This window comes from Oncorhynchus mykiss, chromosome 8 (assembly GCF_013265735.2).
Source record: "Oncorhynchus mykiss isolate Arlee chromosome 8, USDA_OmykA_1.1, whole genome shotgun sequence".
Classification (NCBI taxonomy): domain Eukaryota; kingdom Metazoa; phylum Chordata; class Actinopteri; order Salmoniformes; family Salmonidae; genus Oncorhynchus; species Oncorhynchus mykiss.
Window position 1 is genome coordinate 16,353,476 of NC_048572.1, and position 59,921 is coordinate 16,413,396.

General features: G+C 42.2%; 6 protein-coding genes across 9 annotated transcripts; 5 read left to right on the top strand and 1 right to left on the bottom strand.

The window, feature by feature from the left end:
- The first annotated feature begins 1,904 nt into the window (after window positions 1–1,904).
- On the top strand, window positions 1,905–3,383 carry LOC110529488 (5-hydroxytryptamine receptor 1E-like). Its single transcript, XM_021611723.2, has one exon. It carries the CDS (start codon window positions 1,983–1,985, stop codon window positions 3,126–3,128), a length of 1,146 nt encoding a protein of 381 aa, XP_021467398.1. The 5' UTR covers window positions 1,905–1,982; the 3' UTR covers window positions 3,129–3,383.
- Window positions 3,384–3,902: 519 nt separating this feature from the next.
- znf292b (zinc finger protein 292b) lies at window positions 3,903–29,701 on the top strand. Its single transcript, XM_036984884.1, has 8 exons — window positions 3,903–4,096; window positions 19,510–19,664; window positions 20,036–20,114; window positions 20,391–20,526; window positions 20,688–20,893; window positions 21,217–21,353; window positions 21,576–21,717; window positions 21,913–29,701. The coding sequence occupies exons 1-8, from the start codon at window positions 3,935–3,937 to the stop codon at window positions 29,122–29,124; spliced, it is 8,229 nt and encodes a 2,742-aa protein (XP_036840779.1). The 5' UTR covers window positions 3,903–3,934; the 3' UTR covers window positions 29,125–29,701.
- A 137-nt stretch (window positions 29,702–29,838) lies between these two features.
- Window positions 29,839–33,170, bottom strand: gjb7 (gap junction protein beta 7). The gene is made up of 2 exons (XM_021611724.2): window positions 32,952–33,170; window positions 29,839–32,178 (listed from the first exon to the last, which is right to left on the bottom strand). The coding sequence occupies exon 2, from the start codon at window positions 32,158–32,160 to the stop codon at window positions 31,369–31,371; it is 792 nt and encodes a 263-aa protein (XP_021467399.2). The 5' UTR covers window positions 32,161–32,178; window positions 32,952–33,170; the 3' UTR covers window positions 29,839–31,368.
- Window positions 33,171–33,935: 765 nt separating this feature from the next.
- On the top strand, window positions 33,936–37,394 carry LOC110529493 (small integral membrane protein 8). Of its 3 annotated transcripts, XM_036984887.1 has the most exons (3): window positions 34,519–34,530; window positions 36,115–36,219; window positions 36,910–37,394. In XM_036984887.1, the coding sequence occupies exons 2-3, from the start codon at window positions 36,200–36,202 to the stop codon at window positions 37,304–37,306; spliced, it is 417 nt and encodes a 138-aa protein (XP_036840782.1). In that variant the 5' UTR covers window positions 34,519–34,530; window positions 36,115–36,199; the 3' UTR covers window positions 37,307–37,394. The 3 variants fall into 3 exon arrangements, with proteins under 3 accessions (XP_021467405.1, XP_036840781.1, XP_036840782.1); XM_021611730.2 differs by lacking the exons at window positions 36,115–36,219; window positions 36,910–37,394 and adding an exon at window positions 33,936–34,243 and having other exon boundaries at window positions 34,348–34,607; XM_036984886.1 differs by lacking the exons at window positions 34,519–34,530; window positions 36,115–36,219 and adding an exon at window positions 33,958–34,243.
- Window positions 37,395–37,755: 361 nt separating this feature from the next.
- Window positions 37,756–52,622, top strand: LOC110529491. Of its 2 annotated transcripts, none has more exons than XM_021611726.2 (24): window positions 37,756–37,884; window positions 37,988–38,062; window positions 38,397–38,471; window positions 38,594–38,714; window positions 38,829–38,931; window positions 39,783–39,896; window positions 39,973–40,089; window positions 41,150–41,310; window positions 41,601–41,747; window positions 42,030–42,132; window positions 42,374–42,502; window positions 42,614–42,799; window positions 43,024–43,274; window positions 44,972–46,021; window positions 46,130–46,238; window positions 46,579–46,677; window positions 47,044–48,633; window positions 48,736–48,858; window positions 48,983–49,111; window positions 49,254–49,446; window positions 49,645–49,769; window positions 49,904–50,094; window positions 50,334–50,467; window positions 50,551–52,622. In XM_021611726.2, exons 2-24 carry the CDS (start codon window positions 38,041–38,043, stop codon window positions 50,781–50,783), a joined length of 5,505 nt encoding a protein of 1,834 aa, XP_021467401.2. In that variant the 5' UTR covers window positions 37,756–37,884; window positions 37,988–38,040; the 3' UTR covers window positions 50,784–52,622. The 2 variants fall into 2 exon arrangements, with proteins under 2 accessions (XP_021467401.2, XP_036840780.1); XM_036984885.1 differs by having other exon boundaries at window positions 46,130–46,199; window positions 50,551–51,130.
- Window positions 52,623–52,759: 137 nt separating this feature from the next.
- cfap206 (cilia and flagella associated protein 206) lies at window positions 52,760–57,906 on the top strand. The gene is made up of 12 exons (XM_021611728.2): window positions 52,760–52,932; window positions 53,040–53,123; window positions 53,229–53,319; window positions 53,482–53,670; window positions 53,864–54,022; window positions 54,141–54,355; window positions 54,484–54,603; window positions 54,749–54,944; window positions 55,174–55,314; window positions 55,473–55,666; window positions 57,355–57,498; window positions 57,641–57,906. The coding sequence occupies exons 1-12, from the start codon at window positions 52,825–52,827 to the stop codon at window positions 57,866–57,868; spliced, it is 1,869 nt and encodes a 622-aa protein (XP_021467403.2). The 5' UTR covers window positions 52,760–52,824; the 3' UTR covers window positions 57,869–57,906.
- The last annotated feature ends 2,015 nt before the right edge of the window (window positions 57,907–59,921 follow it).

Genomic DNA, 59,921 nt, shown 5'->3' on the forward strand with positions numbered 1-59,921 from the left:
TGTTCGGCATGTTTTGTTTATTTCTGTATAACTAAATATTGACAACAAAGTTGTCTCTTTTACAATGGGGGTCAATGGAAAAAAAGTTTGTTTTCCCCAATTTGTGGGCGTGGTCGAGGGGAGAATTATTTGAAAAGAAACTGGTTTCAAGCCTCTGGACACCTCCAGTGTTGACTAAATTGTCTGAAACCATTGCTTCAGGCTGAGTAATACAGAGGTAGACATATCTTACTGGTAATTTAGATTCCATTTTTGAAATAGGTGTAGTCCATTAATTCTTAACAGCTTCTACCCCCAAGCCACAAGACTCCTGAACAGCTAATCAAATGGCTACCCTGGCTACCCAGGCTACACTTTAACATAGTCACCTACATGTACATATTACCTCAATTACCCGACTAACCTGTGCCCCCGCTGTTATTTTACTGCTGCTCTTTAATTACTTGTTATTTTAATGTTGTACTTATTTTTATTAAAACTGCATTGTTGGTTAAGGGTTTGTAAGTAAGGTAAGGTACCTGTTGTATTCGGCACATGTGACAAATAAAATAACATGTTTAGCTCTTTATCATTATATTTTGGTAGCTTTAAAAAACTCCACTTAAATACAACTATGAAGAAAAATGAATATTTCTCATTTACCAGGAATGTTTTTGTGTGACATTTAGATTGACCTCTAAAGTCATTTTAGACCTCTAAAATTAGATCATCTTGAATGAGTTGTATTATAAATTCCAACACTTTTTTTCTCAGCTATTCTTGCTGTGTTTCCCTGTACTCTCACCAAGTAGATGGTCTTAGTAATTTCATTCTGCTTTATTGACTAATGCAAATCATTACCAGCCTGGGCACCCTGGCATGGACCATCTGTCAGTAATTATATTGACTCAGGCGAGGTCTGTGCTAAGAGGTGCACTAGGGACAGTAGTGAACCATCTCAATGCTGACAGCTGACATTGAAATGTTCTATCTACCGAGTCTAGCTAAATTAATTTGCCTCCTCAAGCAGTGTCCTTCAGCAGTCTCTCAAGCCTGCCTGCAGATATAAAGGCTTATATTTCTGCCTCTCGGAGTGGACGAGAGACATTGAATGAGATAGATAAACCTTTTTACATCATTAGGCCTCATTTACACTTGCCACATGCTACGTTCACTCACCCTGATGAAGGTTGATTTAGACTGAAACCTTGGTCAAAATGATCTATTAAATTGTTGGGAGCATCAAGATCACCAGAATGCTGGAGTTGTTATTTATATTATATTCACTCACTGTTCTGTATATTGTCCTCTTTATTCTCTTCCAGAGTCTTTTAACAGTTTCCCCCTTATTGGTACAGTAATATATCTTTATATGTGTTTAATTGTAGACAAAACAAAAAAATATATCAGTGACAATTATCAGTGTGTCCTCCACTTTAGGACTTTAAGACCCCTCAGTTTTATAAGTACTTGCTGTGTTAAGTGGCTTTCATCTCCCAAATAACATTGGATTATAAAGTCTCCACTATAAATCCAAATCCCTCACCTTTCAGAAGCTCAACTACTGCCATGGGCTGCACTATATTACCTTTATTGTCTATCTTTCTTCTATTGTATAACAACCTCCAATTGCCAAGGGCAGCTCTGTTGATTAAAAGGCAGGTGAAAAATACAAAGACTAATTTAAAGTTTGCTAGAGCAAAGAAACAATGTGCCCTCCAGTGTTAAGTGCCTCTTATACAAAATATATGACATAACATTACGTCTAGTGTACTTGTTTGAGTTCTAATGAAAGTATCCTACTGAAAACAAGTTTTCACCAAGGTCACTGTGACAGTCTGTGTAAATGTTCTATTATGAAATATTAATCTTTATGCACTTTCTAATGTACCATATATGTCTGTTTTGTGTGTTACAGTGTGACCACTGACCTATAGTGTGGATCCTATTCCTGGGACAGAGTGTGCCCATCAGTGGGGGAGAGCTGGCCCTGTCTGGGGAAGATGGAGATGGAGAGGGACCTTGGGGACAGCTCCACAGGGCCCAATATCACCAACAGCACAGAAGCTCCAGACAGCACTCTCCCTGTGGTGGTGTTCACAGACAGGATGGTGGTGCTGGTGGTTATCCTGGCGCTACTAACCCTCCTCACTGTGCTCGCCAACAGTGCTGTCATCACAGCCATCTGCACCACCAAGAAGCTCCACCTTCCCGCCAACTACCTCATCTGCTCCCTGGCGTTCACCGACTTCCTGGTAGCTATCCTGGTCATGCCAATCAGCATCCTATACATTGCCACAGAGTACTGGTCGTTGGGCCAGGTGGTATGTGAGGCCTGGCTGAGTGTGGACATGACCTGCTGCACCTGCTCTATCCTGCACCTGTGTGTCATAGCGCTGGACCGCTACTGGGCTATCACCAAGGCCATCGAGTATGCCCGTAAGAGGTCGGCCCGCCGGGCAGCTGTCATGGTGGGCATCATCTGGGTCATCTCAGTCTTCATATCCATTCCACCCCTCTTCTGGAGACACAGGCCCGGTAGCCACGGCCCAAAACAGTGCATCATAGAGCATGACCACGTGGGCTACACTATTTACTCCACCTTCGGGGCCTTTTACATCCCCATGACCCTTATTCTCATCTTGTACTATAGGATTTATAATGCTGCTAAGACGCTCTATCAGAAACGGGGCTCATCGCGGCACTTCAGCAGCCGAAGCCAGACGAAGACTGATAGTCAGAACTCTCTGAACCACTGCCGTATGGCACACACCTTCTGCGTATCGGACCTATCCACTTCAGACCCCACTCTGGAGTTTGACAGGCTCAATGCCACCATCCGTATCCCCTCATTTGAGACAGATATGGACGGGGCAGATGAGAGGAGCCAGATCTGTACCTCTAGGGAGAGGAAGGCAGCACGTATCCTGGGCCTCATCCTCGGGGCTTTTATCCTCTGCTGGCTGCCTTTCTTTCTGAAGGAGCTCCTTGTGGGCCTACAGGTCATAACTGCCTCACCCCAGGTGTCAGAATTCCTAACCTGGCTGGGCTACATCAACTCACTTATTAATCCTCTACTCTACACCAGCTTCAATGAGGATTTTAAGTTGGCCTTTAAGAAACTGCTCAGACGAAAGGAGCATGCATAGATTTGCAGGCCCAGGTTGAACGTACAGAATAGTCCCATCGGGGAAAGTATGAAGGAAATTTACATGCAGTGTGTCCATTGGCTATGTGATGTTGTGCTTTTCAAAATAAAATGTATTTTTTATTTTTTTAAAGTAATGTTTCTTGCTCTTTGTGTAAACACAAACTTTGACCATGAACAATCATGGCTTATAAATGCACATACATACATTTTTTATGGCTTTGTGAATGAATTACATTTTTACCAATGTGGGGTTTAAGTAAATATTCAATGTTTTTGTCTCAATTGGTTTTACTACACCAGGCACTCCTGCAAAATATCATTCTAAATCACATTCCATTTGCTCCATTACAGACTTTATTATGAGGCGTCCTCCCCCTCACTGATTTCACTGTAGGTATCTATCCCTCCATACTAGGCTGAAATAAACGGGTATGTGAGTGACCAAAGACCTTGGATGAGAAACTGACTTCTGCACCCATACATTTTTTAAAGGGCCTGGTAAAACTGATAGATGATTACCTTACCTGATTGTGATGAATACAAACACTAAAATTACGTTTTGAACTGATAACCTAATGTTCATTATTTATTGACCTCTTGATGTCTTCAAGTTTAGTTGATTTATAATAGTTAAGTGCCTGCACGCAAAAAAAACACACACGCAGCCTGCTACCTACCACAGAGTTCAAAACTGCTACGCCCCTCGGTGGACTACGGTGGCATTTGATTCTGCGTGCGTTAATTATTCTGGTCACATGCTGTCTGCGTACGCGGCAGTGGTACGCGACCGAGTTAGGTGTGAAGATGGCGGACGAAGAGGCCGAACAAAACCTCAGCGCACAGACCGATACCAGTGCAACAATTGTGGCACTCCGAGAGAAATTGCTAAAATTAGCAATTGCACTGAAGAACAGTACGGACTCTCCGACTCAGTCGTCAACTCAGTATTGTCAACACTTTTGCCAGGTTAGTTCTTTCTTTCGCTGTGCGCGCTGGCGATTCCAAAATAACCCTCGAGCCTTGCATTAGCATAGCTAGCTTAAGCTAGTCTACAATCCTGGATAATGTTGCCATTGTCAATGTGGGCATGGTTTAATGATTTATGTCAAATAAGCATACGTATACTTGTTGTAACACTAGCTGGTGCTATTGTGTTATGTGACTGACTTTCGCACGTTGCGGTAACGTTAGACAGCTAAATGATTTGATGTTGACACTGTCTGTAGCCTAGCTACCCTTTTGATACTGTGTGCTGACATAGCTAGCTTATTGAATTATCATAGGCGCAATGAGGAGGTCCATCATCAGCCTTGCTTTGTCATGTCTAGTTTACGCAGAGACGCTGACTTTACGGCCGTTGATAAAGTTAACGTTAAACTATCCATGACTGTCTCAGCTTTGTAGTTGGCTAGCAACCAATTTACTATGCTAACGATAATGAAGCAGCTAGCTAGCTAGTAGCTAACTAGTGAACAAATTGCTTTGTTCTGCCTTCACTGCCACGGGACAGGCCTCGCACACACTACACCGCATCTTTTGCTGACAGGTCTCAAATAAATGTGGGGTGTTTGTGTCCATGCATGGTCTCGGATTGTCAAACTGAAACTACCCATTTAGCCATTGTTTCTAAATGTGGGTTCTATAACAAATTATTGAGTTAACTAGGACAGTAGTTTTCAAACCTCTTCTCGTGGACCCCCAGACATTTCACAATTGTTTTGTAGCCCTCATACACCTATTCAAAGGGTTTAAAATTAGTTGACAAGTTTGAATCAGGTGTGTCATAGCTGTGTTATAGGCTAGGTAAACTACATGGACTGTTGGAGGTCCCAGAGGAAAGGTTTGAAACACCTGAGTTAGGCTATTCTGTCACAGTGTGAACTCCTTTTGAAATCGCTGAACACATTTTCCCATCAAGTTTGATGCACTACTGCGGCTGCTCCACTTTTACTTTCTTGTGCCTTTCACGTAGCTATTGGTTTACTGACCCATATTTAATCTGGCCAATTTTTCAGTCGACTGGGTAGTGTCAGATGAAGAAGAACAATGAACTGTTACTTACCATACACCTGGTTTTCATGTAAAAATAAATAAAATGTTTTGCTCATGGTCAAGGGCTTGTACCATTCATGACTGAGGCGACGATAGTAAAATGACTAAGTCCTCCAGAGTCCTCAAGTACATAACATGGACCCCTCTTGACGGCAGAGAGAATACGTTTACATTTCCTGCAATCCTACACATTTGGTTATGGGGTGTGGAGAAAATGTTGCCTTTTTAAAGTAGATTTTCTGCGGTAATACACATTTTGCCAAGGGGTGGAGAGAGTTTGGCAATTTTACAACACATTAAATAAAATTCTACTAATTTTGCCATGGAGCAAAACAAATCTGTTTTACAGATATTTAATGCTATTCTATTAATTTTGCCATGTGGTAAATACTTTTGCATTTTTAAAGCTAATTCCCTGCAAATCTACACATTTTGCCACGACTTATGCCAATGTTGCCTTATGTTAATGATATCTGAGTGAGAGTGACTAACAAAATCAATAGGGGCCCCCTGTAGTACAGGGCCCCTGGGTATTCGGCCATGATTACGACAACTTTAGATAGCTGGCTAGACAGACTTGCCCATCAAAAAAATGTTAGCTGACATGGCTAATTGAGTGACTGACATAAGACAAGAATTGCTCATGCACAACCAAATTTCCAGTGGCGGCCTGGGCCCCTAAGTGACTGCTTATGCATGGAGCCAGCCTTGGCTAAACCAACTTTAATTGCTGTAACAATAATGATTTGCATTGTAACACATGAACAGAGGTCTAAACGAACAGTAGCAGGCCTCATTAGCATGCTGTTAATAATTCTGTTGAATCTAGTTGCATACAGAGTTTTTGGACTTTGATGTGCCAGCCATTGTTGCAGTAGAATATCAAGCATGTGTGAATATCTGTGGCTAGAGGCAACGACTGTCCTTGCGCTGTGTGGGAGGATGGAAGGACAGAGAACGCATGAGCGCCACTGCAGTAGGCATGGTTCTTCATCTTCACACTTAAATTGTCATTCGTCTTCCAGCATGTACATTTGAATTCAGCAGTGTGTTTACAAAACAACATTTTAAAAAAAAGTATCTGTTGGCTATTCATGACAATCCAGCATTATTTTTCAAACAGCATACATTGTTTTGCATTTTCCTTTTCTGTCTGTCTGTGTGGAAGAACTGCTTGTTTTCTGCCCTCCACACCCAGCTGCATGATGCTTGAAAGAGCACTATTCCCAGGTGCCCAGCTGGGTTCCTAGATATGCATGGCTCCCCAGCCTCCACTCAGCTCATCTAGCAGAGTGAGTGTATGGTGGTGTTATTAGACTACCATCCGCGCGGCCGAGTGTTGTAAATCGCCTCCTCCCACCCGACCCCGGCTCGGTCTCAGGATGCCATGTGTTGTCTGGAGATTCAAGACATGAGACAAGCCACTGCCCCTGGTCACAGCATGGATGATGGATGGTGATGAATATGGATGATCCTACTCTACTGTTGGTGTTAGTCTGGCTGGACTGGCAGTGTGCTTTCTACCAGATGTCTACCAGGCAGCCCAGGTCCCCCTCCTGCCTCCCTTCTCTCTAATTAGGACCAGATCAAAATGGAGGGGTGAATGGGATTCTATGTATTTAGTTAGCGCCTCTCATGAGGAGAGTCTCTTGTTGAGGCATTGTTACATAAATACAATCACAATACATTATTAGACTGTAGCTAAGAAAAACACTTGATGGTTTAATTTATTTGCAATTCTAAGGCTACTTTTTCTTTAGATTCCAGTCTAAAGAAAGTTGTAATAAATTATAACTGGTTGTTTGGATTATGTTGGCCAGTGCATTTGTTAAAGGCCTACTGTGATATCTACCAAGGTGTAGAGGTTGTGGAGAGAGCCGGGAGAACAGCAGATCCTCCTACACATCCCAATCGCAGCTTACAATGAAATCAAATACACATGACCTCTGACCTCAGCTGTGTGTGCGCCCCAAATGGCACCCTATTCCCTTTAAATTGCACTGCTTCTGACCAAGGCCCATGGGGCTCATGTCAAAAGTAGTGCGCTATATAGGGAATAGGGTGTCCTTTGGGATTCTTTCCGTGTCTGACAGCTATGCTATGTCTTTCGCTCTGAGGGTTTGATGGAGTATATCCCTGTGCTGACACACTGAAAATCTATCATTTTATCAGCATGTGTGGGTTGGTGTATGTGTCAGTGTGTTGTGTTGTGTTTATAACTTATCTGTGGATCTGATCTGCGATGTGGAACCTTGTTTTTGTTATCAAGTAATAAGGCTAAGTTGACAGGATGAGGACTGAACCAGAATCTAGATTTACAAGAGACATTGAATATTGCGTTTCTCCTTTATGTCCAGGAAGAAGCCATTCACCAGCTTTTTAAGCTTAATAATTTCAAAATGCGTACGGTACTTATTAAAGAAGGGAGTTTCGCTGAGTAACTATCGTCATTACTGCCGTTACATCCGGTATGTACTTCCAAAAAAAGTCTAAGTAAAAAGTTACATGCAACTGAAAAAATGCCCATTCTGGAAAGAATCTTAAGTATTGTTTTAGACCAAGTGTGCATTTGCCAAATTCACCTCTCATGCACTTCCAATAAAATCCCTTATTACGGCCGGGCACAGGTCGGCTGATCCAGCAGCAGGAAATGTCATTGATTTTGATTTGAATGTCATATCTGTTTCACCCGCGCCACACGGAATACATTAATATTTAATGTAAGTAGATTAAGTTAACAATATAGGATATGTTAGGGATGTGACAAATGGACAATTTTGCTTAATGTTTAAGCACTTTTTTTGGGGGGGGGGGGGGATTAGTTTTCCATTAAAACGATAAGATGAAATCATAAAATTCCCAGTCTATTCACATTGAAGAACAATGGTCCTGTTGTGTATGTATGAATTCTAGTGCCGGTCAATTAAGTTATGTCTACCGCCAGGGGTTGGAATCAGTTCAGAGAACGGAACCAGAATTATTCGTAAAAATGTTTGATGAACAGAATCAGAACTGGGAATGAAAGTAATCTATACTGTTTCAGGAACATAACCGGTTCCCATGCTGTTAATGGTTAATACTGTTATTTTACATTCCGGGCATTTTCTTTTCTTTCTCCTAGTCCCACAAAAAAAACAAAATGCCTATAAAGCCCTCACTATGTTACAACTTTTTTCAGTGTCAGCCTGCCAGCTGAAAATCTTTGCCTGTATGTATGTATGTATGCATGTGTGTGTGTGTGTGTGTGTGCGCAAGCTACCTCCCCCTACGAAGCATAGTCTACTATTGCCTACTGACGTTAGTGTTGTTCAGAAATTAGGGAGTGAGATTTTTTTTTTTTTTAGAGCGAAGAATGGATGAACTTTTTCAATGATAGTTAACTATAGTATCCTTATCACATTTAAAATTGCAGGGCTCTACACTGACCTTTTTTACAAGGACTATGAAAATATATTTCCGGTATTAAAGCTAGAATCCTTCATTTTTTCGACGCACTGGTGCGCCTAAATAGACAATTCCAGTCTCACAGCAAAATATTTAGTTGTATGTGCAAATAAAAAGTTTGCACTGTAGAGCCATGCATTGGATTTATTAAAATGTGTTTTTATTTCAATTCTGGTGCACACACAAGCTAGGTAGCTCAAGTCCAATGTTAAGCCAACGCTCTGAAGCCCTACACTTGTCTGTCCAATGCATGTAAATAGCTTGCCTGCTCCATAGCAAGTAATTTAATGTTGAGCTAAATGTAAACAAAATAATGTACTTTTCAGAGGTTTAAAAAGAAACCGAAAGGAACGATATATACCGTTACATTTTTGGGGTATGAATCAGTTCAGAAATTGTATTTTGTTGGTCAGAATAGTGGAACGGAGGGGGGGGGGGGGGGGGGGGGGGGGGGGGTTCTGTTCAGAGATTAAATGATACCGCGGTCATATGCCCGTGAAAGCACCTTGGCTACGGCATGTTCCTTCTGACTCTTCGACTCGCCACTGAACAGGCATTTTATTTGTCTGTAAAGGAATGCTGCTTCTGAAGCTGCCTGCTGGCAGACCACTCTCTCATAAAAAATAAAGTAGTTTAAAGTTCATTAAGTACTCTGACTTACCAAGACATCTAGATGGAAAAAAAACCTCTCCCGCTAGGAGTTTACTCCTAAGATTCAGTATATTTGGAACGGAGGAGACTGATTAGTTGCCGTACTTCCGAGAACACAAACACCTTCCATCTTTCACAGGTGTGTGCTTTTCATGTTCAATCAATTGAATTTACCACAGGTGGACACCAAGTTGTAGAAACATCTGAAACATGATCAATGGAAACAGGATGCACCTGAGCTCAATTTTTTTGTCTCATAGCAAAGGGTCAATACTAAAGTACATGTTTTTGCTTTGTTATTATAGGGTATTGTGTGTGTAGATTGAGGATTTTTATTTAATCCATTTCAGAATAAGGCTGAAATGTAACAAAAGGGAAGGGGTCTGAATACTGTCCGAATGCACTATATAAACAGGAAGAGTAGTGTCCCTAAAACACTTCCTTGTGGCACTCCACAGCTGATTAATCTTACATCTGATAAGGTGCCATTGATATCAACCATCTGATACCATGCTGCTAAAACCTAGGGCCTAGAGTTACAAAATTCCAGGAACTTTACTTAAATTACCTGGTTTTCCTGAAATCCTGTTTGGAGCATTCTGGATTACCTGCTCTATTCCCTCCTGATTCTGGGAATCATTCAAGTGAGATTTCTGGAAAATGTATTGAAAGTTCCAGGAATTTTTACAACTCAACTAGGGCCCTTAACTTGTGGAGTAGTATCTGGTGGGCTACTGTGTCAAAGGCTTTCTGAAGGTCCATTAAAACCATCCCACAAAATGTTCCATCAATCTCTTTCCTGATACGGTCGGTTAAATACAGTAAACATTAATTAGTTTAATGTGACTTTGTAAAACCGGTCTGCAAATTGTGCGTTCTTGGATATCTACATGTCAATTTACTCATAGATCATCTTCTCCAGGATTCCCAGAATAGAGATTTGTAGTTACCTTGGTTTCTACCTTACTACCTTGTGTAGTGGGATAACCCTAGCAAGTTTCAGGTAATTTGGAAGCCTCCCTTGTTCTATTGAGATATATAGGTGCTGCAGGGTGAAATATGTTCAGTGTCTTTTACAAACCTAGCAGGCATATTGTCCAGACCAGTTGCGTTAGAATATTTCATGTCCTGTCAGAGATATCTCCAGATTTTTGCTTAGACTGACGTTACTTGCTTTGGTTTTGAGCCTTATGCTCTAGCCTTGCAGTTTGAGAGTGCCAACGTTTCTTTGGATTGTTGGGTTAAATAGGACTGTGACCTTTTTGCCTCTAGTCATTTTGCTCACCCCATTTCTAAATTTCTGTTTACCAACATAATTAGAGCAGTATAAATAAATGTTTTGTCATAACCATGGTATAGGGTCTGATATATCACTGCTGCCAGCCAATTAGCATTCAGGGCTTGAACCAACCAGCTTATATTTCTGGATAGGCTTTATTTACCGTACTTTAATTTCATTACTAATGTTACAGGAGGTGTTGAAGAGGTGGATTTGGCACATGCGCACTTAGTCAAAAACAATACGTACGTTCTTCCAAACATTTTTTCAGTTGCAATAGACCTTTTCTGGAAGTACACACTGGTCGTAACGGTAGCAAACTCCATTCTCTGGTATGTACCGAAAGTATTTTAGAAATGATTAATCATGGGAAGTTAAATGTTTGCATCCTGATCATAAAGGAGAATAGCCATATTCAACATCTATTGTAATCCTAGATTCTGGTTCAGATGAGGACCTGCTGTTATGATTATGAATACTGCTTATTGTTATTGTTTGTGATCCACTTCAGAGCCAACGAGAGCCCAGTTGAATTAAAAAGCAACTGTCATAAACACCTGTAGAGAGAGGGAGACTATGGGGAAAGTCAGACAGAGAGGTTTTTAGGCAGCCACTGTAGGCTGTGTAGAGTACACTGCATACATGTTTGAATCCTATTAGTTTTACAGGTGGCATCAAGCAGGGTGTTGTCTTGTCAGCGTGTTGAAGGTAAAGACTAGAAGCATGAGTTGGGATCAGTCAATCTGCGGCAGTGTTGCCAACTTGCTGTTGGAGGAGAGAGTGCTCTGTAAAGGGGAAATCTGTAGTTGCAACAATTGTATTTGTTTTTACTTTTAAATGAATGGTACGAACCTGTTGATTCTTGAAGAATATCATTTATAAGTGCCTCATGAGCTTAGTTCAACTGTCCTATCCCATAATCTTTTTTTAAGCCAAAGTAAATGTATAGAAACACTATATAGCCTCAACATGGTTACAGCTATAGTTTTGATATCATGGATGGTCAGTCCTTGCATCCATATCTCTGTCAGGGAGGCACTTTTCTCCTGCAGTTGACTGGCCTGCCAGGCAGGGCCAGTCAACTTGAACCCTCCCAAAATGAAATACTTGTTTTTTTTATGTTTTCAAATGCCAACATGGGTCTAGGTAATTTGCAGTGTTTTAAAAGTAATTGTCTATCAGTCTCAGAAATACACAAATCTTTATTACATAACTTGATTTAAGATAACCTTTTTGCATCTTAATGAAAACAGACAAACATTACATTATGTATTAATTGAACATGTTAACCACATGTATACAATATATCTAAAACAGAACAATGTTGAGAACTCGGTACTGAATCAACTTAAGTTAGAGATTACGTTCCACTACCAGCTGCCCCATTAAACAACATAACACAACAATATACAATAAAATGCATTTGTCTTTCCCAGACTTCACTTACTTTGCTTCACCCTCCCTCTTCAGTCACTGAATGGTCATCTTGACCTTATTATTATTTTTTTGAACACACACAAGAATGGTGTATAGGTACTTTGTAGAAAAGACCGGTATGCAATTCTTATATAAACATAAGAGCAGAGAGGGGAAAGCATGGGTGATGGGGCAAGCACATGCCACCCAAGGGTAGATTAAGAGATCACAAGTGAGAGTGCATTGAAATGTACAAATTCAGAGAGCCGAATGGTCAATATAAGAGAGGAGAGGTTGCCAGATTTGATCAAATTGGCAATTTATTAGTCTTGCCCATTTTGAGTTTCACCACTTGCTACCGGCCCTCTCTGCCATATAGTGCTCAGTCTCCGGGCCATGGACAGAGATCAGCAGCAGACTGTTCATCATGCTGGTAGAAAGGCTGGACCTCAAGTCTGACTTGATGCACATGGCCGAGAACCCTCGCTCACAGCTGTATGAGCTCATGGGAAAGACCAGCATTATCTTTACCATTACCCTGATGTGGGAGAACTGGTCTGGCCTCCCAACAGTAGCTTGCAGCAAGCGCTGCCACAGCACCTGTGGCTGAAGGTGTCTGAAGTGGCGGACATCTACCTTGAGCTCCAGCCGCTCACACGTTGCATGTGTGGAGGACTTGAAGTCCTGACATTCCTCCAGGATGTGGCTAAAGTGGTCTGTGAACAACTTCAGCTCCTCCAGGCCAAAAATAGCGAGTACATTGAGGTAATCTGGCCAGCTGGAGTGGTCAAAGAGAGTGGAGACTTTCAAGATCCCCATTTCCAGGTTTCCAAAATGCTTAGACACAAAATGACAGTCATCCACAAGCTTCTCTCACTTCCCAGAAGGCAGCGTCGTCATTTTCTTTTCTGCAGTGGCACATTTCTGAAGGCCGTCTTCTCTGGTCCAACGTCTTCCAAGAACTGTTGGATTTTTGGTCCTGGGGATCTCAAGAGACACGTCAAGATGATGCCCAAGTTGGGGCTTGACATTTTGGGGCATTCATCATTGCCTGACAAGGTAACACATTCACCCTGTAGTAAAAAGCCTTATACAACGGGTGGGTCTAATCCTGGAGGCTGATTGGTTAAAAAGGCATTCCAGCCGGTGTCTATTCCACAAGTTGCCACCGGCTTAAGCTATGATGTTGAAATGCCTATTTACTGTTCCATCTCACTGTGCAATCCACTGTCTCACTCTCAGCAAGGCAATTTATAAACTTGATCTCCACTATAAAAATCGAGACATTAATCTCCCATTTTTATTTTGAACTAGCATTCGGTTTTCAAAAGCAGAAATTTGTATAAACCTTGCAATCTCTTTCTCTGATATTTGCAACAATAATTTCAATATTGAAACAATCTCCTGTTTGTCGGGACGAGGCAGACAGCTTTCAGCAGCAGGTCAAAATCATGAATCAACTGGCATCATTTTAATGGATACATACTGTACAAAAAAAATGTCAGCAAAAAGCAGGTAAAATTAAATGAGATGCAGCTAGTATGCAGTCTTTCTAGCTTCAGTTTGAAGTGTTAGCTGTGTTGGCTAGCTCCTCTGAACAACAGTGTCCTGATGAGCGCACATTTTCTATTCCAGGGTCGCATCCATAGATACAGAACAAAAAGACTTAACGACTGGGTTGCGTCTCTGGCAACCAACCGATAGCACGAAAGACCAGTCGGCTTGGGGAGCAAGCTTAGATTTGTATCTCAGTGTACAATCGGTTCAGGCCAGGGAGATACAACCATATTCTCTAGATTACCATAGTTGCTAGCCATAGCCTACAGACGTCCATTCTAATAGGCTTATTTGCCCAACATTGGAATGATTTTCTAATATTATACATTTCCATAACCTAAATACAGTGCCTTGCGAAAGTATTCGGCCCCCTTGAACTTTGCGACCTTTTGCCACATTTCAGGCTTCAAACATAAAGATATAAAACTGTATTTTTTTGTGAAGAATCAACAACAGGTGGGACACAATCATGAAGTGGAACGACATTTATTGGATATTTCAAACTTTTTTAACAAATCAAAAACTGAAAAATTGGGCGTGCAAAATTATTCAGCCCCTTTACTTTCAGTGCAGCAAACTCTCTCCAGAAGTTCAGTGAGGATCTCTGAATGATCCAATGTTGACCTAAATGACTAATGATGATAAATACAATCCACCTGTGTATAATCAAGTCTCCGTATAAATGCACCTGCACTGTGATAGTCTCAGAGGTCCGTCAAAAGCGCAGAGAGCATCATGAAGAACAAAGAACACACCAGGCAGGTCCGAGATACTGTTGTGAAGAAGTTTAAAGCCGGATTTGGATACAAAAAGATTTCCCAAGCTTTAAACATCCCAAGGAGCACTGTGCAAGCGATAATATTGAAATGGAAGGAGTATCAGACCACTGCAAATCTACCAAGACCTGGCCGTCCCTCTAAACTTTCAGCTCATACAAGGAGAAGACTGATCAGAGATGCAGCCAAGAGGCCCATGATCACTCTGGATGAACTGCAGAGATCTACAGCTGAGGTGGGAGACTCTGTCCATAGGACAACAATCAGTTGTATATTGCACAAATCTGGCCTTTATGGAAGAGTGGCAAGAAGAAAGCCATTTCTTAAAGATATCCATAAAAAGTGTTGTTTAAAGTTTGCCACAAGCCACCTGGGAGACACACCAAACATGTGGAAGAAGGTGCTCTGGTCAGATGAAACCAAAATTGAACTTTTTGGCAACAATGCAAAACGTTATGTTTCGCGTAAAAGCAACACAGCTGAACACACCATCCCCACTGTCAAACATGGTGGTGGCAGCATCATGGTTTGGGCCTGCTTTTCTTCAGCAGGGACAGGGAAGATGGTTAAAATTGATGGGAAGATGGATGGAGCCAAATACAGGACCATTCTGGAAGAACCTGATGGAGTCTGCAAAAGACCTGAGACTGGGACAGAGATTTGTCTTCCAACAAGACAATGATCCAAAACATAAAGCAAAATCTACAATGGAATGGTTCAAAAATAAACATATCCAGGTGTTAGAATGGCCAAGTCAAAGTCCAGACCTGAATCCAATCGAGAATCTGTGGAAAGAACTGAAAACTGCTGTTCACAAATGCTCTCCATCCAATCTCACTGAGCTCGAGCTGTTTTGCAAGGAGGAATGGGAAAAAATGTCAGTCTCTCGATGTACAAAACTGATAGAGACATACCCCAAGCGACTTACAGCTGTAATCGCAGCAAAAGGTGGCGCTACAAAGTATTAACTTAAGGGAGCTGAATAATTTTGCACGCCCAATTTTTCAGTTTTTGATTTGTTAAAAAAGTTTGAAATATCCAATAAATGTCGTTCCACTTCATGATTGTGTCCCACTTGTTGTTGATTCTTCACAAAAAAATACAGTTTTATATCTTTATGTTTGAAGCTTGAAATGTGGCAAAAGGTCGCAAAGTTCAAGGGGGCCGAATACTTTCGCAAGGCACTGTAATTACATATGTGATGCCTAGCCAGCCATATCATTGTTTGAAACCTGGACATTTTACATTCGCATATCTTACCTTGCTTTTAACCGCCTACAGACAAAATCCGACCATAGGAAAAATGCGAATTCTTTAAGATTTCCTGATATGCCATTGAAACCAACATTTGCTCTTCTACTGTCGAAAGGCAGTAAGACACAATCCTTAGTGCCATTGGCAGGTTAAACTATTTTGAAAAAATACAATTATTAGTGGGTCTTATGGTTGTGGAAGGCTTACAGTGCCTTCAGAAAGTACAGTGCATTCGGAAAGTATTCAAACCTCAACATTTTCCTCATCAATCTACACACAATACCCCATAATGACAAATGTATTACAAATAAATTGTAAAAAATTACATAAGTATTCAGACCCTTTTTCATGAGACTCGAAATTGAGCTCAGGTGCATCCTGTTGCCATTGATCATCCTTGAGAGATTTCTACAACTTGATTGGAGTCCGACTGTGGTAAATTCAATTGATTGGACATGATTTGGGAAGGCACACATCTGTCTATATAAGGTCCCACAGTTGCCTGTGCATGTCAGAGCAAAAACCAGGCCATGAGGTCAAAGGCATTGTCTGTAGAGCTCCGTGACAGGATTGTGTTGAGGCACAGATCTGGGGAAGGGTCCAAAACATTTCTGCAGCATTGAAAGTCCCAAAGAACACAGTGATTTCCATAATTCTTAAAGTGACTCTTCCTAAAGCTGGCCAGCTTTAGGCATCGGGGGGATAAGGGCCATGGTCAGGGAGGTGACCAAGAACCCAATGGTCACTCTGACGGAGCTCCAGAGTTCCTCTGGGGGAGATGGTTGTCCTTCTGGATGGTTCTCCCATCTTTGCAGCCCTCCATCAATCATGCCTTTATGGTAGTGGCGAGACGCAAGCCACTCATCAGTAAAAAGCACATGACATTCCGCTTGGAGTTTGCCAAAAGGCACCTTAAGGACTCAGACCATGAGAAGAAAGATTGCCTGGTCTGATGAAACACTCTAATTGAACTACTGGATTTTTTTTCTTCTCATTTTGTCTGTCATAGTTGAAGTGTACCTATGATGAAAATTACAGGCCTCTCATCTTTTTAAGTGGGAGAACTTGCACAATTGGTGGCTGACTTAACTTTCTTGCCCTACTAAGTGTTCACAACTCTGAGTCATTGCATGTTTGCATCACTTTTGGCAGCAATTACAACTGAGTCTTTCTGGGTAAGTCTAAGAGCTGTGTACACCTGGATTGTACAATATTTGCACATTGTAAAAAATAAAATAAAAACTTCAAGCTCTGTCAAGTTGGTTATTAATCATTGCTAGGCAGCGATTTTCAGGTTTTGCCATAGATTTTCAAGCTGATTTAAGTCAACTGTAACCAGGCCACTCGGGAACATTCAATGTTGTCTTCGTAAGCAACTCCAGTGTTTATTTGGCCTTGTGTTTTAAGTTATTGACCAGCTGAAAGGTGAATTTGTCTCCCTGTTGGAAAGCAGACTGAACCAGGTTTTACTCTAGGATTTTGCCTGTGCTTAGCTCGATTCTGTTTATTTTTATTAATAATAAATAAACTCCTTTTCCTTGCCAATGACTAACATAAATATAACATGAAGCAGCCACCACCATGCTTGAAATATGAAGTGGTACTTAGTGATGTTGTTGGATTTGCACCAAACACAACGCTTTGTATTCAGGACATAAAGTATGTTTCTTTGTCATTTTTCTTTTTGCAGTTTTACTTTAGTGGCTTATTCCAAACAGGAAGCAAGTTTTGGAATATTTGTATTCTGTACAGGCTTCCTTCTTTTCACTCTGTCAATTAAAACAAATTGTATTTGTCACATGCGCCGAATACAACACCTTACAGTGAAATGCTTACATACAAGCCCTTAACCAACAATGCAGCAAAGAAAATCCCGTTTAAAAAAAGTAAGATAAGAATAACAAATAATTAAAGAGCAGCAGTAAATAACAATAGCGGGGCTATATATATACAGGGGGTACCGCCACAATGTGTCAATGTTCGGGGGACACTGGTATCGAGGTAATTATGTACATGTAGTTAGATTTATTAAAGTATCTATAATTAGATAACAGAGTAGCAGCAGTGTGGGGGTGGGGGGGGGGGGGGGGGGGGGGCAATGCAAATAGTGTGGATAGTCATTTGATTAGCTGTTGAGGAGTAATATGGCTTGCGGGTAGAAGCTGTTTAGAAGCCTCTTGGACTGAGACATGGCGCTCCGGTACTGCTTTCCGTGCAGTAGCAGAGAGAACAGTCTATGACTAGGGTGGCTGGAGTTTGACCATTTTTAGGGCCTTCCTCTGACATCACCTGGTATAGAGGTCCTGGATGGCAGGAAGCTTGGCCCCGGTGATGTAGGTTACTATTGTGGAGTAACTACAATGTTGTTGATCCATCCTCAGTTTTCTCCTATCACAGTCATTCAACTCTTTAGCCGTTTTAATGCACCATCCAAAGTGTAATTAATAACTTCACCATGCTCAAAGGGATATTCAATGTCTGCTTTTTTTTTAAAATTTTTTACCCGTCAACCAATTGCGAGTCATTGGAAAACCTCCCTGGTCTTTGGTCTGTTTGAAATTCACTGCGCGACTGAGGGACCTTGCCGATAATTGAATGTGTGGGGTAAAGAGAGAGGTAGTTATTAAAAATGTTAAACACTATTATTGCACACAGAGTCCATGCAACTTATTATATGACTTAAGCACATTTTTACTCCTGAACTTATTTAGGCTTGCCATAACAAAGGGGTTGAATAATTACTCAAGACATTTCAGATTTTCACTTTTTTAATGAGTTTGTAAAAAAATATCTAAACATAATTCCACTTTCACATTATGGGGTATTTTGTGTAGGCCATTGACACTATCTCAATTTAATTTGAAATTCGGGCTGTACCAAAGTCGAGGTGTGTGAATACTTTCTGAATATTTAGCCTATTAATAATTTTACACGCCCTTAATTCTTTACATTATTCCTGACTGTTTGAAATGCAGTGTTGACTTTTTACGTTTAAAAAATCTAGATATATCGTGAATCACCCATAAATTTGAGAGATCTAGATATCAATGTTCTAGCATCCAACTAGCCTCAGCCCTGTCTCCAGCTAGCATGTATTTCCTGAAGAGCAAAACAGGAAGCTGTTACTGGAGAGAAGTCCCCATAACCTCACCAACCTGCAAAGGCTTTTTCCACTAGTAGGCTCTTGTTACTGAGCCGTCTGAGACAAAGTGCAGCCAACCATCCATGCAGTGACTTTAACAGTAACGTAGACTGTTGTTTCTATGCCAAGGTACACTGAGATTGTGAATAATTCAACAATACTGAGGTAGCTAATAACACACATGTAGCATAGGCCATGAAAGGTTCTCTCCATCATGAGCAGAATAAAGTTGTGTGGTTTCTCACTTAAATCAGATTTATTCGTCATTGCACAGTTCTCATGAACCTTTTTATAACCTAATTCTCTCTGAGGAGTTGCCTGACCGAGAGAAGCTGTCAGAACTACTTGTCTTTTGATGCTGCTCAGAACAGGGCTTCTCCTCCAGGCCCATCTGTCTGTCTGCGCTCTCCAGAGTCTCACTGCTCTCTGTGTGTGGGCATCTGCCCAGCCCCCTCTGCTTTGCTTTGATGGAAAGGAGCAACACATAAATTCTGTAGGACGTTGGAGAAATGTAGACTCATAAACCATATCCAACATGAATGAAGTGGTTGGTAGCTTTTTTTATTTATTCTACTGGTCTAAACAGGATGCATTACAATTGCTTGTCATTTCACATACAAACATTTAGGCTAATTATAGAAATTTCGCCCCCCCCCCCCCCCTCCTGTTGCAAATTAATTTCAGCAGTAGTAGTGGTAGGCACTATATTGCATCTAAAGATATCAAACATCTGCCTTTATAGCTCTCTGTGGATGACTTCATTGGTGCATAAGAGAAAGGTGAGTGTAACCTCTCTCTCTCTCTCTAGACTCTGGTGGAGTATGCTGGTCGATGGAGGATGGAGGAGGAGCCACTGCCCCTGGTGGAGGTGTATACAGTGGCCCTGCTGAGCTATGCCCAGGTCTCCTCCTGCCTCTCCTCTCAGTGTGAAAACGTCCCCCTCGTAGTTGAACGTCTCTCACTGTGAGTACGCCTGTCTAATTTGTGGAGGGGTTTAACCTGCTTGTTGTTCTCCATGTGCCTGCCTGCAAGATTAGTACCCATGAGATTTTTAGAAGAACCTAATTTGAAATGCACATCAGATAAATTACTGTACTATACATTATCTCAGATGTAGAATTGTATGATACACCCTACATGTAGAATGAAACATTGGATGATGTTACCTAACACCATCTCCAGCAATTTGTTTTACAGTGCTTTGTTAACATTATTGATCATTACCAATCAGACTTGCCTTTATTATTCAGATTATGTTTAAATCACTGCACAAAATACAAAGGCTTTAGTGATCATGTTTGGGTAGCTCATTTGATTTCCTATTGGTTGTGCAGGAGCTGTATAGAGCTGCTGCTCTCCCTGCCAGAGAACTTCCCAGATGCCTTGTGGGAAGAGTTCAAGTCATCTGTTCAGGTAAAAGGCTTAGTCACACAGAGGATGAAATGTTTCCTTTTTATATGCAATGAGGTCTTGTAAACTACACTTGTAGGTTACTGTATTCCTGATTGAGCTGCTTTATCTGTTCAGGATAGTCTTTTAAGATAAGATTCCATTTGGTCTGTTTCTGAAATGTACTACATAATATTATATATGTTGCAAGGATGCACCATTAATTTGAATGCGTAATTGCTTCTAAAAGTACCTACGGCTTTGAGAATACTGTCACTGAGTGAATTGTGTGTGTTGCAGTCAGCACACTCCCAGCTGCAGGAGAATGGCATCACACAGCTGGCCCTCCTGTCTGCTGTGGCCCAAGAGACTGGTGTGTGGACGAACAGCACCCTGCGTAGTCTCCTCTCTAATGAGTCTCCACAAACAGAGGAGGGTGAGTTTTCTTTTACTACAATAAAGGAAGAAAACCCTGTGCACAACAGGAACAACTTTTGATACTAGTTGTTATTCAAGTCTTGTACATTTGAACCAGCATTTTATATCAGTACTCTATTTGTATTGTGTCTGTATGAATCTCAATATCCTCTTCTTTAGTTCACAAGTTCCTTCGACTTGAGGGACCCATTCTGCTGGAGATGAGAGTAAAGCACCTTATTAAGGAGAACCACATGGAGAGGGCTGCACTGCTGGCAAGGGCTTGTGCAGAGTGTCCCGAGTTTGAAGGAAAAGGGCACATCTTTAAGCAGATGTACCTGGTCTGCCTGTGCTCTGCCTCAGCACAGGAACCACTAATGGAGGAGGTAGGTTGGGACAGTCTGCTAGAAACAGGTTGAGTCCCAAATGGCAGCCTATTCCCTATATAGTCTGCAACTTTTTAACCGGGCCCATGAACAGGGCCCATATATACTTTCATTATTTAACTGTCAGGCCTCTGTGGATTCATTGCACCAATCAGAATTTCTCTGTCCTCGCTATTGTTTTTTAGTGTATGAAATTGAGACTTTCATCAACAAAAGGCAGACCATTCAATGGAAAAGGTGTAATTGCGGCTTGAGGCAGACCTGTTGCATACCACATTGAAATATAATTTGAATGCAATGCAGCTCTTCCTTTTTATCGACAGCTCTCCGAGATTGATTGCCGTGATGCACTAGAAATGATCTGTAACCTGGAGTCGGAAGGGGATGAGAGGGGAGCCTTCAGCTTATGCTCAGCCTTTCTAACACGTCAGCTTCTCCAAGGAGACACTTATTGTGCCTGGTAAGATCACTGTGCTACGTTTTTTGCATTAAAGCCCACCCCTCCTATCTGTTTGACTTATGAAATGTATATCTATTGTGTTATTACCTGTTTCAACTTACAGTAGTCGTAAAACAAAATAAAACACGCTGTGCAATCTCTTGTTTAGTTCTTCAGATAATTCAGGTATTATAGAATATATTATGACTATTAAGCTATTTGGTTTATTTATTTTCTCTCCAGGGAGCTGACACTGTTTTGGAGCAAACTGCTGAAGCGGATGGAGTCATCTGAAGAGACGTTCCTGGACAGATGTCGTCAGATGTCTTTGCTGTCCACAACGGTCTTCCACATCCTCTTCTTCATCAAAGTCATTCAATCAGAGGTAAGCTTCTGCCCTGATACATTCATTTTTTTCTGGGTGTATATAGACTGAACATGGCACACTATAATTTTTGCATTGTATAGTCAGCACTCCACCTTTTTTGTTCCATATGCTCTATTGTTTCATTGATAGTCAATTAATATTTAGTGCGTTTCCCTCTAAAACCCTGTTGTTTTTTTTGTTTGTTTTTTACAGGTGGGTAAGGTTGGACTGCCAGTGTGTGTTGACATGTGCATACGGGCTCTACAGTTGGAATCAAGTGACGCAAACAACAAGGCCACCATTTGCAAAACCATCTCCTGTTTGCTGCCCACTGATCTGGAGGTAAAACGGGCCTGCCAGCTGACAGAGTTCCTCCTGGAACCCACAGTGGACTCCTACTACGCCGTGGAGACTCTGTACAACGAGCCAGACCAGAAGCTGGAGGAGGAGAATCTTCCTGTGTCTAACTCGCTCCGCTGTGAGCTCCTGCTGGTGTTCAAGACCCAGTGGCCTTTTGACCCTGAGTTCTGGGACTGGAAGACACTGAAGCGTCACTGCCTGACCCTTATGGGTGAGGAGGCCTCCATTGTGTCCTCCATTGACTTGCTGAATGACAATGAGATCCCAGAGGCCCCTGAGGAGGAGGAGGACACAACCCAGGGTGAGGAAGTGTTCAGAGACGTCACAGACTACTTCGTGGACACCACACATGAACTGAATGAAATAACAGATAAAAGACGGAAAATCCGAGAGACAAAGAAACTGAGAGAGAAAGGGTTCATCTCGGCCAGGTTTCGAAACTGGCAGGCATACATGCAATACTGTGTTCTGTGTGACAAGGAGTTTCTGGGGCACAGGATTGTACGTCATGCACAGACTCACTACAAAGATGGACTTTATAGATGCCCGATATGCGCAGAGACCTTCACCTCAAAAGACATATTGGAACCACACGTGGCATCACACGTAAAGCTATCATGCAAGGAAAGACTAGCTGCAATTAAAACAAATAAAAAATTAGCTAATCCCAAAACGGCTGCTCCTGTTATTGCGGCTCTGAAAGCTAAGACTGAAAATCTACTTTGGAAAAAAGATGCAAACAGCGATTCCCAAGAACACAATGGGGAGTCGCTTCAGACAGAATCAGTTCAGACTAAAGTCTCTGGACTTAAGACTGAAAGCAGCACTGAGGAAAACACATGCCCTGTTGTAAACTGCAAAAAGGGATTCAAGTATTTCCGAAATCTTCTTGTTCATGTGAAAGCACATAGAGATAACGATGAAGCAAAGCGCTTCCTTGAAATGCAGAACAAAAAGGTGATTTGTCAGTATTGTCGTCGCCAATTTGTTAATGTCACACACCTTAACGATCATTTGCAAGTGCACTGTGGTGTCCGACCGTACATTTGCATACAGTTGAACTGCAAGGCCAGCTTTCTCTCCAACACAGAGCTGCTTGTACACAGAAAAGAACATGTCGTATTTAAAGCCAGATGCATGTTTCCTAGATGTGGGAAGATTTTCAATGAAGCCTATAAGCTTTACGACCATGAGTCACAGCATTACAAAACGTTCACCTGCAAAGTCCCTAACTGTGGAAAAGTGTTCCATTCTCAGTCACAGTTGGATCTGCACCAGGAGGAACATGTCCCAAAAGAGGAGGAATACCCAGCTACAGACACTGACCTTTCTCATTTTCTGGACCAGAGGATGCTTTCTGATCAGGCTTCCTTCTCAGAGGATGTTGATGAGGCTTCTCATCCATCAGCATCTGTTGAGGTGAAGCACTCGATTGACAACCTGCTGAATGCTTCTCAAGGTACTGTTGAGAATGATCGACGATACATGATTCAAAGTGAGCCACCAGTAAAAGAACTGTACCCATATTCAGAAAGATCTGTTATTCGGTCTACCACAAATGCACAAACGCATGACCCAAATCAGCTGAGACATAGACACCAAGACCCTTCAGAGACTGCTGCATATGACTATATGAGACCCAAACCACATAATCCTCCATTAGCTTCATACCAATATCCTGGGGATTTGCATCATGCCCAACAACCAAGTGTGTTTCAAGGTCAGGTCCAGAGTTTTCGCAAAGATGGAAATTATGAATCCAGGAACTACAATTCTGACTACAGAGTACCAGTGCAAGAACAACAACATCCACACATGTCTGTTAACATGTCAGCATCAAGTCAGACCTCCCATTACATGTCAACTCCAATGCCTCAAATTCTCCCATCGGTCTCTCACACACTTCTTCCACTAGTAACTCGTTTGCCAGCCACTGGTTGCAGAACAGAGAATATACAGGGCCCGTTAGCAAGCACTCCTGCCCCACTGCACCACCAATTACCAACTACTCCTGCCCCACAGCAACACCCATTAACAGCTACTCCTGCCCCACTGCACCACCAATTACCAACTACTGCTGCCCCACAGCAACACTCATTACCAGCTACTCCTGCCCCACAGCAACACCCATTACCAGCTACTCCTGCCCCACAGCAACACCCATTACCAGCTACACCTGCCCCACAGCAATACTCATTACCAGCTACTCCTGCCCCACAGCAACACCCATTACCAGCTACTCCTGCCCCACAGCAACACCCATTACCAACTACTCCTGCCCCACCCCAAGGAGAGAGACACCACTGTGCTTTGGAGTCATGCGATCGCAACTACAGCTCCTACAGAAGTGTTACCAAGCATATGAAAGCAGCTCACCCAGAGTTTTATACAGAATGGAAACTTGTTAAGAGAAAAACAAGGGAACATGAAAAAGCAAGAAAAGCTGCCCCGTCGAGTTTGCCTCTGATCGGGAACCATAACTCTGTTGCTCCAATACAACATCAACAGGTCATTCAGCCAACCCCGCCCCTGTACTCAAACCACTCTTACGCTTCCCATTCAGCTGCTGTCCAAAGCCAAGCTTTCCCCAACCAAATGGACAATATCTTAGATCCCATTGTACTCTCCCAGCTAGGAAACAACCCCAATCAATATGCACCACCTAGTATGCCATGGCAACAAACACCAGGAAACAACCAAATCCAGAATTATCACTCACAAGTATATCCCTCCTCGAACCTGCAAGGGATGCCACAAATGGGTGGTGGAGGAATGGATGTTCATGTTATTCCATCCGGTCATATGATGCGACCTAATGTGGAAAGACCAGCAGAGTCACTGCTTCCAACAACTATGGATAATGTTCTTCAGCCTGTTTTCCCCTCTTATGTGGACATTCTGAAGGACTCAAGTCTCTCAAATCAGCTGGGAAATGCTGCACTTCCCTACACACCGCAGACTCAAAGTAATTTGCGTTCTAATTTCAATCCCCCTGAAAGGAGTCGAAGAATGCAGAAAACCAACATGGAATCACATGTCCTTGCAGGAAACCAATTGCTAGCTAGAAACAACAGTGAATCTCAAGACGGCACCAAAAACACTGCTGAAAAAAACCAGATGGGCAAAAAAGTCAAGCGCAACAAAAGAACAAAGTGGCCTGCCATTGTTAAAGACGGAAAGTTCATTTGCTCTAGGTGTGGTAGAGAATTTACAAATCCCAAATCACTTGGAGGCCATTTGTCCAAACGTTTACACTGCAAAGCCTATGACACTGAGCTCCTGACAGCAGACTTGCCTTCATCATTTCTTGATCTTCTCAATTCAGAGCAACTTCTCAATACTCAGCCCCCACCATCTTCACAGTATAACCCTGCTGCACCGTATGCAAATGATGGCGAACAACCTGATGAGATTCTTAAACAAATTATGGTAACTTCAAATATTCCCAATATGTTTGAGCCCTCAGCAATTCCCCAGCCAACGTTCCAAAATCCTTATGGCCCCTACGGACCTGCTGGACGCTTGCCAGAAAGCACAGTCATACAGCACACAGGAAATGTCCAAGTGAAGACAGAAAATGAATCGTATACAGATGGTTATCTTCAGCAGTCATGTGACCCTGGGTTTGGCAATAGTGCATTCTATGAGCCACTTCTCACTCAGGTGCTTGCAGAAAACAACCCCACTGTCTCACTTCACAGACTTCCCACAGACCATATTGATAATTTACTCAGAGCAGAAACACTGATGAAGATGAAAGAAGTGAAGGGGAATTCTGATTCTGCCTCCAATTCGGGAGGGCTGTCTAATGATGGACTTCTGGCTGCAATGGCTAGTTTAGCAGAAAACCTTATGACAAACCCCATGTTGCAGATCACCTCACCAGACCCTCGGCCTCAACACAGTCCAGCAGCAACAAGTATCAAACCGGTGGAGACACGGAGGAAGAGTGCGGAACATAATGTCAAGAAAAGATTGCGTGAACAGATTTTAGCTGGAGACTTCCAAAGAAGAAGCAGTGTATCTGGGACAAGCAGCACTGACACACATGCCAGTTTGAATCTGGTGTCATCCAATCCAACAACCAATGATGTACAACATTTTGGAGTACATCAAAGTCCTCAGCCTTCCAAGATGATTGATCACGGAATCCCCTCTGTATCATCTACCCAAATGAACGGAGCAGCACCCATGAAGAGCTTTACTAATTTCAGAGTGGCTTCCTCTCGACACCACGAGGTACCTGCACCTACCTGCATTGTTGCGAATGATGTTGATCTTGGTCCAAATCTAACACCTGCAAACCAACAGCATTGGATAATGGACCTTCAGACTGCATTAGAGAGGCTAGACTTAGACAAACAACAGGTGTGTGATTCTACTCCAACATATTCCTCCACAAAACCTAGCTGCACTGATATTTGCAATGATACTGAATCATTCCAGCCTAATGTCTCAAAAGAGAAGGATACACAGATTCCTGATGGCTGTAGAAAGCTGTTTGCCTGTGAGAGTGACAACTGCACATACAGGGCCATGACAAAAGATGCCATTTTAAAACACCTCATCAAGACTCACAATTACAACAATGAGATGATCAATTCGATTAAGAAAAGCCATGGGAAATTTGCCCCATTCTCTTGTCAAATGTGTGATAAGACTTTTACCCGCAATTCAAACCTTAAGGCACACTGTCAGACAGCTCACAGATTGACACAGCGGGAGATTGCAGAACTAATCATGAAGCGCAAGTCAAGCAACACGGTTGGATTTGCTAATAACGAAGACAAACCACGTGTGCATTCAGAGCCTCCTTTGTCTGGTCAGATTGCCAAAGCGCCCCACTCAATAATGGAGAATATTAGACGTCAACATTCACTCCCGGATGTGAGCCAAAATCAAGATATGACTGTAAAAAACGTGTTTGCTTCCGGAGAAAGGATTAAACAAGACTACCACCCACATCCTTTCAAACAGCAGACTTCTCAAGGCATAGCTGACCCGAGATATCATGATAATAGCCTCTCCATGGGAATGCAGCCAATGCAAAGGATGCCCATGCATGATCAGACACCATTAATGCTAATGTCTGAATATCAAATTAACGCACACTACTCAACAATACACCAACAGCCTTTAATGACCCCTCCTGATGCAGATCAATGGTCAAATGGACAACACATACCATCTCCATCTCGGCCTATGCCTACTCATTACAGTCAACAATCTGGAGGCTACCTGGCAGAAAGAGCTGACTCAATGATGCCTGCTCCATCAGATCCCCTTCAGGTTTGTGCTCCCTTGCTAGAAAATACATCCAAAATCAAGCTGCAGAGAGGACCAAAGCCTAAAGTAGAAAAGCCTAAAGTCGAAATTCCCAAGAAGACGAAAGAGAAGAAGTCTGAGGCAAATGATTCTTTCAGTCCATACAGGCCATATCGCTGTGTTCATCAAGGATGTGCAGCAGCCTTTACAATTCAGCATAATTTAATCCTCCATTACAGGGCTGTCCATCAGTCTGCTCTATCTATATGTGAAATGAAAAATGAAAATGATCAAAATGAGGAACAGGATGAGAAAAACGGAATCAAGCAGGAGGGGGTTATGGAGGAGGAACCAGAGGTTGAAGTAACCCAGGTAACAGAACTCAGATGTCAAGTGAGCGACTGCTCGAGAGTATTTCAAGACGTTCCGAACATGTTGCAGCATTACCTCCAGCTTCACAAGTTCAGCCTGGATAAAGCAGGATCTCTGATGTCAAACATCAACCTAGGCAGATTCCGATGTGATCAGCAAGGGTGCACAGCATCCTTCATTGCTTTCTGGAAGTACATCGGACATATTGAAAAAGAACATGACAAGGCAAAACTTGCCAAAATGGAACCTGTGGATGGGATGTTCCAATGTGATGTCGAAGGCTGTGACCGTGCTTACGCTACAAAGTCAAACCTGCTGAGGCACACCATGAAAAAGCATCATGACCTTTACAAACTCCAACTGATGAACCAACGGAAAAGTGAAGATTGTGAGAAATCTGACTCCAAGAATTCACATTACCAAATAACTAAATCAAGCGATGGGAAAGAAAACATAGAGGGCAACAAAAAGATTACACAGAAGGGAGGTGACAAAAAGAAAACTGACAAGACAGAAAAAAATAGTTGGACAAAATATGGAAAACCCTCCTTGAAAACTAAGGATGAAGCGTCTGCAATTTGCATTAAGAAATGCAAGTTGCAATACCCCTGCATGATAAAGGGCTGTGATTCAGTGATGAAGTCTGAACGGAGTATCATGAAGCACTACATGGGGCACGGACTGTCCGAGCGATACTTAGAAGAGCAGAGAAGCCACTTCATATTTTGCAAGAAATACCCAAGACGTAGAAACCTCCGCGCTGCCAGGAGCGATGACTCTAAGTCTGAGACCTCCTCAGAGATATCCGACAGCGAGGACACGGCAGACACGGGCCTAGAAGGAAGTGAGTTTGACGAGTATTCAAAACCTGTGTTACGGAGAAAGGGGAAGGGCGAACTGTGTGACACCAAACCTTCGTACGATGAAAGCTCAGAAACTGCATCTGATGGTTCTGTGGTGGTGAAACGCAAGAGAGGAAGTCCACGGAAAAGTGTTTTTGAAAAAATTGTAAAACGCAAGAGGCTGACAAGGAGTAATGCGGTTTACTGTGGAGAAAATGGATCTGACTACGACTCCTCTAGCACTGCCCTTACCCAGGATGAAATGAACGATCAAAGTGAAACGTTGACCTCCTTTAAGCCCATGGGATTCGAGGTATCTTTCTTAAAGTTCTTGGAGCAATCAAGCCCATCTAAAAACGCTCTGAAGAAGAGGATTCGACTGAGAAACGCTACAGTGTTGTGCAAAAGGTCAGACACACACTTGCACTACCCAAAAGGCTTTGATACCCTTGAGTTCAGGAACCCTCAGAAGCTGACGTCACTAAAAAATGTAAAAATTGTAGTGGACAAATCCTTTTCGGACGTAGCTGATACTCTGCTGAAGCAGCTCCAGGAAATGCGACCCACAGTAATATTAGAAAAATAGATTCCGATGTAGTATTTAAGTGACTGGCTAAATGTTTTCCTTGTCAGAACACCGTACCTCAGGATTAGAATGGGTTTCAACCTGCTGCAGAATGTTGCCCAAAACAATAATACTTTTGATTTTGTTTTTTCACCGCAAAATATAAATCCACGGTTTTTCAGTTGACTATGTGGAAGTTGTTTTAAAATGATACATTATTTACTGTAACCTTGAGTCTGTAAATATATTTTGTCTCTATTATATATTGATCTCATTTTATATTATATGTATTATTGATAGGATAAATTTAAGCATGTTTGTATTTATCTTCCCAGCACATTGCCTTTGCAAACTAAATTTAAAATTGAAGGCGAAAAACATTACAATGTCATGTGATAAGTATCCCCATGAGACAATGAAATGGTCCTTTAAACAAACGGAATGTGATGTGTATAGTTTGTGAATGTTGTTGTTTCAATATGCATTGTAAATGTTCATTTGTACGTAGACAATGTTGTGTAAATATTGTTTTGTTTTTTTCAATGAACTACTGCGACCAGCAGTCTAACTTAATTGAGATAAACCATTTTGTTACAGATTGCATTTCTCACTGGTGTTTCTTTCACGTGTTCAGATTTGTCATTTTGTTTAAATTACAAGGCTAGTAGAGAACTTAATTTTTTAAATTAAAGTAGGCAAGTAATTTAAGAACAAATTCTTTATTTACAATGACTGCATAGGAACAGTGGGTTAACTGCCTTGTTTAGGGGCAGAATGACAGATGACAGCTCTGGGATTCGATCTAGCAACCTTTCGGTTACTGGCCCAATGCTCTAACCACTAGGCTACCTGCTGCCCCAATTTATATTCCCCCCAGAGGAAAATTATTGAGAGAAATTGGTAGAATTGTCTATAACATTTTTTTTTTTTTAAGTACAAGAGATACATTACACACAGAAGAATGCTGGAGCTCCTACAATCAGAAAGGGGTCAGTTAAGTGCTTGTTGTAAAAACGTAATGCCTTTTAACAGATTTGTGATATAACATGATCACTAAACTCTCAATTGTTGGAATCAAGTTGTATGGATTTCTCTTCATTAATCTAGAATGATCAGAGTTCTGCATGACCTGAAATTCAACATTTTATATTGATGTGATAAACATCTTAAGGCTAGCACACACACCATCTCTCCCATGTAAGATGAAAGCAATGGAATGAATCTGCCAATTTATAGATTAGAATTACACTGACGATCATATTTACATAAATGGGCTCCACTGGGGACCATGACACGAACACAAAATGAATGCTGTGATGTCAGTAGGGAAAAAGGCATGGTCTATGTATGAATGCAGTCCAGCACTGAACGTAGAGATGTAAAGCTTGAATTGTTTTAAATTCTTTGTTAATCATAATACCAAAGTCTGAAATGACTGTCAAAGTAATGCAAGGACTAGGGCTTTACAATAATGGTGAAATATTTGAGAAATGTTGGCTAAGTGGGTTAAAATGTTCCTAGGAGTTGCAGAGGGTGCACAGAGGGACGTGTCAAAAGTGTTTTTCATATTAAAAATACAATTGATTGTAATTTCCATATTGTCTATTAAAGAGCACTTCATTTGATATAACAGGCTTTTAAATGTCTGTGTGCACAATTTCTACTAAAAACATCAAAGGGATGCAAAAGGCAGTAATTTTATGAAATGATCCTACTGCAGTCGATTTGCATGTCAAACACCTGTCAGAGGACACCTATTATGTAGCCTATCCCGATGGATTATTTGGAGAGTTGATTGCCGACGAGCAGCACTATACAAATAGCCTAAGTAAAGTTAAGAATAGCCTACATGTTTATTTTCTATAAGCATATATGGCCTACCATTTTCATTAGATTTTTGGGTAATGAATCATAATACCGAAGGTGATTATATAAATTATACTAGATTCAATTAGCAGACAGTTTTGAGACATAAAGGCCTTAAATACGATCCTAATGCTAAAAGTAACAGTATCTGTTAAAAGGTTAAAGGTGCTTTGTGGGTGGAGGGAGGGAGGGAGGTGTGGAGGGGCGGATGGATGGGGGAATGAGGGGATGGGGTTGTACTGTTTTTCTGTTTTCATATCTGAAAATCTATAAATAAAGTGCAACAACAAAAAAGTTCAAGGTGAATAACTACAAGTTCTACATAGTTTCTGAAATAATTTAAGTTAAAAGAAGTCCTGAATTCTGATCGCAATAAATTATTAGGTAATTTAATGCAATTTAAGAGGGAAAGGGTTGGTTTCCCTTTGTTGCTGGATCTTGTGAGCCCATTGTATATTTGTTAGGTGTGGGATGAAGGGTTGAGGAACTGTTGCTGATTGGGACAGTGTGATTACAATGCCAGTGAGCTCTCTCTTCAATGGGGATATACCGCTTGCTAAAACACTTCCAGCACTGTTTAGATAGGATGTATACCATCTCCGAGACATTCAGTGCAATACACAATATGGACGTACAGCCCATGATGTAGAGGAAGACCATCTTCTCAGTGGCTTTGGAGATGTAGCAGTCTACGGTGTTAGGGCAAGGGTCCAGGCTGCAGCGAAGCAGTCTGGGAACGTCAAAGCCACTGTAGAGGAAGTAGAAGGCCAGGAGGGAGCCTACCTCGAAGGTAGTCTTGAAGACGAGGCTGAGGATATAGGTGCAGAGCAGACCTCCGTCAATCCTACCTTTGTCCTCATACAGCTTCTTGCCATGCCTGCTCTCCCTGTTCTCACGGTAGGCCACGTGTAGAGCCACCAACAGGGATGGAGTGGACACCATGATGAGCTGGAGGGCCCACAGGCGGATCTGGGAGATGGGGAAGAAATGGTCGAAGCACACGTTCTCACAGCCAGGCTGCTGGGTGTTGCAGACAAAGTCATTGTGCTCGTCCTTCCAGACCTGCTCAGCAGCCGCCACGTACACCAGGATGCGGAAGATGAAGACGATGGAGAGCCAGATGCGGCCGATGACTGTGGAGTACTTGTTTACCCCACTCAGGACGTTCTCCAGAAACCCCCAGTTTGACATCTCTCTGATTACATGAGCCTGTGGAGAAGGGAGAAACTGTAGATATGGGGCTCTGTCCCAAATGGAACCAATATTATTCCCTACATAGTGCACTACTTTTGACCAGACTGTTCAAAAGAAATGCACTATGTTGTAGAGAATAGGGTGCCATTTGTGACACAAGGACACAACCCTGTAGATACAAGGCCAATACTAAATTCTGCCTGTTATGATGAAGAGGGCATCATCTGACAATATAAATATATTCCAATCATACATTGCCCTTAGGAGGCTACATTTCTATATTCACCATTCTCTCCACTATAAATAGTAACAGGTATTATTGTTTATACTTGTTACACTGTAGGCTACTTGTAAACATGACAGTGTAATAAGGACAATGTAGTGCAGTGTTATCAAATTAACATTTATTTTGATAGCAAATTAATGGAAAGGGCAAATATCATGTTGATAACAAATCTGCGTAGGCTATAATTACTGAGGAAGGAATATCTTCTTTATTACGCTTTTACAATGACAACATCTGCTGGTTCTGTGTTTCCTGAGTAGCAGTACAGTAGCATGACATCATGTATAAATTAAGTCGTATTTTACAAAAACAGAAAGCTTCTATTTTTACAATTGCTCTCCAGTGAATAAACGCAATTGATTAACTAATTTATTTCAAGTAGCCTAGGCTATCAAAACTGTGATGGTGCGCATTTTCCAATATAATAGGCTAACCCTATTTTAAGAACACTATTATGTTCAGACAAATACAATATTAAAAGAAAATACAATAATTAACTCACCGATTATAAACAGGCTATTCCAGTTTTTTTCTGCTTGTGTTATGTGTTTGGGTGCTAATTTTCCGATGCTGGCTACTGCAGTCGATTTGCTCGTCGAACACACCTGTCTGAGAGGCCACACCTATTTTGTACCCAGAGGGCTTGTTTGGATAGTCTATTGCAGGCGAGCAGCACTATACAAATACCATAAGTATAGTTAAATATACCCTGTAGGCTATGTGTATTTTTATATTAGCCTATGTCCTATAATTGGTTTTATTAGATTGTTGGTTAGGTTTAAGATGAAAGACTGTTTCTGAAAGGTTTAAAAAAAGAAAAAAAAGAAAGTGAAAGCATCTTGTATTTAACACTATAGTATGTCTATTTTCAATATGCTTTAAAGCCTGTAGCTACCATTCATGAGTCGCTATGTGCATTGATTCATCTGTCGTCAACCGTACAGTTTGTTCTGGGACAGACAGCGTCACTATGGTCACATTAAACACTGAACCTGTCACCCGGGTAGGATATATAAGTCCATGAGTTCATGTTGCGTTGCTGAACGAATAAAAATATATAGAATTGTATCTAAGTTCAATTATTATTTTAATGTCCCTTGCAAATGTTGAGTTCTTTGTAGCTATATTGGTCATGAATTACAACTTGTGCCATGCATTTTTTATAGGTATTTCAGGTGTCCTATGACTTGAGTGGTGGTAATGGATAGGCTCACCTTTCCCCATGTTCAAGGCTAGCAAGCTATTACACTTTTTTTTCTGAATTCGGGGAAACCACGTTCATATAAAATCGTTTATGATGGGTGTCTTGTATACTGTAAGCAAAATGCCAAACCAAGGGTCTGACTAACTGTGACTGAAATGCTACTGACTTGCCTTGTTAATTAAATAAAGGTTCAATTAAAAAAATAAAAAAAAACATAGTGTAGCCTACTCCATCCACAAGGTGGCGCTCTACTATTATAAGGACGTTACTATTATAACATGCAAACAATGTGTTTTTTCTTGGAGTTCGTTGACTGTTAGCCATGACTTCCGAAACAAGTGGACGCGTTGTTGTGGATGCGCTATTGGTCGTTCCAAATGTTTTCCATCATTAATAGTGTTTCCTCAAACGCGTTGCACTTCTTTATACAGTAAATGTAAACCTTATCCATCTCCTCAACTAGTTGCACAATGGCATATGGAAGCGGTAAGGAGGCTCCGAAAGAAGGGGACTTCAGGATGCCTGGCCTTAGAGGAGCGAAGACCACCACGCTTTTCCGATCTGTCAACCCTGAGCTCACCGTTAGACCCGTAAGGCCTAACTCACTGGTCACAATTATATTACGGACAATGAGTCTGCTTGTTCATCGGTATCGTCTGTTATATTGTCGATGCAAATTGTGTTTCCTTTACAGAACAAGCCAGTGATGGCATTTGGACTTGTTACAATGTCCTTGTGTGTGGGCTACCTGGGATACCTTCATGCCACCAAAGAGAACGACCCGCAGCTGTATGAAGTTATTGACAGTGAAGGGGAGGAAAACGTGTAAATGGGACTGATCAAATCAGATGTGCAATATATCCTGAACATTATTGTGGTAAAAATGGCTTTGCCTGAAAGCACTGGATCTATGTAATGACGATGGTTATTAAATATTGTTACAATTAGGCAATAGCTCTTGGATTAATTTATGAAACTATTGAAATAACAATTTACCATAGAGTAAGGGTAAGAATGTAAAACTCATAAAAGCATATTGAGCAATTAGCATCAAGCAAGGAGCTGAATACATAGAAAACTGAAAACTGACGATAGTATTGTAACGACCCTGGGTTTATAAGCGCGGATATCGACTCTGCCGCATGAGTATGCTTTTGAGGCACGGTCGATAGCGCACTGGACTTCGGGCTAGAAAGTCGAGGGTTCGAGACCTGCTCCCTGCTGTTTCATTACAGTATCTTCTGAAGGGGGGAGTTTTGTTAAGAGCCTCCGCAGACACTTCGCTTTAAATGTTAACACTCATCTCTTGCGGTGCGGTAATGTAAACAAGGAATGTATATTTCATATTAGCAGCATAAACAAACATTTATAAACAAAAGTTTAAATGACTACACACCTTTGTAGGTTTAGGGTTCCCACACGACCACATTTCCAAATTACAGGGCTTTTTTTAAACGGAAAACAAGAGTGAAATACCTTTGCAAATGATATTTACGTGTCTCTTAACACTGTAAACGGCAGATGGACGCCACAAACGTGTTGTCACTGAAAAATAGGGTTGGCTGCAACTGTTGTTAAAACAGGTTAAAACAGTATGCCGCAAGTGTGTATTTTGCATTTGTGGAATTATTTTGATATGAAAGTAGAGTACCGCAATTGAGAATCGATTTATGTTAGATGGAGTTACTTTAGGCACCATTATTGGGCTTAGGAGCTGACCAGTGCGAAAACAGCCCCAGTAATTGGAATGTCTCTCAATGAGCCACGTGCGTTCCAAATAGCATCACAATTGATTATTATTTTTCCTGGCACATGCATTTGGAGTCATAAATTCTTAGTTGTTTTCTTCAGCAAGGAAACCTTTTTAGTACTTCCAACAAATCTCTGTGACTAGATTTGATTAAAGCAAGATATCCCGCCCCATGGGGTGAGTCAAAGCTACAATAATTACGTGCTTTGTGAGGTCCACTGTAAAAGCTAAAATGGACACACTCAAAGAGCAATGGAAACGCAACGTGGGAACCCTCAAAGCTTCACAGCATCCTGCCACTCTATCTAAAGGAGGTCATAGATGCACTGCAAGAAAGCGAGAGCCCACAAGCTGTGCTCTCACAGCTTTGTATGGAGACCCAATGAAAGAGCTGAAGCAGTTGAGTACTCACTCAAACATCATTGGTATGCCCACTCCTCCTTTACTACATCCATTCCATGTATCAATGGTAGCAGCCTGTAACAGATGTTTAAGTGACTGTGTCACATTGAATTGCAGATATAGGAGAAAATATACACCAGTATTACATGACAGAGTTTCAAAAAGAGAAGGAGGAGTGTATTAGAGGTGCTACTGAGAAGGCGTGGGGCAAGGTACAAAAATGTGCTGCTTTTTGTTGTTGAACATTGCGTTAGGTCTGGACTGCAATACATTGCAAGAGGTTTTGTTAATGATAAGTCTTGCTTTCAGGCTGACATGGAAATTGAGAAAATAGTGTTACAGACACTTCAGTGGGCCAGAAAGGAGAGGGAGCTCTTGAGGAGGAAAGTGGAAAATGCAAACTCTTATTTGCAGGTATGAGGACACTTATCAAAGGAAAACAATTGTCATTTGTACATGTCTATAGACATGTACAAATTGATAGAGTAGCCTACTATATCAATTGTTTTATAAAAAGCTGTAGACCCACAATTGCCATGATGCTCAGAGCTTTTAATAGAGTGTAGGGTTGGCTATGTGTAAGCCTATGTAATCAATTGAATTGCCTCATGACATCCTCAGGATACCTTGGTTGAGTATGATATCAAAACAAAGCGCAAGGTCAGGTCCGACATTAAGAAACTGCGCAAACGAAACGAAGAGAGGGCCTCTCAGGAGATCCGAAGGGCCATAGAGAAGATAGCCCAGCGGCACGCTAAGAGTGTTGTGAGAACCCGAAGAGAAGAGGAACAAACTACTGCACACGCTGCCACTATCTTGGAGATGTTGGTAGACATATGTGATCAGAGTGATAGCTACAGTATTTAAAAAGCAGCTCATGGGTGTAAATTGGTGTAATGAGTGAGATTTGTGTGCTTTTTATAGTCATAGTTTTCTAGCTTGGTTGCCTGTCTGTTTTTGCCATCTTGGAATTTTCGTGGCAAACATGCTTGGCTTGACAATGATGACAACGGAGGAGTAGGCAAAATCTCAAAAGGATCTGTGACCGGCTAATGATTTTCCTACTGTGGTTCACAAACTCATTATGTGATATGTTTACAACAGGGACTTCATGCTGCAACCGGAGGATGCGAAGACTGTGGCCAGCAAGAAAAAAGATGAGGTACTGGTGGAAGTGAGGGCAGTGATGATATCCAGCATCACTGGCAACATCGAGAAAACCCGAAGGGAGGAGATGGATATTGCCCAACGCAACATAGACAAGGCGGAGGGGCGGTACAAGGCAGAACTAACTACCTTGAAGGAGTCAACACAAGCACTGGAGACTCTGCTGGACAAGACCATCAGGGACCTCCGTACAGCTGTAGCCGATAAGCAAGTATATATGGATGACCTGGAAGAAACAAGGGCAGCATTTCAACATTTCATCAATCAGCAGTTTAAAGAATTGAAGCCTGATCAAGCTGACTTTATCCTACCATCAAAGAAATGTACAGGTTGAATGACAAGTGAACGAATAGAAGCCCAGAAAAGCATGCTCTCTTTGGCTCATCACAATTGGTCAACTAATAAATCTGATTATCCACATGCTATTTGTTTGTGTAATAATTGCAGTACTTTTGTCTGTTTGATATCTGATCGTGTGATTATGCCAGGCATCACAAGTACCTGTCATATAGGCAGGTCACATGTTGATTTCAACAACAAAACTCTGGTAGGTGAAAGTGAATTACATAATCTGTAATGCCAGGAATGATTTACGTTCTCATTAGGTTGAACTGTGTTACATCTCTTTGAAATAATCTGTGCGTGTCATTTATTGTTCAATGGTTTATTTTATTACCATTGCATGATCATGAATCTCAAAATAATAAAATATAAATACAGCATTGCATAGATTGCCATCAATTCACAGACTGTTCACATTTAGGCGTCTCTCCATCTCTATCTTTCCCCGCCCTCCGATATTTGAAGTTATAAATGAGGGCTTGCAGCTTCCACTCAATGGAATTGCTCAACCGCATGATACTCTGTTCGGAATGAACTCAATATGGCGGAAACAAGTGAAGTAGATCCCAGGTCTCTTGTCCAACCGACACTCAAATATAATGCTGTCTTTTAGATTGTTTAGTTAGGAAATATGAGAGGATCGAATCTAAATATTTTTTTTGCATTCCGGCAGGAAAAATAACAACGAAAGCTTCAACATTTGGAAAGGACTGTGAGAACCTCACAATGAGCCACCGCCAAGCAACAGGTAACATTCGAGTCAAGTGCACGCTGCAGCGTGAGAATTTGTTACATATTTACGAAGTTATTATGATGTTGCAATCTAATATCACGTGTTATGGTAGCGCTTTGTGTTTGTGGTAAATTAAGTGTGTAAAATGTGCTTGCAAATAAGCTCTGTTCTGATGTATTGTAGTGAGGGTAGTTTTGCTACTTATTGGCTGCAGTTGGGTTGGTTGGGTGGGGAGGGGGATTGGAAGGCGCCGGACGCTCTGGTTTCTAAGGTTAGTGGAAAAACACCGATGAAATTGTACCCAGGCATGTTTCTAATGTAAATATTCGTTTCGCACAAATACTTTCAGAATTCCAAGGGGCCTCCCCCTCCCTTCCGCTGCCTCCAGATCATGTGTTGAACTCGGGAGCAGTAGTTTTCCCTGGTAGGCTATAATAAACACTCGATTCATTATTTGTATGTTACAATGTGCAAAATGTAACAAAACAATAACAAATCATGAACTGTAACAATGTGCGCATGAAATGATTGTATTTCTGTCAACAGGTGCCTTTGATCAGCATGGATGTCCTCTGGTTCTGTTCCCTGTGGATTCTCATGGCAGTCTTTCAGATCTAAGCAAATCTGAAGTGGTTGACTTCATACACTACTTTCTCTGTTTGTACAAGTATGTACCTACAATGTAATGTGTTTTTTGTTTTGTTTTTTTAAAAGATGTCTATTTTAAGATTGTTCAACTGGAAGTCATGTTGAGCCTTACTGATGCCACTTTGTTTTTTAGTAAGAAACAGGAGAAGGAGAGCTTGGTTTCAGTTGTGGCTGATTTGAGACAAGCCACTCTTAATACAACAAGGTTCATCGCTGAAACACTTCTTCTCCTTGAGGTATCTATTCTATCATTTTGCAAAAAAACATCCATATTTTGAATAATTTGAGGCAACATTTCATATTTTGTACAGACAAGGATTTAATGTTTTAGATGGCTTGTAGGCATTGCTTTACAGTAATGGTCATAGTTAGTTCTTAAAGTAGTGTTATTTAGTACACCTCAATCCACTTTTGCACAATTAAAAATAATAAGTTGATTATGTCTTGGAAGTGTTGACAGTGAGTCTCCGTTTTTTGTATTGCTGTGCCCAGTTCAACCACAATGTTGTTGTAAAGCACTTCATAGCTCCACCTCGGATTGGCCTTTCTGCTACTCCTAGCTCATTAAGTGTTCTTGTCTGATGTTGCTCTTTAGGGCATAATGCGAAGTGCGTCACTTCCTGCTTGGATGATGGTTATGGGCTAAAATACTGTGGCGGGTAGGGAGATCACATGCTGGATCATATGCCTTCAGTTATTTATTAAGCTCTAGTGGAATTGTATGAGGAATTGCATTATCTGAGCTTAATTGGTTAAGGTGTTTGGAAATCTGCCATACAATTCAGTGGTCTGTGGCTCTTTGTCTGATTACATATCATTTTGACAATCAAATGGTAGACTCTTCATGTCCACAAGCATACTAATGTGTACATTTGATTTATTCATTTTTGATAATGGTGCAGTGAGTCTTCATGTCAGTTTGTCCTCATTTGTCATGGCCACTGACAGAACCGTGGTGCTCACTAAAATTCCAAATCGGGGAAGACATTTGTGTGCCCCACCCAAGTTGTACTACTAGGTGTGTGATTTTGACTTGTCATTAATTAATATTGATAAAAGTGTAACATTAATTTCTCGCCCCATCTAGCTTCATAGGAGGACAGTGCACACTGTATACATAATTCAACCGAAAAAGAAAGATGTTCTGAAACTATTGTTGAAACTGCTGGTACCATCAAAGTCTTATGTTGCTCTCTTTAAGGTAAGATGGGTTCTCTGTCTTCACCTTTCATATTGTGTGTGTGGGGTGTGTCTAAACATCCTTTTAATACCAACAGAGAGTTCTACTGAAAGCGGTCTTTGACCTTTCCAACTACATTGATAGAAGCCAGTTGACTGCATCTTTAGGCGGCTACCTGGTTTACTGTCATCGGAGTTGGGTTACCTTTGTCAAGGTTTGTTTCTTACAATCAAATACACAGACTGTTGTCATTTCATCCTGTGGTATTTTGCTTATTGGTCAAGTGGAAAGTTATGCCAGCTGTAAAATGCTTGTGTCCATTCATTGGCATGTAATCTCACCAGAATTCTCATGAGTTTTCTTTCAAAGAATTCCATTGACTACTAGCGTCACAACTCGTTCTGTAAAATAATCACACTGGACTTTTCTCATGATAAATCTTAGGCAGTACATGACTAGTCATGTCGTGCGTGTAATGTGATCTTCTTAAAAGGACAGTCTTGTTTGCCACAGCGAGCTTTGGCAATAGATGATCTTAGGATCAGTCATAACTCCACTAATAGTTTTAATACACGGCAGCATTGTCCTCCTTTCCCCGTCAGGGGTCAAAGGACGACCTCACTGCCGCCCATCCTCTGCTTTTGATTTGTTGCCTGTCTTAAGGATGAAATGAATAGGAGAACTCTGCTTTCAATCCAAGCTATTTTCTTATTTTTTCCACTAGTGAATATCTGTGGTAGATTCATTAACTGAATCTATCTGGAGAGATGAGTGTGCAGTTAGTGACTCAACGGTGTCTGTGGGTAGAGATTTTTCATTTGCGAATCCATTCATGAGTTTCAGTGATGTGGCCCCTGACCCATTGTTACCTTGGTGAAGCTTGCGCAATTGCAGAGTGCAATCAGTGGACCTCATTACCAAGTGAAAGGCGGCCTCCTCTCGCCATTTGATCATATTCACTCATCTTTGACTGGGTATTCACCCATGTTGACTATTCATTAGTACTGCTGAGGGCAGTCTGTTTTGAGATGCTATGTTTTCTGTTACAATGTTGTGCTGTTACAGTAACTAAATGGACATTCTTGGTAGATTGAGTAGATGAGCATAGTTTGTTGTAGATTTTGGTTGTCTTTTGCCTATTGGTTGGTGGTTGTACAACTTTGACAAGCATGTGAATAATGCTTTTTTGATGCAACAGGATTTACTTAATTTTTCTTTCTACTTCATCTCACCCTCATTATCCTTCTAACTAGCTTCTTGGACTGTTTATGTAGGAGATAGATGGCTTTGTTCAGGAGTTTCTCTCGGTGGTCCAGAGGCTCCCGTCCTCCATCTCCACCCTGCAGACCCTCTCCAGACAGCCTGTCCCCTCTGCCTTCACTGAGCTGAAGGCCTTCTGTTACACCAACGAGGCCAAGTTCCATATGCTTCGGCGGTAAGAGACTCCGTTTTCACCATTGGGCTCTCATTCAGTTGGACATAACAAATGCCTACTTTGGGTAGTACATGTGTAAGCCGAGTTGCTCTACACATAAATCTGCTGTACATATGCACACTTTCTAAGTGCTTTTAATGGCTTAAGTTACCTGCCTAAAGTTGCAACTCCTTTTGAAGGATTTCCTTGACTATTTCCTTGAATCTATGGACTCTTGTGCCCCTGCAAAGGCTGAGTGACTGCATATTATGTACAGAGGACATGAACTCTACTATCCTTGTGGTGTGTAGGGAGCTGGGGTTGGATGAGCTGCTAAGGCACTGTGAGTGTGTGGTGGAGAAGATGCGCTACCCTGAGAAGAACTCGTGCTATCAGGCTATGGTCGGGACAGCCCTCTTCACCAACACAGCCTTCGACATGCTGCAGAACTACAGCAGGTACTTTACTGTGTGGTAGGCACAGACACTGCTGATGAAGTAAATGTAGGCAGGCTGGCATTTAGCGTTTTCCTTAGGAGTAAGGTGTGCATTTTATTTGTTTTTGAAGTATAGACTTGCATATTTGACACTGAATTACTTTCTATCTAGACAAATCTGTCAATTGCTAGATATTATGCAAGTAATGTACACAGAACTGTTCTATTTCAAGGTTCATAGTATTCTGCTACATTGAGTCTTTTCCCCAGGTTGAAGGTATCTTATTGTTGTCTTTGTTGACAGGATAACTGTGGCTGTGGAAAAAATTGAGTTGCTGTGGCAACAGGCCTTTTCCAAGGCCCACCTCCAGCTACAGGTCTTCCAGCTGCGTAATGAGGCACAGCAGGTTTGTTATAATACATAACAACAATTACTCTAAAATGTTGTTAATTAGGGCACAAAACAAAAAAACATTTTAAAATGCTTTGCAACTGAAAACAAAAATTGGTCTTTAGTCCAGTCCTTTCCTGTTTGTCAGTTCTTCCATTTGGTGCCTAATGAACATGACCCAGTTGTCTTGCTTTTTTCCATTTTCAGAGGCTTATTTAAATGTTTAATTATTTTGCTTTATTTATCTCCACTTGCAGTTAACAGAACAGATTAAAAGCCTTCAGAAAGAGAAGCTCCAGCCTTACAGAATAGAGATCTCTAAAGATGCCAGAAGGGCTGAGATGTTAACGTCAGAATTCGAGGCATCGATCTATACCCCTGCCATGGTAAATCTAGGCTACTCTGATATTTTCCTCCTAAGATTGGTGCATTGCCGTATTCGAGCTGCTGTATGGATCCTTAATGACACAGCGGTGGTTTGTCCTCCCTCTTGTCAGGCCCTGGTTCGCTGTTCTGAAGATGTGATCCACACATTAGCTGAGGTTCTGCCTCCTGGTGATGTCCAGACCAGGGAAGAGTGGGTGCAGGATCTGGACAGACTGAAGGAGAACTTCCACGCTGCTGTAGAGCTCCCTCATCAGACCCTCCGAGCAGTCTCTGACTTCTACCACTACTACAGAAAGGTAGTTGTCCACTTGCACTAATGTCTTATGATACCTGATTGTGCATGCCAACTTTTTATATTATACTGAAGTGGTGATGTAATTGAAATAGACCACAATTAGAAATTCTTGAAATGACAACATTTTACATGTTTAGCTCCTTTGATGTGCATGTGGTTTGTGTTGTGGTTAGACATTATCAATTTAATCTGATGTCATGAACTCAATTTCTTTCATCTCAACAGGCCAATAGTTGGTACAACATAGTCCTGTGTGAGAACTTTCTCCAAGACCTTCTGTGGGGTGTGAACTATGACCCCCTCCCCAGGCGGCGCAACCCGCTGGAGATGCCTGTCCCTGTGTGGAGGCAGGCAGTCTGTGACTTCCTGAGAAACAACCCCTCCCCGGACATGGAGGAGCTGGTCCAGCTTGCTCACCTGGCCAACGTCATCCCTGACGCCCACCTACAGCAGACTGGCAAACAGCTATCACAAAGGTGAGAAACTACTGTTGCATAATACTGTTTTTTACCACAGTGCGATTTGAAATGCTTTAGGAGGGTATTAACTACAGACTTCCGTAGGTACACTACTCAAAAAAATAAAGGGAACACTAAAATAACACATCCTAGATCTGAATGAATGAAATATTCTTCTTAAATACTTTTTTCTTTACATAGTTGAATGTGCTGACAACAAAATCACACAAATTATCAATGGAAATCAAATTTATCAACCCATGGAGGTCTGGATTTGGAGTCACACTGAAAATTAGTGGAAAACCACACTACAGGCTGATCCAACTTTGATGCAAGTGTGTGTGGCTTCCACGTGCCTGTATGACCTCCCTACAATGCCTGGGCATGCTCCTGATGAGGTGGCGGATGGTCTCCTGAGGGATCTCCTCCCAGACGTGGACTAAAGCATCCGCCAACTCCTGGACAGTCTGTGGTGCATGGATGGATGGAGCGCTGTGGTGCATTGGTGGATGGAGCGAGACATGATGTCCCAGATTTGCTCAATTGGATTCAGGTCTGGGGAATAAGCGGGCCAGTCCATAGCATCAATGCCTTCCTCTTGCAGGAACTGCTGACACACTCCAGCCACATGAGGTCTTACATTAGGAGGAACCCAGGGCCAACCGCACCAGCATATGGTCTCAAAAGGGGTCTGAGGATCTCATCTCGGTACCTAATGGCAGTCAGGGTACCTCTGGCGAGCACATGGAGGGCTGTGCGGCCCCCCAAAGAAATGCCACCCCACACCATGACTGACCCACCGCCAAACCGGTCATGCTGGAGGATGTTGCAGGCAGCAGAACGTTCTCCACTGCGTCTCCAGACTGTCACGTCTGTCACATGTGCTCAGTGTGAACCTGCTTTAATCTGTGAAGAGCACAGGGCGCCAGTGGCGAATTTGCCAATCTTGGTGTTCTCTGGCAAATGAAAAACGTCCTGCACGGTGTTGGGCTGTAAGCACAACCCCCACCTGTAGACGTCGTGCCCTCATACCACCCTCATGGAGTCTGTTTCTGACCGTTTGGGCAGACACATGCACATTTGTGGCCTGCTGGAGGTCATTTTGCAGGGCTCTGGCAGTGCTCCTCCTGCTCTTCCTTGCACAAAGGCGGAGGTAGCGGTCCTGCTGCTGGGTTGTTGCCCTCCTACGGCCTCCTCCACGTCTCCTGATGTACTGGCCTGTCTCCTGGTAGCGCCTCCATGCTCTGGACACTACCCTGACAGACACAGCAAACCTTCTTGCCACAGCTCGCATTGATGTGCCATCCTGGATGAGCTGCACTACCTGAGCAACTTGTGTGGGTTGTAGACTCCGTCTCATGCTACCACTAGAGTGAAAGCACCGCCAGCATTCAAAAGTGACCAAAACATCAGCCAGGAAGCATAGGAACTGAGAAGTGGTATGTGGTCCCCACCTGCAGAACCACTCCTTTATTGGGGGTGTCTTGCTAATTGCCTATAATTTCCACCTGTTGTCTATTCCATTTGCACAACAGCATGTGAAATTTATTGTCAATCAGTGTTGCTTCCTAAGGGGACAGTTTGATTTCAAAGAAGTGTGATTGACTTGGAGTTACATTGTTGTTTAAGTGTTCCCTTTATTTTTTTGAGCAGTGTATTTGATCTGGTGACTTATCACTGTTTTTGCTTTGACCCTGGCGCTTTCTTTCTTTCAGATGCATGAATCTGTGTAAACTTCTGACCTGTCCAGGTGTAGTACCTATCAACGACCTCCAGTCGGCGCTGCAGTGGCAGTATGAGTTTCTGAGAGCCAGCCACAGGGAAGGACCTAGGCCACACACTAACCTGGCTGTAGGCAGAGTACCTAAGGCCAGTCTCAACATTCCAGATGTGACGTTTAGTCACAGTAGAACCTCTGGTTCCAGATCTGACTGCCACACTAAGGACAACATGCACAGTCACGGCTCTCTCTCCAACCTCAAGCACCATCAGGCTCCTCTGGGTACGTCTCCCTCCAGTGCCGTCTCTGGGGGTGTGTCTGCTGTGGGGAAGCCTCCCTCCCTCAGCTCCTTTGACTCTGGCTTTGATGGAGCAGGAAGTGGCCACATGGAGACAGGAGCTGGGCGAGAGGGATGGGAGGGGCCGTCCAGGGTACCAGGCACCAGGGACTCAATCAGGCCCATCACCAGGCAGCCCAAGATCCACGAGGAGAACATCTCCAGCGTGTCTGACGTTGAGGAGCGCAGGGAGGATTTTGACTTTGGCTCCATGGGCAGCACCTCAAGGGCCAGCATTCAGATCATCCCAAAGATAACTGTGGACTCGATGCATTTTGAGATCAAGCTGAAGCGTTCGGCTACCCTGCCCCATAATCCATGGCTCAGTCTGCCTGTGGAAGACCTTGAGAACTCCTACACGGTCACCATCACTCAGAACCCATCACAGTCACCACAGTTGCGGGACGTTAAGAGCCCAAAACCTTCAGAGTGCTACCACCACAGTGACCAATTATCCAACTGGTCCAGAGACCAGCCCACACAGACGGAGGTACAAACCAACCCTGAGAGCAGAGGGGCACAACCCAGCGACAGTATCCTACAGGCACAGGACAGCTTTGATGACTCGGAACTGAGTGCCATTCGGGATCCCCTTTCAAGCACCATCACAGATGCAAGAGATGGGCCCAACTACACTGCAGAGAGCAGCCCCACTCTACTCTGGGATACGTATGACTTTCACAACCCCGAACAGGACAGCTGTGAAAGGTAATGACACATGCTCTTGTCTCCTGACATGGTCCTCATAGGTGCCCATTGTGCCTAGTAAACTATGAAAGCCAAAGCACTCATCTTGTTGCTGTTTGATGTTTGCAGGATAACCAGTTCCATGACTGAAGTCTCGTTAAATGACTGGGACCTGAAGGAGCAGGAGGGTCTCAGGAAGGTAGAGGAGATCTTGGACCGGGCAGCTGGAATACTAGAGGCATGTTGGTACAAATGTTAAATGGATTGTCTTCATGCCGATGCAATAAATGGTTTGGCTCCTCAGATTTGCACATTACTGGGATTGTTAATAGTGACCTTAACCTAGGGTTGTGAAATTCCAGGAACATTCAATAAATTCCCTGGTGTTCCAGAAATCCCAGATGGAGGATTCCCAGAATCAGGAGGGAATAAGCAGGAAATCAGAATTCTCTACCAGGATTTCTTGAAATCCAGGGAATTTTAGTTCCTGGAATTTTGCAGCCCTGCCTAAACCATGGCGTAGGCCAATAGCTTGCATTTGTAAACTCTTCTATAACTTAAAAACATTTTTTTTACAGGAGGAAGAGAATGTGATGGTACAGGAGCAGATGTTGGCTGTCCTTCTGAAGACTGAGAGCACGAGCAAACCGTGGGAATCATGGGGCAGTGAGGCGCAGGTAAGTGTGGTAGGTCATGATATAAATGTGTACCTCTAGGTCAGATGTGGATCATGGAACCATTTAAGCTGGTGAACTATGAACAAAGTAGCCCACTGTCCATACATTACAAATTGCATTCTATAAATGATTTATATATTTTTTCGCAATAACAAAATGCACTTGTCAACCAATTATCCCCCCCACCCCCCCCCCCCGGAGATTTGTAAGACAGTATTGTTTTTACAAGATTGAAAATAGATTTAATTTAATACAAGTTAAGTTTATTTTGTTTGGCGGACTTTAAATCGTACTAGATAATCAGCTGATGGGAATCTCCACTTTTATGTTTCTGTAATTAATAATAACAATGTTTTTGTTTTCTAGATGTCCTCCAGTGACCTTAAGGCACATGGTGTCCTGGGCCTTGATGACAGTCTTGCCTCTGCAGACACTGACAACCAGAGTGAATGCAGGTCACCAGAGGCAACTAGTGAAACTGTGGCCTCAGAACACAGCATGGGCCACAATGGACGGCTAACGGAGACTGGGTTGACTGGTCTGATGTGCCCTCAAAGCAGCAGGGGAGAGTTGCTGATGGAGCTGAGAGGACTGCATGTTCTGGATGAGCTCATCATGGAGGAGAACCTCAAGATCCACCAGCTTCGACGGGCTGAGAAGCAGTGCCTTGATGAAAAGCCCACTCAATCAGTGGTTTCCCGAAGTACGAGCAAGGAGAGGCAGGAGTTTCTATTAGAACTAGCGAGGGAGAAAAGGGAAGTGGAGGGGATGGAAAATAGCCTAGACAAAGAGATGACAAAAGAATGTCAACTCAAGAGGATGAGCAGAACCAGGAAAGTAGTGAAATGCTCAGTAATGGAAAGGACTTCAAAACTTAACTTGGAGGACTGTGCACTCTGTGATAATCTTATATCAGACAATAGGAGCCAACACCACAAAGTGAAGCACTTGCCATCCTTACCCCAACACTCCATAAACCTGGATCCTAATGAATTCCTCAGTATTACTGCAACCCCATGTCCAGAGTATGCCAAAACCCCTGTATCACAAACATGTGTTCAAAGTGTAAATGGTCATTCCCCACATGGTGACGTTAATATATCCGGCTGTGGTGATGCCATGGTAGTTGACACCCCCAGCCACTGTGATCTTACTGAGCACAATTCACAAGTTTTAACTCTACCACTCACTTCGGATCCCAATGAATCTATTGAAGAGGTTGGAATCCAAAGCCATGAGGGTACAGAGAAAGATGTAAGATCTGGGGAAGCCTTTCAAAGTTGCACACCAGAGACTACCTCCTTTATATGTGAAATGTGCCCTGAACATGGAGCATTTGACCAAGGGGCTAATGCCAACACCCCTGTGCCTAAACCAAGAAAGGCATCTGTTCCTGTGAATGATAAAGGTCAAGAACTCAAAATTCCAACCAAACCCATATATAGAACTCTCTGCCCTGATAGTGATTCCGACCCGAACCCTAGGCTCACACCGCAAGTTGCGCTCAATACTCACCCGAAGCCTAAAGAGCGAAACCTCAAACCTACAAACAGTTCTCCTAATCCTGTTCTGAGTCAAGATGTGAATGAACACAGAAGTGACAACAATGACAAACCCTTCTCTGATCAACAGGCATCCTTATGTAATGACCCTTTGGAGTTCCATGAACAGTCAACGCTAGGCGGCTGCTCTATGGGATCAACATTAACGCTTGTTGACTCTGACTGTGTTCAGATAGAAATCCACTGCTCCCAGAAATCTGAGGATGTGTTAACACATTTGGGGTCTAATTCTGAAGAGCTATCTTGTATGTCTGCTGAGGTAACATCTGGATCATGTGAACCAAGTGGAGCTGATAAGTGGAGAGAAGTAGATGTCCCTGATGGGTTTCAGAGGTGTGGTACTGCCAGGAGATCACCTGTCAATCAACCCAATCACCACATCCCCACCAGAGACGTAAGGCTTTAGTTAGACGTCCACATTATTCACCATAGACCTGATTTATTATACTTTATCTTTCGGTAAAATGTGAATTATTAGGCTTTATTTATTTTTTAGATGACCAATTTCAAGACCCCTATTGTGCTGGACACAGGGTCTGGTTTGATGAAAGCAGGATTTGCCGATCAGGACCTCCCGAATACGATATTCCCAAATATCATTGGGCTGCCAAAATACGAGGTAAGGCAACAGCCAAGTATGTGGCATCTATACTCTTGGGCTGTGTTGTTTTTCATCAAGTTACAGTCAGTCGTATTGGCCACCATGGCTTTCCCTATGTGCAGACTTTCTAATTTGCCATCAGGAAATAATGAATGGCTACTTGGAACGGGAGACCTATATTGGACATGAGGCTCAACATATGAGAGGAGTCCTGGCACTGAAGTATCCCATGAAGAACGGAATTATACGCAACTGGGATGAAATGGAAAAGGTTGGTGATATATTGTTGACCTTAATTTTATCCAATATTCTGTATGTGCTTTAATGGTGCGTTTGGGAGTACTGATGAAGCCATAGTATCAGACTGTGGTGGTTTTGACCTTTGACCTCACTGCTCAATTGACTGGTTTCAGATTTGGCACCACACATTCCAGCAGTTGCATGTGGAACCAGATGATCACCCTGTCCTACTGACCGAGGCAGCCATGAACCCACTGGAGATCCGTCAGCGCATGGTGGAACTCATGTTTGAGTGCTTCAATGTTCCACTCACCTACGTGGCCATGCAGGCGGTGCTGGCACTTTACGCAGCAGGGAGAACCACAGGTAAAACGAGCATGATTTATATACAAATATGTCTAGTCGGTTAACATATTTAAGGCAGTTGTATCCCAGAGTAGAGGACAGTATGCTTTCAAAGACCTGTTTAAAGCTAGAATATAAGACTGGTTACTATACATCTACTATTTGGTTGAATCATTTTGAATATGGCAGATAATCATTAGAGTATCTGTCTCCTACTAGGTGTAGTGTTTGACTCTGGGGATGGAGTGAGCCATAGTGTGCCAGTGTTTGAGGGATACTGTTTACCACACGCAGTGCAGCGCTGCACCTTGGCTGGCCATGATGTTACAATGCACCTTAAAAAGGTATTTGATATTAACGCATAATTATCTGTATGTATTTGGGACAGGGATTTGGTCTAAAACAATTAGTTCAAAATGATGATCACTTGAAAACAATGTCCATTGACTGTATTGTGTGCCACTGTCCTGTGTACCAGCTTCTGCAGGAGCAGGGGTTCTGCATGCACACTTCTGCTGAGATGGAGATTGTGAGGGAGATGAAGGAGAAATGCTGCCGGGTGTCTCAGGACTATGAATCTGAGCTAACCTGTGGAGGGTCGGCCAGCAGTGCGATGAATTACACCATGCCTGATGGCCAGGTTGTCCACCTCAGCACAGAGCGGTTCAGGTAACCATCTAACAGGGCCCCTGTATCCTCACTCTGAAGACTAAACACTCACCCTAATGAGTTTGGGTAATTAAGTGTTCTGCTTTGTCTGAGGTAATTGAGACTAAGAACTAAGTGTTTCCCTTTGCAAACAGTGCCATTTATTGTTCCGTTTTGATTATGGTGCTACCAAGTAAGCTTTTGGATAGCCACCAAGGGTTGGCTAAGATCTGTTAATCGGTGGCGTCTTCCATCCACAGGGCACCTGAGATTCTGTTTAAGCCAGAGCTGATTGGACGAGACCATTACGGGATGCATGAGAGTATTTTCAAGTCTATCCTTAGTTCAGACATTGACCTCCGGCGGAGTTTTTTGGGGAACATTGTCCTATCAGGTACATAGTTTTTGTTTTATTAGTTGCTGAATACTTGTCCACTCATCTGCCAATGTCTGAATGTATTTATTTCCCCTGTGAAGGTGGAAATACCCTGTTGGCTGGCCTGCCTGAGCGGCTTCAGAGTGAAATTAGAACCATGGTGCCTACAGACTTGGGGGAGTGTGTGCGGGTGACAAGCCCTAAGGACAGAGATTTCTCTGTATGGAGTGGAGGTGCAGTGCTGGCCAACTTGTCTTCCTTTGCCTCGGCCTGGATCAGCCAAGAGGAATACGAGGAATATGGCCCCCAGATTGTTTTCAGGAAGTGCTTCTGAGCTGGACTCGCCTGAAATGTATGGGTGCAAGTTGTTACACATGTGCAATAGAGTATAGTGCCTAGTTTCTATGTCTGTGCTTTTTAAACCTTTTTTTATCGTTTTCAATGGTGTTGTTTTTGTACTATGTCTTTCATTACTGATGTTCTGCACTGACACTTCCAACGATTTGGTACTTTGAGTGTGATATAAAATGTTTCTACTGTTGTCGGATCAGACAATACTTGAATGTTCTGTTTTATGCTTACTGTGGCAGAAATCCTGTCAAAGGAAGATTGACTTACTTTCTAGCTATCGTGCTTGTCATGAATCCCCTGATCAAGATCTGGCCTTATGTAAAGAAAGGTGACTGATTCTCCTCTGAATGACTCCTAAAAAAGAGTAACTGGGATGGGTGTGCCTCTTGAAATATTAGTGTGTTTTTCTACCCTTTTCTCCACTATTTTATTTTTAGGAATATGACAAAAGGCACTTGAACCAGGTATTTTGGTGATGGTAGGGAAACCTATCTATGTTTTATTTAAGGGCCCATTTTGAGCAATCTTTTCAGTTTCTGAGGAGCTACTACGACAATATCACGGCTCTAGCAAGGTCAATGACCAGAGCTGTATGTAATGCCCCCAATTTGAGTATAGTTTGTCGGTTCATTTTCCTATTTTAAGATGAGCTTTCTAAAGTTAATCTTGAAATTGTCTGTAAATATTTCTGTTTTTAAATTGGCTTTCTAAAGTTGTCTTGGAATAACTTAACCTAAAATGTCCACGTTACATTTTCTGTGTCCACTTGGTGAGATACTGTAGTTTTCCCTCCAAGACTTGTAGCTAAATCAATGCAGGTGAAGAGTTTAGTATGTTGATGCCACCATGCCTGAATGGTAGACTGACTGTTCATTTTACTTATCCATTTGAGTTTTCCTTCGGTCTTGAGTCTGCACTTAGTGTTGATTAGGGTTTACTTCATGTCCCAAGTATAAGGCCTATATTGCACAAGTCCTGAATTTAGTGTCATTATTCAGCTGTATACAATCACTGTTTATTGTGAATTGATCCTTAACATACATTTTTGTTTGATTGGGCCCTTGATTCAATGTACTAACAACCTCTATTCTTGACTGGTATGATTTGTTGGTTCACATTTATTTATTTTCATATTTGACTTTACATGTTTGTTCACAATATATTGACTTTTTTGACTTATGACTATTGAGTGATCTTTCAACTTTTATGAATGGGTCATATCTGACCTAAATGCATGGTTTTTCTAAGTATTTTGACAGAAAATACCTGAACTTGATGAGAATGTTGAGTTTTGTTTCATTGAGGCTACCTGTTAGCCATGTTGGCTATGCCCTTACCATTTTATTGCTTTCTTTGACTTCCTATGGATACTATGGACAAGCAATTGGCCTTATTAGTTTAAATAACTTATTTTGATCAACCCCATTGTATTTACAGTAGACTTACTAGTATCTAGTGTGATTCACTCATTACATAGCTGCCCTTTGATTTTGGCACGATTTTTGCTTGTTCTCTTCAATGTGTTTTTAAAACTGCCGTGTTTTTCTACTCTAAAGAAGTGGGGTTGCCTTGTGATCTTAATCACAGGTCTTTTTAAATGGAGGTCTGAAGCGTTCCCTGTGGGAAATGGAAAGGCCTTGAGGGCTGAAATTTGGAGAGGGATGAATAGTCGGCTCATTTGTTAGTTCTTGGTGGTCAGAGGTAGAATTGAAGTCCCAGCCTCTCGTTTTTGATAGTATATTCCATGCTCGAGTCTTGCTATGATTTACTTAAACCAAGTTGTATGTCAGGTCTGTTTTTTTAGAATAAATATTTTTATTTATCTGATTGTTGCATGTTTCCGTTACATCCTCCATAAAAATTACCTGCAAAGTAATAATTAGTTAAAGAGAAGATTCACCAGTCAGATGTGATTACATACACACCACTGTTACATCCTGTGGCAGTGTTTCATTGGTGACCATGGCAACCGACGGGGAACTCGGACGCGGTGGGGAATTTACATGATCTCCGTAGCTTGAAACATGTCTCGTGCTCAAGCAGAAAGTGTGATAAAAAACATAATTCGAGAAATCGCCCAAGAATGTACCGGAAAAGGGCATGCTGTGTCAGAAACATTAGTGGCTTTCATGGTAGGTACCTGGCTTACTAATTAGTAACGTGGAAAGCGTTCGGTAACTAGCCGTGTGCGGTAATGTGTCGGTGTTATACGTTGTCTAATCAATTATTTTTCTATTAGGTAAAAGCTGTTGTGTTGGACCCACGAAATCTATTTAACGTTGATCGGACTCTTACCAAGCAAGATGTTAGGAAACTTGTGGAAGTAAGTGCATTTAATTATAACTAAGACCCTGTGTCAGGTTTGGCTGGTAGCATGCCTGAGATCTTTGCGCAATGGGCGATCGATGTCCGTGTTATTCATTTGCAGTTGTGTGTGGACAAACTCCTGGACCAGGGGAGCCCTTCCGTTGACACAATCAAGATGCAAGTCTACTTCGACATGAATTACACATCTCGACGTAAGTGGTTGCTTTAAAATGCTCAAAGAATGCATTAACTTATGTATAAGGCGTACTAACTAAACCCTAGCTGTTGGGACATGTGTAACGTCTAAGGGCATGGGATACTGGTATTGTACCCATTCATCAGTTTAGCCTCAAAGGTCTTGTTTTGTGTCCCAGGTGAGTTCATTGAGGAGCACCAGCGGGTACTACAGTCAAGGCTAGTCCCAGTGAGTCGAGAAATCACTGACAGCAGAGTGAAAACACGTGAGGATCTGGAGGGCCTTTACCGTAAGATCGTCAGCTATGTTCTGCTGCGCTCGGGCCTGGGTTCTTCCACAGACATCACTACAGTGCGAGAGGCTACAGGTAATCATAAGGACTATTTTAATTTAATTTGCACCACAAGTTAAGGATCACTATTCACAAAGATGGGAAAGGAAATGGTCAATTGTAATTACTGTCCATCCTAGTGAGTTTTTACAATGTGGCAATCATCACATTTTCCAGCATTGATCAGTTTGTTCCTATTTTGCTCACAACTGACTGTGTGGTTTTGCAGCTGCCTTACAGAGCGTCTTTCCCCAGTCAGAGCTGGGGACCTTCATGTCCCTCATCAAGAAGGACAAGGAGCAACAGCTCAACGACCTCAGCATGATTGTGACTGGCATCCGTCTCTTCAACAAAGACAGCAGGAAAGGAGGAGAGGGCATAGACGACTGTAAGTTCCAAAACATCACATTTATTTTATTTATTTTATTTATTTATACCTTGATAACTGAAACAATTTCTCAGAGCTCCAAATGTGTATTTCAATTTTGTCCTCGACTTCCATATAGTGCCAGCTATTCTGAATGAAGCCATTCCATCCACCAGTAAAGACATTGAATGGGAGCTGGAGCTTTCTCAGAGTTTGGCCTGGCAGTACACATCCTGTCTGGAGAGGCTCCTGGACCCTGAGGTTGAGACCAGAGAATGTATTGTTCCCCTGGACATGCTTAAACAGGCTCTCTATAATGTACGACAACATGAAGCCTTTCTCAAAGTTATTTTGGTGAGTTAGCTAGAAGGTGATGGGCGTCATGACTTCAAGTCAGTACATGAAATTGTCCATATGAGCAGTTCTTCAAGAGTATTGAGTTGCATAATAATTTTACCCATTCTGATTAAATTCCTCACCAGGCAGATGTCATTCTATGTGCAAAGCAAGTTGAAACCCTACAGACTGAACTAGCGACACGTATGAAGCTTTTGAGGGTCACCGTACATTCAAAGACTGCAGTACCCACTGCACAGGTTTTTGTAAGTACAGTATCTTGCACATATATATTTGAGCTGTTCTCCATTAGAAAGTGCTTTTTAGTCCAGGACTAGGCTTAACCTGTGTCTGGAAAAAGGGCTTTTCAATGTCTAAGCCTCAACTCGTGTACTATGTATCCTCTTCCAGCCCCATTTCACAGCTCTGGCAAAGTTCTGGTCAGGTCTTCAAGATGAGATGGTGCTGTTGAGCATCCTGAGTAACATAATGGAGAACCTGCAGCCCTTCCTGGCTGCTCAGTCCCAGCTCTTCCCTGATGGTCAGTTGGAGGACATACTGGGGTTGGAGATCAAGAAGTACGAGCAGAGAATGAAGGAGTCTTCAGGTAAGTACTCTGGGTGAATCCCAAATGGTATACTATTTCCTATGGGGCCTGGTATAAAGTAGTGCACTACATAGGGAATAGGATGCTATTTGGGACGTAACCTGTGTTTATACCGCCACAGTCAATTACAGTAAAGCACTGCATTTCCTACATCTCTATCATTAGCTAATGATTTTACATGTTTAATTTGTAGTAGATAAATTGTTTTGTTTGTTATTCACCTTGTCAGAAAACCGTATTGACCCCTATGAGATCAAAACACAAGAGTGGCTCTTGCCTGAGACAACAGCCAACTTTGACAAATTACCACTGCAGTACAATGGAATTTGTGGTTATACACTTGTGAAGAAGGATGGGCTTTTACTGCCAGGTATGTGGAGTTTTGGATGTGGCAATTGTATATGTTGTTGTACAACTAATGTTCATTCCCCCCTTATTGAAAATATTCACCAGAAGTGTTGTAATATGCCAACTTGTCTTCTAACTGAACATCCCAATGCTACATATAAAATAAGACTGTTGTTTCAGGCAACCCAAGCATAGGAGTCCTGAAACATAGGGAGAAATACTATGTTTTCAGCTCCAAGGAGGCAGCTTTAAGATTTGGATCCAAGCCAGATGAGTACATTGCCCATGTGGCAGAGAAAGCAAAGCAGTCCCCTGAGCTTATCCAGCTCCTCCAACTCCACCAACAGTTTGCCTGTGTCACTCCATATCCTGAGGTACAGTGCCTTCGGAAAGTATTCAGACCCCCTGACTTTTTCCACATTTTGTTACTTTACAGCCTTATTCTAAAATGGATTAAATAAAAATCCTTAGCAATCTACCTACACACACTTCCCCATAATGACAAAGTAAAAACAGGTTTTTAGAAAAGTTAGCAAATCTATAAAAAAAAATTAGAAAACATATCATACATAATTATTCAGACACTTTGCTTTGAGACTCAATTGAGCTCAGGTGCGTGCTGTTTCCATTGATCATCCTTGAGATGTTTCTACAACTTGATTGGAGTCCACCTGTGGTAAATTCAATTGATTGGACATGATTTGAAAGGCACACATCTGTCTATGTAAGGCCCCACAGTTGACAGTGCATGTCAGAGCAAAAACTAAGCCATGGGGTTGAAGGAATTGTCCGTAGAGCTCCGAGACAGGATTGTGTTGAGGCACAGATCTGGGGAAGCGTACCAAAACATTTCTGTAGCATTGAAGGTCCCCAAGAACATAGTTGCCTCCATCATTCTTAAATTGAAGAAGTTTGGAACCACCTAGACTCTTCCTAAAGCTGGCCGCCCAGCCAAACCGACCAATCGGGGGAGAAGGGCCTTGGTCAGGGAGGTGACCAAGAACCCGATGGTCACTCTGACAGAGCTCCTGAGTTCCTCTGTGATGGGAGAACCTTCCAGAAGGACAACCAGCTCTGCAGCACTCCACCAATCAGGCCTTTATGGTAGAGTGGCCAGACGGAAGCCACTCCTCAGTACATGACAGCTCGCTTGGAGTTTGCCAAAAGGAACGTAAAGACTCAGACCATGAGAAACAAGATTCTCGGGTCTGATGAAACTAAGATTGAACTCTTTGGCCTGAATACCAAGCGTCACGTCTGGTGGAAACCTGGCACCATCCCTACAGTCAAGCATGGTGGTGGCAGTATCATGCATTGGGGATGTTTTTCAGCGGCAGGGACTGGGAGGCTAGTCAGGATCGAGGCAAAGATGAACGGTGCAAAGTACAGAGAGATCCTTGATGAAAACCTGCTCCCGAGCGCTCAGGACCTCAGACTTGGGCGAAGGTTCACCTTCCAACAGGACAACGACCCTAAGCACACAGCCAAGGCAACACAGGAGTGGTTTCGGGACAATTCTCAATGTCCTTGAGTGGCCCTGCCAGAGCCCGGACTTGAACCTGATCGAACATCTCTAGAGAGACCTGAAAATAGCTGTGCAGTAACGCTCCCTATCCAACCTCACAGAGCTTGAGAGGATCTGCAGAGAAGAATGTGAGAAACTCTCCAAATACAGGTGTTTAAAGCTTGTATTGTTATACTCAAGAAGACTTGAGGCTGTAATCGCTGCCATAGGTGCTTCAACAAAGTACTGTAAAGGTGCTGAATACTTATGTAAATGTGATAAATATATATATATATATTTTTTAATAAATGAACAAACATTTCTAAACCTGTTTTTGCTTTGTCATTATGGAGTATTGTGTGTAGATTGATGTGGGGAAAAAACTATTTAATCAATTTTAGAATAAGGATGTAACTTAAAATGTGGAAGAAGTCAAGGGGTCTGAATACTTTCCGAAGGTACTGTATGTTCACTAACAATCATAATTCTTCCATAGCATCTTCAGAACTTGCAGTAATATTTTTTTACCCACTGTTCACTTAAATTTTGTCTCTGTAGATGCAGTCAGGGGAGAGATTGTTGGTAAAACCCATTACAAAGTGTGACAGCAGCACTCAGACAGACACTCATTTGTTGGAGACCAACATTGTGAAATCATATGAGTGGAATGAGTGGGAGCTGAGGAGAAAAGCAATCAAATTGGTATGTGATTTTAATTGACTCGAGTGTACTGTTTCATTTTATCAGTGGTAGGTTTACCATGGTCTTCTTGCATGGATCTTTTTTATTCAAAAAGGTTCACTTTTATGTCCTGCCTTTGGCAATGGGCATGTTGTTTTTTCAGGCCAATCTTCGTAGTAAAGTGACCCACTCAATGCAGACTAATCTAAGTCACATGAGGAGGGATAACGTCACCCAAACCTACCACCTCAAAGATGTTGCATGCCAGAGCAAGAGGGATGGCAGTAGCAATGTCCCCAAGCCTCAGGTTTACCTGGCTGGTCTTCGAGGAGGGAAAACCAAGACTACACATATGATAAAAACAAACTTGACCAGATCAGTAAGTGAATAACTGTCTATATTCAAGCAATAAAGATAACTTTGATGGAAGTGCCAGTCTATTTGTTTTTAAAAATTGTTTGACATTGTCCTAGGGGTGTTACTGCCCACAGAAAATTGTTGTATGCCAGTAAAAGAAACGGGTCATAGTGTTTGAACTGAGGAAGGATAACATAGAGGGTTACACTTGGTCAAAACACTGTCTGCCAAAACTGTCCACATAACTGACTGTAGGAGCAGGCATGTGCACAAGACACACAGCCTGTCATAGGCCAAGTTCAAGGGGTATGACCTCCGGTGGCACAGCAAACTCCGACGTTGCAGGAGCTGTCATTAGCTAGCACATTCACAGTGACAAACTAGTATCCAGCTGCAGCTCTGGATGTCTTAATTGCATCAGTATGCTTTGACCCATTCAGTATTATATATTACGGTTGAATGCTTTAGTATTGCATGTCATGTTTGATTAAATTAGGCTGCCAATGGAATAGTGGTCGTACAATATGAATTATAGGACGTACAGTATCTTAATGTTTGCACCAGTATGAATTGACCCGTTTAGTATTATATATTATGGTTCAATGCTTTAGTATGATATGTTAGGTTGCATTACATTAGCCTTATTCTATTGATAGCATATCAATGGAATAGCAGTCGTACGTCCTAAAATTCGTATTATAATATACATTATCCTACATCTTGATTTCAACCATAAAAAATGCTTAGAACAAACTGTTTGTGTATAGTAGTTAAATGACAATCCAGAGTCATTTCTGCCTGTTGGAGTGTTTGTCCGACCTCTAAGGTGTTTTACATGCCAAAGAATGGGACTTGTAGCGGCTCTGCAAAGGGAAGAAAATATGTGCCAAGTGTGGAGGGGAACAAAATTATGGGGGATGGGATGGATGTATGCCGGGTGCAGTAAAAGGCTAGAGGCCCAAAGATATAAAATCACTCATAATGTATCTTATGCAGAGTCTGCAGGGCAGATTGGTGGAACTAAATCAAATCAAATGTCATTTTTATTTAACCTGGCAAGTCAGTTAAGAACAAATTCTTAATTACAGTGACTGCCTCCCCCGGACGACGCTGGGCCAATTGTGCGCCGCCCTATGGTACTCCCAATCACGGTCAGTTATGATAGTCTGGAATCTAACCAGGGTCTGTAGTGACGCCTCTAGCACTGAGATACAGTGCCTTAGACTGATGCACCACTCAGGAGCCCATAGAATTATGTTTTTTGTTATCCTTCAGTGGAACGACAGAAGTTTTATTGCTAACGGTCAGGAGTTTAACAAATATGTAATAGATTTAGAGATCAATCCTGATGTGATATGTGTTCAAGAAACATTGCTTAGACCACATCTTGATTTTATTATTGTTCAATCAGATCTGATATATCAACTGGACAGGATGGCAGGTGTGCTACGTACATAAGGGAAGGTCTTGTATATCGTAATATTACTGTCTCATGAATGTGTGATGGTGGAAATCTACAGTGCAGGTAGTAATAAAGTTATTTGACAAGTGTTGTAAAAATGATCTGTAGCGATGTTGATGAAATTGGGCTCTAGAGAGATATGGTGCGGTGACTTTAATGCACATAATATTTTATGGGGAGGCACACAGTGGCCTGCAGTGCCCCCCCCCCCCCACACCCACACACATCTAGCCACCGGGATTTTTTTTGCCCATTCTTCAAGGCAAAACTGCTCTAGCTCCTTCAAGTTGGATGGGTTCCGCTGGTGTACAAATTCTCAATTGGATTGAGTTTCTCAATTGGACAGTTTCCCAGTCCCTGCCGATGGAAAAACATCCCCACAGCATGATATTGCCACCACAATGCTTCACTGGGGATGGTGTTCTTGGGGTGATGAGGTGTTGGGTTTGCGCCAGACATAGCGTTTTCCTTGATGGCCAAAAAGCTACATTTTAGTCTCATCTGACCAGAGTACCTTCTTCCATATGTTTGGGGAGTATCTCACATGCCTTTTGGCAAACACCAAACGTGTTTGCTTATGTTTTTCTTTAAGCAATGGCTTTTTTTTCTGGCCACTCTTCCGCGA

Coding starts and splice junctions, on each gene's coding strand:
- LOC110529491 (XM_021611726.2), top strand. CDS start 38,041: ATGAGCCACCGCCAAGCAACAG. Junction 43,275..44,971: donor GGCAAACAGCTATCACAAAG/GTGAGAAACTAC, acceptor TCTTTCTTTCAG/ATGCATGAATCTGTGTAAAC. Junction 50,468..50,550: donor GGGGAACATTGTCCTATCAG/GTACATAGTTTT, acceptor TCCCCTGTGAAG/GTGGAAATACCCTGTTGGCT.
- znf292b (XM_036984884.1), top strand. CDS start 3,935: ATGGCGGACGAAGAGGCCGAACAAAACCTCAGCGCACAGACCGATACC. Junction 4,097..19,509: donor ATTGTCAACACTTTTGCCAG/GTTAGTTCTTTC, acceptor CTCTCTCTCTAG/ACTCTGGTGGAGTATGCTGG. Junction 20,894..21,216: donor AGGAACCACTAATGGAGGAG/GTAGGTTGGGAC, acceptor TTTTATCGACAG/CTCTCCGAGATTGATTGCCG.
- LOC110529493 (XM_036984886.1), top strand. CDS start 34,131: ATGGAAGCGGTAAGGAGGCTCCGAAAGAAGGGGACTTCAGGATGCCTG. Junction 34,244..36,909: donor CTGAGCTCACCGTTAGACCC/GTAAGGCCTAAC, acceptor TGTTTACAACAG/GGACTTCATGCTGCAACCGG.
- LOC110529488 (XM_021611723.2), top strand. CDS start 1,983: ATGGAGATGGAGAGGGACCTTGGGGACAGCTCCACAGGGCCCAATATC.
- cfap206 (XM_021611728.2), top strand. CDS start 52,825: ATGTCTCGTGCTCAAGCAGAAAGTGTGATAAAAAACATAATTCGAGAA. Junction 53,320..53,481: donor CATGAATTACACATCTCGAC/GTAAGTGGTTGC, acceptor TTTGTGTCCCAG/GTGAGTTCATTGAGGAGCAC. Junction 55,315..55,472: donor GGATGGGCTTTTACTGCCAG/GTATGTGGAGTT, acceptor CTGTTGTTTCAG/GCAACCCAAGCATAGGAGTC.
- gjb7 (XM_021611724.2), bottom strand. CDS start 32,160: ATGTCAAACTGGGGGTTTCTGGAGAACGTCCTGAGTGGGGTAAACAAG.